The following is a 71125-nucleotide window of genomic DNA, read 5'->3' as shown; positions in this document are numbered from 1 at the left end:
AGATCCTGCTGCGGCTGACGCTGCAACTCTGAAAACGAGCTCAGCTTCAAGAAAATTTCAGGGCACATCACCCCAAAGCCCACAGTGAAAGGTGACTTTGGTTTGAACTCATTAACCGTCGGTCCTGACAGCAGTAGCTCTGATGTGCAAAAGCTCTCTGGCCGCCTGCAGGCATCAGAGACATGTGAGGACTTGTGTGTGAATGCTGTTGTGAGTGCTGTGGTAGGGGCAGTTCTCATTCCCCACTTCCTCTCATCTGAGGACAGGACTGATTGCCCTGTTGACACCAGGACACAGACAGGGACTTTAAACATGCCTTTGTCATCTGCTGCCTGGAGCTTCTCAAAGGCGCATTTAGCACTGGGCTTCCGGGGCCAGCAGGCCTTCTAACAGCAACTAGCTAAGTGTTTGTCTTGTTTTTATCACAACAGCACCCCCCCCTCCCTGAGTTTTCATCTCAGAAGCTAGACTGCCACCAAGTGTGGCATTTCCAGATGTACCCTCCTGTGCTAAATGGCCCAGGTGTGAGCCCAAGGCCATGCTAAACAAGAAGGCTCCAGAAACACAGCAGACAGCGAATTGAATTACCAGAAAGGAAACCGAATTATGGATCTGTCTTTTAAAGGCATCTGCCTGCAGGGGAATAATGGAGAACTCTGTGGGCTCCAGATGGAAATTTCCACAGCACAGGCTCGTTCCCTTTAGCAACACAGAGACCTGTTTTGATCTAGGATGGCACCGTTGCTCACATTCTCACCCAGGCTGCAGAAAGAGATGGCCATTTCCTAGGTCAGTAATATCTTGGGAATACTGAAGTTCGCTTGAAGTCTTTAATCTGGCCTTCCTACTAAGGACTGTCATTGGCAGGGTTCAGCTTATTACTTCATTGTGTCACAGCTATCAGCTTTAAACATTCCTGTAAAAGAATAAAGTCCCCAAACCCACTCTAATGGATCTTTCTAAGAACAAGCTGGAGCATGGTGTGTTTTATAGGATATAGACAAGAAAATCAATGTCAACACGGTCTCCCCTGATCCTGCATCAACACTGGAGAGCAAGCCATGCTGTCCCTGGACTTCTGCAGTCAGCCAGATCCTCCTAGATGGCGTGTTTCAGGAGCAGCTTGAGGACCCGCATTGCCCAGATCTGCCCGAGTCTGCTCCTCAGTGGCCACAAAATTCACTTTCCCTTTGCCTGTTTGAAATGTTGTTGCTGCTGCTGCCCTTGGATACGCCAGGAAATGCAGAGCCAGACTTAGAGTCCCTAAGGGGCCTCCTCATGAGCAACCTCATTTTCATGTGCAGATCCTGCTTTTCTGTGCTCCTGGCTTTCCTAATTGTCTCACCGAGTTGTCATGGGGATGTGGCTGTCCACTTTCTTTAAAGAGAGGAAGGTCTGAGCTGGGAAGATGGCTCAGGGGTAAAGTGTGTGCCACAAAAGCAGAAGGATCAGAGTTCGGATCTCCAGGACTAACATAAATCTGAGCATGGTAGTGCATAATTCCAATTCTCCTAGGAAGAATTGGGACTCATGGCTAGGAAAGCCCCTGGAAGCCCCTGGGCCCACTAGCCTGGAATGTACAGCCTTGAGCGAGAGACTCTGCCTCAAAAAAGTGGAAGATGAGGACCAGCTCCTTAGGTTGTCTCCAACTGATGCACACGTAGACCTGTGCTCACATATGCGAGTGTGTGCACCACACCTACACACATACACCCCACACCTACACATATACACACCACACATGCACACCACACCTACACACATACACACCACACCTACACACATACACACGTACATACACCACACATGTACATACCACACCTACACACATGCACACCACACCTACACACCTACACACCACACCTACACACATACACACGTACATACACCACACATGTACACCCCACACCTACATACATACACCCCACACCTACACACATACACACGTACATACACCACACACACCACACACCTACACACATACACCCCACACCTACACACATGCACAACACACCTACACACATACACACACACCTACACACACACCCCACACCTACTCACATACACACCACACCTACACACGTACATACCACACCTACACACGTACACACCACACCTACGCACATACACACATACATACCATACCACACCACACACATACATACCACACATACACACATACACACCACACATGCACACATACATACCACACACACACACACACACACACACACACAATGTTTTTAAAGAGAAGGGAAGGTCATAACTGTATTGATTTCCTTAAGCTCCACTCCCCAGTGGAGAAGGGATACTGGAAGAGCCTTTAGGCAGGAGCTCTTTGACGGTGTTTGTAAATTGGCTGGTAGGAAACCCAGAACTGACATTCCGAGGAGTCACAGTCATTCATTCTTAACTTGCTGTGGGGTAAAACGTGGAGTCTCCCTTGCCTGTGGCAGCCTCGAGGAAATGAGAATTCCAGGTCTGCAGGCAGGTCTGCCGCAACCCCCTGGCAGCCCGGCCTCCGTGTTTGCTGTCTCCTAGAAAACAGAACACAGTGGACCCAGACTACCCACTGACCGGCCTGCATTCCTTCCTGATATGTTAGAACTCCTACTGCAGTTCGGCAGGTGCACAGCACCTTAGTTCCTCCATTGGCATCAAGCTTTATAAGAAATGGACAGACACAGAGGGAAAGGCCAAATCCCCAACTGTGCAAATTGAGTGTAATCTTCAAGAGGCTGAAAGGGTAACAGCTAGGAATGGCAGAGGCCAGCAGTACAGGGTCCAGAAGGAACCCCCATGCTTGCTGAGCTCCATATCGGCAGGAAAGAAGGCAGCTCACGGACTCAGTAGCGTCCATGGTCTGGTTCTCCACATGAGAACTGAAGCCCTGCTGTGTTTGTGTGTGTGTGTGTGTGTGTGTGTGTGTGTGTGTGTGTGTGTGTGTGCAGCCCGGTCTGCTTGGGCAGCGAGTCCTGCTGGTACCCTTGTTTCCTAGATGTCTGTGTTGCAGTTGTCCTGGAGAAAGATGATGGTACATTCCTCCAAGACAGTGACCAGGGCATGGAGCAAAGTCCTGGGGGAGTCAAGGGATATCAATAAAGACCTAGAGCCCACAGCACTTGACAACATGGAAGTGAGGAGAGGAAGTGACGTGGATGACATCCACACCCATGACGAGCACCAGGAAATAGTCAGGGATGACTTCCGCCCTCCAGCCCTCCATCTCCCGTTTCCCTCCACAGCCAGGGTCCCCTTTCTTACCTTCCCTGTGTTTTTCTCACTGGAGGCTCCCAACCCACCCATCAGTGTGTTTTCCCCAGGCCACGGGTCTATTTGCCTTTGTGGGGTGGGAGCTGCAGGTGTCGGGGAGAGAGACAGACCAGGGAGTGTAGGATGTATTTCCCCAGACACTCGGCATCCTTCCCTGTGAGACCTCCACCCTTACCGCTTCCCTGTGGCCTGCACCGGGCTGCCTCAGTGGTCCTCGAATACTCTGTCATCTCCGCACAAAGACCTTTGCTGTCCGCGTGCCCTCTACCACTGACATATCCTTTACTCTTTCTCATGGCCCCATGCTGCTGCTGCTTTGATTGCTCTTCCTCCTCCTTTGCCTCTCCTCCCTCCTCCTCCTCTGCCTCCTCCTCCTTCTTTTAGTTCTTATTGAAAATTATTATGCCATGTATTTTTAACTAGCTTACTTTCTCTATCTATTTTGTCTGTATGTATATATGTGCACCATGTGCATGCCTGGTGCTCACAGGGGCCAGAGGGGAGTGTGGTATGCCCGGAACCATAGTTACAGATGGTTGTGAGCTGCCATGTGGGTGCTGGGAACTGAACCTGGGTTCTCTTCTCTGCGAGAGTAGCAAGTGCTCCTAACCGCTGGGCATCCATTTGTTAATGTTTTGTCTCCCTGTGTCTCTGGAGGCTCTTAAGAGTGTGACTCACATCTGCCCTACTACTGAGGCCGGCACAGGGCTGCTGTACTACAAACAGGCTGCTTCAGGAAGGATCGGATGTGGAGGAAGCTGTGGGTTCAGGCAGGACAAGGCTGCTTTCTGACTGACTCAGGAAAACCAGGGCCCAACCCTGACCTTGTCGCCATGGCGCTGGCTGCTGAACTATTTCAGTTGGTGCTTTCAACTCCCCAAGTTAATCTTTCTCCCTGCCTAGCAGCCGTTAGTAAATGTACATATTTCACGATGTCTTTAAGCATTTAGGACACTTCACATCTGTGTACATTAAGGTTTCTAAAATCTCCTTTTCTCTTAATATGTTCTACTGTGTTTTGACATGAAAACAGGCACAATTCCTGAGTTTCTGAGTCATTTATCCTCTACAGAAGTAATAATCTCGCATCAGATAATGTGTGTGAAGTGCAGTGATTTGGGCCCAGGCTGGAAAGCTAACTCAGCCAGTGAAGTACTTCCTGCCTAGGCATGAGGACCTGAGGTCAGATCCCAGTACCCACCTAAAATTACAGGTGACCTAGACCTGTAGTTCCAGTTCTGGAGCGTGCTGGCAAATTTGCTGTCAGCTTGGCACAACTTAGAGTCATTTGGGAAGATGGAATCGGTTGAGAAAATGTCCCAACTAGACTGGCCCGTGAGCAAGCCTGTGGTGCATTTCTTGATTGACAATTGATGGGGGAGGGCCCAGCTCCCTGTGGGTGGGGCCACCCCTAGGCTGATGGTTCTGGGTGCTGTAAGAAAGCAGGCTGAGCCAGCTGTGGTGAACAAGCCAGTAAGCAGCACTCCTCCATGGCCTCTCCATCAGTTGCTGCCTCCAGGTTCCCGCCTCGAGTTTCTGCCCTGACTCCCCTGGACAATGCACGCTGTAAGGTGAAATAGACCCTCTCCTCCCCGAGCTGCTTGTAGTCAGTGTTTTATCACAGCAACAGAAATCTTAAGGCACGAAGACAGAAAGCTCCCTGGGGGGGGGGGGGGGGGGGGGGCTCTCTGACCAGCAATTCCAGACAGTCTGTGAGCTCCAGGTTCATTGAGAACCTATCTCAAAAGGTAAGTGGGCAGAGATTGAGGAAGAGACCCAACATGGACCTTTGGCCTCCACGCATGCTCACCCCGCCTCGTTCACACACAAACATGCACAGCACACACACGGGATGGGAAACAGTGAGCACAGATCCTCAGCATTAGAGTGGTTTAAAGAATTTCCCTTTCTCTGGCTTTGTTTATCGTTTCATACGAGGAAAACACTGCTAATAGCGTGGACAAGCTTGGCTTGGCCTCTTGCCGGGAGTGACAGACTTGTCTTTCTCAATTTTCTTTCGTGGGGTCACGTTACTTGTCATTTAAATGACTCCTTAGCTGGAGCCCTGGCTGTACTGCCTCTGTTAATGAAGAGGCCGAGTTCCATCAGCACTTTCATTATCTGAATTCCCCCCAGAGAAATGACGATGTAATTCCCAGACCCTCAGCCAGAGGGCAAGGGATGATGGGAGACACCAGAGATACCACCAATGCACTTCGGAGGCAGTGCCCCGGTGGAAGAATGCCTCTGGGGGATAGCTGCCTGTTTTCAGAGATTCCTCCCCAATAGATTTCCCTGTGAGTCTGCATATGTGAGTTGCTTTTTTTTTTTTTAAGCCAGTATGTAGATCAGCTAAGCCCCATAGCTGCCCATAAGCCGCCTCCTGTCTTCACTGGGAAGGGTATTAGCCCAGAAGCACAGAGGCCAGACACAGCTGGGAAGGCAACAGGCTGGTGGCTCCATCTCCGCTTCCTGGGCCGCTTAGAAAAGTCAGCTTCCGGGCTCGAGGTATCTCTTAACTTCTCTTGCTCCGTGAGTCACTCCTGGGAGCAAGCACCAGATAGTGATCAGCAAGCATCTTCTACCCCGGAGGTCACCTGGAGAACAAGTCTGAAGGTTCCCAACACTGCTCACAGTGGAGCTTCCTCAGTGGAGGCTTCAGCACCGTCAGGCCCGTGGAGCCAACTGCATCTCCAAGAGCCGTGTAAGGGACTGGAGAGATGGCTCAGCGGGTAGAGAGTTTGCTCTGTAAGCACGAGGACCTGGGTTCAGACCCCCAGCACCCACCTAAGAATTAAGGAGTGGTGGTGCACACCTGTAACCCCAGCACTGGGGAGGCAGAGACAGGGACATCCTTGGAACCTGCTGGCTAGCCAGGCTAGGCCCTATCTCAAAAATATAAGATGCAGAGTGGTAGAGGGACACATGTGACGTCAACCCCTGGGCTTCACAGACACGTGCACACATGCACTTGCACACCCACAATCATACCCACATGTGCATACACACACACATACATACACGCACATGAACTCCATAGAAGAACTTTCTCTAACTCATCCGCTTGTTCAGTGTAATTATTCATTTGTTTACTTATGTGCCAGAGACAGTGATAGGGCTGTGTGAGCAAGACAAACTTGGCCTCTTTGGGAACTGCTGCAGGTAGGGAAAAGCAGGTGTTCCCAGCATCTCTTGCCAGGGAAGAAAAGCTCTCTGTCTGATATTTAAGGAAGACGAGAAACAGGCCCGGGTTGTGACTCTTGCAACCCATGTATATAAAGCTAGAGAATAATAGCAACACAGTGGCTTCCTAAAATTCCACTGGATACTTGCAATCCCAGCTTATTCTTTACTTTAAAAACTTGAGAAATGCCATTTGTGGCTGGTATAAAGACGGGTACATCGGTCTCTTGTTACAATAGAGCACAGGGCACCTTTATTCTGGTGGAGAACACTCTAATGCCAAGGCCTGAAGGCTCTTCCTGTAGCTCAGCCAGATGTCCCCAGTGCTTCAATTAACATTTATTGACTTTGACTGGGTCATAGTTTCCATTTTTAACAAAAGAATCAAAACACCACACTGATTAGACACACACACACACACACACACACACACACACACAAATGTTAGAGCACGTTCAGCTAAGTGAAGCAGAACATTGCAGAATTCAATTTGTATTCCTGAGGTAAATATACAGCTATTAAAACAGCCTCAAGCACAAGCTATAATAGGTTATTCCTATTAAGCCAGTCTTTCGGTGCACAGCCCACTGAGTGTGACCCCAATAGGCTTCATCCCGCAGCTATCACTGCTGTATTTTTATGGTGTCTTTTTTTTTTTAACTTCCTTAACAGCCATTCTCAGATGGGGGGAGTGATGTGGCTCAGTTGGTCGAACGCTTGCCTAGCATCCCCAGCACCACATAAACTGGGCATGGGGTGGGGGGGGGGCACCCTGTCATCTCAGCCCAAGGAGGTAAGGTAAGAGGGTCAGAAGATTAAGGATATCCTATGCTACACAGCCAGTTCAAAGCCATCCTGGGATAAAGGCAACATTGTCAGAAAGAAGGATGAGTGAGAGATTGAAGGAGGGAGGGGAGGAAGGAGGAGAGAGAGAGAGAGAGAGAGAGAGAGAGAGAGAGAGAGAGAGAGAGAGAGTGAGTTAGCAGTCTGTTGAGACTGTAATAGCAGAAGAGCAATCTCCTCCTGTGAGGTCGCCTTCGTTGGGAGCTTTGGGTTTGTGCTGTGGGGGCCTCAGTGCAGGAGTAGGCTGGTAAGGCTGCCCTGTCACTGTCAGCATGGACAGACGGGAGGGAGAAGCGATGACTCTCCAGCATTCCAGTCTTCAGACATCATCTCTGGAGAAGGCCGTTTTATGGAAGTTGTTTTCAGAACTTTTTTCTAAAGGATAACTTTCACCAGCTGTTATCAGTAAATATGAAATATCATTATGCTATTAGGACATATAATTTAAAGGTTGTTTTTAATCTTTAAAAAGGTTATAATTCAGAGATTTGGAAAATAGAAAACAGTGTAAAGAAAACCTGGAATTTTCCCCATTTTTCTTCTACTTAAAACTATTTCAAATCATTCTATTATAGTGTTATTTAATATATAAATCATACTGCTATATATAAAATAAAGTGTGGGTTCATTTTAAAGAAAAATAAAGTCTTTGGTCTTATATTAATAATTTTATTTCTTTTTCAGTGCATTGGGTTGTTGTGTTTTGTTTTTATTTACCTAACATATTAGTGTTTTACTTAGTTTTTTTTTAAGATGGCCTTATGTAGCCCACACTGACCTCAAACTTCATATGTAGCCAAGGATGACCTTGATTTCTAATTCTCCTATAGTGTTGGGATTACAGGCATGCACTACTACTACCAAGTTCACGTGGTGCTTGGGACTGAACCCAGGGATTGATACATGGTAGGCAAGTACCCTACCAATTGGGCTACATCACCAGCTCAAGACAAATGATCAGAATTCCAAGGTCATCCTCCCCTACAGAGGAATTTTGAGGCTAACCTGGGATGTTAAAAATCGGAAAAATATCTGTTGAAGTATATAGATGGACTAGCTTTTACTTCCCAGGTTTCTGGCCTGCCACTTTGGGCGCTGGAATCATCAGTAAGCCTAGGTAGGGCTAAGGTGGTGACCTCTGTCTCCTATTGGACGGGCCTTTGCCTCTAGTCAGCTGGAATTGTAAGCAAATGTCTTTTGTGAGGACAATAGCCCTGGGGTGGGGCATCTGTTTCTACCAAGAAGAGAAGCATCTCAGGGAGGGACCTCTAGGACCTGTTTGTTGAGCAGAGTCCCAAACTCATCCCCTCTCCTAACTCTACTCTGCCCCCTAATTTAATGCTGCCAGAGAAAGTGATCTGAACAGCAGGTCTAGAAGGAAGGGACCCCGTCTAGAAGGAAGGGACCCGTACCGTAGTAGATCCTGAGGGAATTTGCCTAAATCTTATCACTTACCTTCTCATTCTTCCCGGGAATTTGTGACTGTTTACCCAATTGTCTCTTCCCTAGGGACTTAGGGGCCAGGGAGAAGAGATCTCAAGCACCAAAGAGGTAGGATGGAAATCCCACCCATGTTGTAGAAGCTTCTAGAAGCCGTCTGTTCAGCAGAGTGAGCTGAGACCTCATCAGACTGTCTCAAAGACTTATTACGTTGTCAGTGAAATCCTAATGCCGTGGTCAATGAGTTTAACACCAGGCAGTGCTGGCTTTAGCTGCCGTCCAAAGAGTGCTGTGTTGGAGCACCCATCAACATGTAAACAGGGATGTCTGGGTGCCTTTAAAATCAGGCCTGCTCCCTTCAACCCAGCGCAGGCCTTCCTGCTCATGAAGGAGAGAGAGAAGTCAGGTTCTGGAAGGAAGAGCCGAGACCTCAAGAGAGTCCTCAGGCTGCCTGGCAGGGGGAGGGGACACATGCTTGCCCCGTAGACCCACTGTCTGTCTCTCAGTGACTCCCCTCTCTGCCCTGCTGTGTACAGTAGGCAAGGGCGAGACCCACTGAGGCTTCTATGTGCTGCCTCCCACACTGAGGACTGGAAGAGTCTTCACGGAGTTATCACAACTGTCAAAAGCATGTCCTACAACTCCACCCAAAACAATGGCTCTTCCTCAAGGTTCCTAAAGTTGTAAGGTCATGTGGTGTATCTGTGGGCTAAAGTGACCCTGGAAAAGTCCTTGGAATGAGAAACCTGTTGCCAAGGCCAGGCTGAGGCCCCTGGGCAGGTTTAGAAAGGCCAGGGCCTGTTGCATGGAAGGTCTGAGATCCCTGCATTAGCAGAATTTGATAGGAACTAAATAAAATAGGAGAAAGAGCCCACTACACCTTCATGTAGTTAATTCAACTAAACAGGGAGTCATTTCTGTTATTTAAAAAAATAAAATTCCATCATATTCATGCCTGTTATTTCTACCCTCCACAAAGACCAGAATCACATTCTCAATCTTCACATCAAAACTTGAACCCACACTCAGGCAGCCCTGAGATCTTCCACAGCTTCTAAAGACAAAATGCTTGGGCTGTGTGCATCTTCATTTTCTTAAAGACCTCAAATTGATCCCCAGGTGCGAATGGGTGAATGTCTCCAAGTCCGTATTTCTTTCTTTCTGATTCAAGCAGTTTAACCAGGGAGAAAACCTCCATCTTTAAAATGTATTAAGAAATAGTTCAGATATGCAGGAAAGCGTTTGTGGTGTGAAACAAATGCCTTTGAACTCGTGATTCAAAGTAAGAAGAGACAAAGAGCACAGATGAAGTCCTCTAGACCTCTGCAGGCCCCAGAGAACCACTGTCTTGAATCTGACATTGTTCCCAGGCCCATGGTTGGTTTTTCATGTTCCAAGCTTCACATGACTCCATGTGGTCATGCACTTATTTGCAATTCTTCTTTTTTTACTTTTTAAATTATAATTTGTTATTCTACTTTAGTATATCCTTATTATTTTTACTGTGTATAGAGAAATATTGGCTTTTATTTTTTCTCTCTATTGAAACTAGATTTTTTTCCCCTCACATACTGTATACTGATTACAGTTTTCCCTTCCTCTACTCCTCCCAGCTCCTCCCCACCCTCCACCATCCGGCTCACTCCTTTTCTGTCTCTCATTAGAAAACAATCAGGCATATTGCTCTTCACTTAACTCTTACTTAAACTTTATTAACTATCACTGAAGTGTCTACAGAGGCTTATACCAACTTAAATACCCGCTGTCAATGTACGAGACTTCATAATGGTTCTTGTTATTTCCTCTGTGACATCTTCCTGGTAGCATTGGGGCATAATTTTTCGACTTGTTACGATGTGCACTCTTCAGTTTTATTAGTGCGGCAGGGCCGGCTTATTGGCCGGTCTCCTTTCAGCTCTCCCAACAGCTCTTCTATCTTTTGATCACTCCTGTACCAGGAGGCCCTGCCATGTTTCTGCATTACCTCTGGAACCCTCAATGTGTTCTAAATGCTAACTCTTGGGAAGGTGCACTGCAGACACTCTCTCTCTCTCTCTCTCTCTCTCTCTCTCTCTCTCTCTCTCTCTCCTTGTTCTTTGCTAATGGTTGAACTTTGCTGCAAAACTGTTGGTCATGTTTGTACAAACTCTTACATTTCTTCAGCAGTTTGTTGTGGGGAGCTTGTCTCAAGAAATCGTCTCCTACCTCAGCCCAGAAGGCTGTTCCTCAGTGTTTTCACAGGAAACCTCCAAGATCTACATTGCATATTTAACTCTTTAAATGTCTCAGGGTTGAGTTTTCTGCCTTGTAGGAGTAAGGTCCATTCTCTTTCCTTTGCGAAAGTGTGGTCCTAATGCCATCTATTGAGTGGCCCTCCTCTTCATCACTGGCCATGCAAAGACAGTCCATTAGCTAGCGAGTACTGAGATCCTGCCTTTCCCATTGGTCTGCTTGACACCCCAGGATGCAAGACATCCTTTATCACTGTAGTTTTACAGAGGTCATCGGAGCAAAATCCGCCACCTCATTATTCAGACTGGCTTTGGCCAATTTTAGAATTTCTTTATTCTTTTTGCCTTCCTCAACTTTGTCCTGACTGGGTATAAACAATAAAATGCCAAAAGTTAAGCAAAAGAAGGAAATTAAGCAAAAGTCAGCCAATGTACTTGCCTTGCTTTTTAAAAATACTACCTTTAAATACATGCTTGCACACAGAAGGTTCTGAGCCGTACTCACACTGTACGTCTGTGTCCTGGATCCCTAAGAACATCCAATTTAAAGGTCAGGCGGTCCCTAGAGAAGCCCCCAGAGGGCACTGATTCCATCACAGCACGGGTCTAAGAATGAGGCATTCTTTCTCTAGTTCAAAGGACACTTTATTTCCCTGTGACATTTCCATAACCTCATGATGACTCCTTGGTGTTCTACAGTGTGTTCAGATCGAGACGTTCTTATATGGATCTCAGGACAAGAGGACCCTGGCCACCCAGCAGACCATAGACACACTGTCCAAGTGAGTCAGCTTCCCTTACATTTTCTCTGAATAGCGTACCCCTTCGCCAGTTGGAACCTGAGGCTGGTACTGGAAGGTTCTCAGTGGCTTTCCACGGCTTATATAGTTAAATGTAAGAATAGGTCCCCTGAGAAGCCAGCTATAAAACATATGCCTGGCCCTAATATTAGAAAGGAACTCACTCTTGAAGAATGTTGAAAAACACTCTGGCTTCCATCCTTACACAGACCAGCTCCTGCAGGTTTACGTGCCTGCTGGAGAGGCTCTGCCCTGGCCTTACCTCAGCTCCTGGCGGGGCGGGGGTTGCGGGGAGTGTCGGAACTACAGCTTGAAGACTGGTCCTATGTCTTTTCTCGTCAGAGAGAGAAGCTTGACACTACCTGGGAGGGCCCCCATTTCACAGAGCAGGTATTCCCTGAGAGCCTATGGGCCGAGGGTCAAGTCCAAGTGAGGAAATTACAGAAGTGGCTTCATTGGAGGCACGGGCCAGCCAGAAAGGGTACCATCCCCCTTTAGGGTGGCGTCGGTGGGCCAACAAAGCCTCCACCAGAACTTGACAGCCTTCCCCACTTTTGCCCCCACCACTGGCCTACCTCGGACCTGACTGCCTCAGCTCGGTGAAGTTGGCTGCAAGGCACTAAACGAGAAGAAACACACCTTTGTGTGGATGCTGCTGCGCCATGATTCTCCCTCACCTGCATCCCTTCCCGAGGCTCCTTCACAGCAGCTAAGGATGGTGGGAACTGTGCTGATCTGAGGGGCCATACTCACCCATCTTCCTTCTGTCTACAGGATCTCTGAGGCTGCCCCGAAGCCAAGGCAAACCCTGAAAGCCAAGGCGGCATTCTGCACCAGTGTTCCTCAGTACACTGTGCCGGGGAAGGCCAGGCACAGTGTGGCAGACTGACTCCCCCCTTCCCACCGCCCGCCCCTCGCCCCCGCCGCCACAGTGTGCCCCAAAGAAAGCTTTGAGAAAGACTTGGCACTGCCTTTAGGGATTTATCAGTCACTGCAGATTTTTAAGGCTGTTTGCTCTAGCATGCCACAGCAGTACCATGAATCGTCCACGTCTCCACTGTGGACGGACGCCCTTCAGGGCGATCTGGTGCCTTGGTTATCTTTATTTGCATCACTTTGGTCGTTTCTCTCACCAAGGAGAATTTCCTGTCATCTCTCCTGTGCCTGACTGTTCCAGAGGTGGAGCTTCCCTGCAGGAGAGAGACTGCCTGCCGCTGATCACTGATCGCAGGCAGAACCGGCCCTGGAGCAGGGAGACTGCACACAGCCTTCCTTGTAGGAAAGTAATAGGAACTGGGAAGAAATACCAATAAAGAGAAACTTTTATTCTTTGTCGCTTGTCGCTTGTATGCTTCAAATGAAGACTGGGGCTGGCCACGCGGCTCCAAGACAGGGTGCCTGCCTGGGCACCACGAAGCCTGTTAGGGTTTGAAAGCAGAATGCCCCTCATAGCTCATGGGTTTGAATGCTTGGTCCCCACTGCTGCTAGGCCTTGAGGTAGGGGTCTGGTTGGATGAAGTGGGTCCCCACTTCCTGTTTACCCTCTGCTTCCTGACTGCAGACTCAGAGTGACTAGCTGCCTGGTGCTTCCACCACGCTGCCTGCCTTTCCCACCATGGTGTGCATGTGTGTGCGTGTGTGCATGTGTGCATGTATGTGTATACACAGACATGAGCGTGAGCTACACACACACACACACACACACACACACACACACACACACACACCTAAAAGCCAAAATAAACCCTTTTGCTCCTTGTTGGCTGTTTGATTGTAGTAATGAGAAAAATAACATGGTCCACTGCTGTGGTAGGCCGACTGTCGTTTTGGGGCATTAGGAATTGATTTGCAGGAAGAATACGGCAAAGTTTGGAAATATGGGCGAAAGCCCCTAGCATGCTGAAAGCAGATCTTAATGGGCCACCCTGGTGGGATCCTAGAAGAGCAGAATGTTGGTATAAATCCTGACAATGGAGGAGAATAAGGACCATTAGGACCTGGACTATCGGCCATTTGTTCTACATCATAGCAAAGAGTCTGTCTGCATTCTGCCCGTGTTCCAAGAACTCAGATAATCCTAAATGTAAAGGAATGGGCTCGTGTTCGGTGGGTGAAACTTCTAGATAGGAGAGCATTCAGGTGTGGTGTGGTCACTGCTCACTGTTCTTCTCCAGACAGGGAGACAGGTGGAGCCAAAGACATAGAGGACGTGGCACTTGGTGGGGAAAGGGGTGAATTTAAACTTGGAGAGAAGGTAGGTACAAAAGCAGCTTGGTTGTTAAAAGGATTAGCCGTCCCTTTAAGGAGAAATCTAGTGCTCTGCACTGGGCCAAAGGCAAGCTGTCCTGAGGTCAGAACCGCACCCAGTAAGGGTTCCAATTCTGGAAAATGAAAATGTATTTGAAAGGAGCTGAGTAAGGCTTGATGGAGAAATCAGGGGTCCCTGCTTGGAATAGAGACCTGTGAAGCTGTGGTCCAAGGGGCCATCCTACATCTCCAGGTGGCAGCAGATGGTGATAGCCATTATGCACACAGTACTGGTTTTAAAGATGCAACATGTGAGGGAGGGAGTCATGGGAGTTGGCGTCGAGGTTCTGAAAGGCACTGGGGCCACTGCGGGAAGCTGTGGCAGTGACGCCCAAATTGTAATGGAGACCTCAAGATGTCGGGGATGCCAGGACCACACATGCCATGTTGGCTGAAGGAGTCTGCAGCAGAGTCATACCGCCCTCTGAGAGGCTGTGTGTGCTTCAGGTTGCTGTAGGGGCAGGTACACCCGAGCTCTTAGGAGCCCAGATGTTCCCTTGTGAGCCTCAGGTGCATAGAGCTAAATGGTTTGGTTTTTACCCTGCCAGGTTTTGATCTTGCTTTGGCCTGATCTTCCCTTGTGATGGTCCGATTCCTCCCTTTTGGAATGGAGAAACTTACTCTGTGCAATCAATGTTGGAAGTATGAATTCCTCATTGGACTGAATGCATTTTGCATTAGGAGATGGCCATGGGCCCTCAGAGGCAGGGACAAAATGCTGGGGCTTGAATGTGAAATGTTCCCCTACAAAGTCATGTGTTTGAACATTTTGATCCAGGTTTGGGTGGGCCTTGAGGTGATGGATGCCTGGCTAGAGGAAGTGGGTCAGGGGAGGTGGGCCTTGAGGTGATGGATGCCTGGCTAGAGGAAGTGGGTCAGGGGAGGTGGGCCTTGAGGTGATGAATGCCTGGCTAGAGGAAGTGGGTCAGGGGAGGTGGGCCTTGAAGTTTCTTAGCCCCACCCCCACCCTGTCTACTCTTTGCTCCCTGAATGTGGATACAATGTAACCAGCCACCTCATAGTCCCACCGCCCTGCCTTCACTGCTGGGATGGGCTGGATCCCCTCACACCGTAAGCCAAAAGAAGCCCTTCTTTCTGGTTTCCTGTCAAGTATTTGATCACAGTTGGACCTCCAGAACTGCAAACAGATAAAATGAAGACCACTCCGAGGGTCACCAGAAGCCTGAGAAGGCGTGTTGGTGAAGGTGCCTCTCCATTAACGAACTCAGTTACATATTTCTGAGCACCTACTATATTATTAGGCCTCTGTGAAAAACTGAGACTAACGCAGTTAACATCACATACAGAATCCCATCCTCTCGAGCCTGTAACCCAATGTGTCGCTTGACACACATTAGTGCAATCAGTAAATGGCAGTGTAGCAGTCATGACAGACGAGACCCTGGACTAGGGTTTAGGGGTGCTGGGTGTTGGTGCCGAGACCCTGGTGGAGTGACTTGGGAGAAGAACACGGATTCTCTACTTCCTTGTCTCCTGTGGTCGCTGTCCTAGGCAGGACAGGCAGCTGCTTCCAGAGCTTACAGTCTCCAATGCCATGGCCACAGTGGCCTTCATCCTCTCCAGGGGACGCCACAGTTGGACGAGGGTGACAAAGTTAAGCAGGAAGTTTGAGCCCCTTTCTCCTGGCTGCTGGGGACAAGGTAGACAGAACACCCCCAGGGTGGAGTGCTGGTCCCGCAGGTTGTCCTTTCCTCCCCCTTCCCCTTATACCATGGCTCAAGCCAAGGAGGCTGCGGGACATTGCTAAGAGGGGCAGTAGGACTGGAGCACAACCGTTCTGTGTCCTATTTGTTCAGAGTGACACTTCAGGAACCGAAGGGGGGAAACAGCCATGACAGGGTGGAGGCGGAGGGCAGTAGGACTGGAGCACAACCGCTCTGTGTCCTGTCTATCTGTTCAGAGTGACACTTCAGGAACCAAAGGGGGGGAAACAGCCATGACAGGGTGGTGGCAGGGCCCTCTGTCTTCCTCGGGAGTGTAGCAGCTCTGCAGGCAGACCATCCTTGCTAGCACCCATTTTCCCAGCCTATGGGATGGCAGCAAGGCACAAAATTATTTGTGGCCACTGTCCAGTGTCCTAGCTAACTGAAGACGTGTGTTTCAACACAGCTAGTGGGAAAAGCACTTTAAAAACAGAGGCTGCCATAGGCCTCCTTGTCCCTGAAATTGTATGTCTGAAGCCTCAGCCCCCAAGTAATGACATCTGGAGGCAGACTGTGGCGGCAGGGTTGGGGAGCTGGTAGGTAGGATCGATGTCCTTATAAGGAAGAGAAGCCAGAGAAGCCATCTCTCTCCCTACTCCATGCAGACAGCTGTAAGGTGGCTGTCTCCAAGTCAGGAAGCGAGCACTTACCTACCAGAAGCAAATCCATGAGCATCTTTGGCTTGTCTTCTTAGATCTGCAGAACCCGGGAATAACCGTGTGTTGCTCAACCCATGCAGCAGCACACCCAAAGACACGTGGTGCCTCGGTGCCTCGTCTCTCACCTCGTCCTTTCTGGATTTCTTGGAGTATATTTTAGAATCACAGAAAACAAACTCCTCTTTAGATGTGAGCCCCTGCCTCAGGAAGAGTGAATTTACCAGTGTAAACTGTGAGGTGCCGGTTAGTCTGTTACTTGTTATGTTTTCTTTTGTTTTTGTCAATTTGGCACAAGGTGGGGGAGGTCATCTGGAAGAGGGAATCGCAGTTGAGAAAAGTTGATCTTCAGGCATGTCTGTGGGGCATTTCCTTGATTAATAATGGATGTGGGTGGTGCCATCCCAGGGCTGGTGGTCCAGTGTTGTATAAGAAAGCAGGCTGAGCAAGCCATGGAGAGCAAGCCAGTCAGCAGCACCCCTCCATGGCCTCTGCTTCAGTTCCTTCCTCCAGGTTCCTGCCCTGCTTCAGTTCCTGCCCTGACTTCCTTCAATGATGGACTAGGATCTGTGCAGGGAAGTCAAATACATCTTTTCCTCCCCGGGTTGTTTGGATCACTGTTATTATCACAACAACAGAAAAGTAACTAATACTGTGAGTCTTATCAATGTCTCCCACGGGTGCTGTTAGCTCCCAGAAGTGAGAAGAAATACAACCATGCGTGTTTTTATTTTTGTTGATAAAAGGCTAGATCACAGACAGACAGCAGTCACCCCTCTCCTTTGTTTTAAGCCACTAGGTTTTGTTTGTTTGTTTGTTTTTGTTTGGCAAGATACTAAGAAGGGGCCATGAGAGACCTTACAAACTGTGCTCTGAGTAACCATCTGTCCCGCTCCCACCTGAGACAAGGCTGGTTTTAGCGCTGAGTAACTGTACCTTGGCACCCTCCTCCACCCTGGGCAGAATGGATGGCTGTCTCATCCTGCTGCCAGGTCTTCCAGGCTGTGATGACATGTTAGTACCACCTGCCAGGTCGTCACCTGGACACAAGCTAGTTAGTGCACGCTTTCTAGTTTGTACCTATAGCACGGAGTTCTGATCCCAGGAGGAATTGAAACATGGACAGAAAACCAGGTTGGCTTTCATTGGAGTCTGAAAGAACCACATGAAAACTGGCCGGAAAACATTCTCGTTAGAAACAATGCAGATTTTTTTTCCCCTCAGATCTTTATTTCTACACATTCTTGTGACAGTTCCCTTTGTAGGGAACAGGTTAGCAAAATAAGCTTCTTAGATAATTCTAAATAAACACTTTAAACAAACTATCAAAACAACCAGTGGAAAGCGGAGAAACATTCAGTGTCTTGTAGTCTCAACAATAACAGACTGGGAGAGACAGGGTGTGTCCCCACCCTCCCTGCCCTACCACAGTGTTGATTTGACTCCAGAGTGACTGCTTTCAAAAACCTCAGGGAGCTTCGGGGTGGCGTGCTACAGTGTCACAGAGAAGATCCCTGCCCTTGTGACCTAGTGAGCAATGACAGCTGAGGACTCCTCCGTCCTGGTTAACACTTCAAACAGAACACTGCCTTGCTGCGCATTCCAGCTTAGCGATGAAAATTAATATTTAATACTAAGACATCTGTTTTTTCAGAACAAGTAGAGGTGGCCGTGATATTTATAACCTGTTCATGCTAGCATCCGTAAGTTCATGGACTAAGGCAATGGCATCAGCTAGGCCCACTTAGTCTCATAATAAACTCCACATTGTCACTCTGTCTCCTGTCATTACAGCAAGGCTGTCACCTCGACCACATTTTAATAAATCACTCAGACTTGCTGATTACAGTAAAAAAAAAAAATCCATCAGCGCATCCCTGACAGTGTTAGAAATGACAGGTTAAGGCAGTAACTTCTGCATCAGGCTGACACCCAGGAGTTCATCTTTACGGGTAACAAAGGCTTAAACATTCCATTCACACCTGCTTCCTTCCTGTACCCCAGTGCAAGGTGTTTGCAAAGCAGACCACCTTAAGCCATGCTGCGTTTCTCTTCCCCTTAGCAATGAAAAAAACTCACTCTGCATCACCCAGCTGCTGGAACCAGAGGGGAAGATGTGCCCCGTGAGACACACAGGAAGGGAGACCCTCCTGCACCCTGCTCCTCCCCTCCCTGAAGATGGCATCACCTCGGATCCTTCTTCCTCAGCGCCCTACAGGCCATTCTGTGGCCTGCGTTCAAAAGCCCAGCTCAGACATGTCAGAGCTGCCATTCTGCGCTCACAGAATACTGCCCTGTCGAGGCCATTTTTATGTGATGCCGAATCTTCAGCGATGGGAGTTTTAAAAACAATATCCATGTGTAAAAGGACAATTCCAAATGAGCACACTCATCCTATTAAACCCTGTGGTGCACAGCTTCAGGTCCACGATCGGTGGTCCATGAGGGTCGGGGTTTTGTCCTCTGTCAGAGCCTGTCCTGGATGCCTCAACGCTGCATTGCATGGGAAGCACCTGGTTCCTTCCGCTAAACACTTAAATCCCCCAACCCTCATGATTTCTGTTCAAAGTGCAAAAAGCTTTTCTGAGGTTTGTATGTGCTGCTGCCTTTTTATCCTTCATTCTAGGAGCTCAGAAAGACCTCCAGCCCATGAGAGGTGAGTTCGGAATCACTTGTTTGGGAAGCACTAGCTACTTTGGACTTCTATGTTCCTGCCAGGACCAATTTGCCAGTCCAGCTGCAGTCAAATCACCTGTGCTGTCTTCACTGCCGACACAGCTGCCTCTTACCAGGGAGAGTGAATGTTCCGGTCATAAGGACTACAGCACGGAGAGGCCGAACACAGCCCAGTGGTTCTCAACCCTCTAACACTGCGATCCTTTAATACAGCTCCTTGTGTTGTGGTGACCCCCAACCATAAAATTATTACTGTAATTTTGCTACTGTTATGAATCATAATGTAAGGATCTGTGTTTTCTGATGGTCTCAGACGGCCCCTGTGAAAGGGTCATTCGATCCACATGTTGAGAGCCACTGCTCTAGCAGGGGGTAGCTACTCCCAGAAAAGTGCTCTGCTATCTCAGCCGAGTACTGTAAAGACCCGAAATGATGCCATGAGCAGTTCTCAGCTGGCCATGCCTGTGGCCATGCTGGCAAATCTGTACGATCAGGACAGTCACATGGATCTGAAGCATCAATAAGACCGCAGCTGGGCTTTCCATAAATAACTCTAAGCCCTCTTTTTAAAAATGTTCTGTACATAGAAAGCAATTCATTCAAACTGAAAATAATTTTAAATCTCTGATAAGTAACTTCCTTAAATCATCTAGTAGATTTTTTTTTCAAACATAAAGTCTTGCTTGCGCTTTCTATAATTTTTTTTTTATTTTGTTTTTGAGACAGCATTTCTTTGTGTATGCCTGACTGTCCTGGAACTCCCTTTGTAGATCAGGCTGGCCTTGAACTCACAGAAATCTGCTTGCCTCTACCTCCCAAGTATGGAATTAAAGGCGTGTGCCCTGCCTGGCTAAGATTTATTTTTGTTTTTATTGGTGTGTGTGTGTGTGTGTGTGTGTGTGTGTGTGTAGGTATGTGCACATGAGTGCAGGTGCCTACAGAGGCCAGAAAGGACATCGGATCCTCTGGAGCAGGAGTTACAGGTGGTTGTGAGCCCCCTGATATGGGTGCTGGGAACTGAACTCAGGTTCTCTGCAAGAGCAGTACAAACTCTTAACCACTGAGCCATCTCTCCAGCCCTTCTATAATTTATTTTTGAAAAGACTTAGGAAGGGGAAACATTCTATGTATTTTCCTTCCCAGTGTTAGTCTACTGTTGGATATTAGCACATGCAAATAAAACCTACCCTTAAGTATATTATTTTAATCTGGTTAATGTTAATGTTAAAGTGTCTTGCTTATAGATAAACAGTAGAACAGCAGTAAGTCACGCCTGTGACCTGATGCAAAACTCTACAAACTCTCTCCATATGTGGAAAGAAAGCTTTAGAGAAAGGAGCTTTTTAAGACTAAAAAGATGAAAAGTGTCTGCAAAAGTCTCAGCTCAAATGTAAAATCTGAAAGCCTTAAAAGGCCAGAGTTGCTCTCAAACCTTTACAGATGAATTCTAAAGCAAACTGACTCCACCTCAGGTTCTCTAAATAAAGGTATTGATAACCAGCCTCCCCCTCCCCCATACAATTAGTAAAGGCTTTGTATATTGGTATGTTAAAGGCTGTGTGTAGTGGTATGTTTCCAAAGCGCCATTTAAGACAAGATCGTTCCGCTTATCAAAACCATCCATCGCCCTCTTCCTCCTCCTCGTTGTCTAGATAGACAAGGGCGACTTTCTTCTCCTCTGAGGCCACTGACCTTTGGTCTACCATTCTCTGCGGCTGCACGGTCTTGTCAAATCCAGCCTGCTCCTCACCTTTCTCTCCGCGGGTCTGGTGTCCATCCCCAGCGGAGGCCTGAGAGCTCATGCTGGTGACCTGCTCAGTCCTACTGTGAGCAATTCTCCAGCCACCACGGTCAGACACACTGTGAGCTTCCACTTCCGACCCTGCGTCTCGGGTCCAGCTGCGGATCGCCCTTGTGTTACTCACATCCATCTGAAAAGTAAATGAGGTTTCTTTGGGCCCTGGTGCAATGTGGCTTAGTGTGCTGCTGTCCCCTGCTAGCCCACCGAGCTCAGGGGACGCCACTGAACCATCGAGTACAAATGTTTTAGACATGGGTCCATGGATGACAATGTGTTCAGAGGGGCCCTTCTCTGTAGGGCCTATCTGAATGTGCCTAAAGGACCTGCTGATGCCTGCTGTCACCTCTGCTCCTGTGTCCCCCACACTGTCCGGAAGGGACTCAGAAATGACCCTCTGGAATGTGTTCTCATTGTTCCTCAGGATTTCGCTACCTGAGGTGAAACTGTGAGTGGCCTGGGTCATCCCTGCTGAGCCCTCCACAAGAACCGTGCCTTCTGAGTTCCTAAATTCCAAGGTCTGTGGAGCTATCAGCTTGGAGGTTTGGTGCCTCTGAGGCCCAATGTCAACATGTTGGATGGATGTACTCCTCCCTAGAGACACTCTGGTGTGCTCAGAATCCTCTTCTCCTCCCCACTCCACTTTGTCTGGGATGGGAGCTATGAACTGGATTTCCTCCCTGAACCCTTCTTTGGGGCCTAACTGGAGATGCCTAACAAAAGTCTGGGTACCCACTGACTCCTCTGTTGCAAAATTACTACCAGCCTGGGCTGCCCCAGAAATAGGACCCAGAAAACGAATTTCCTTTTCAGCATGAAACTGCTCAGAGCCAGACATTCTGTGGTTCCTGGATATGTCTTCTTCTACAGCCAGTGAGGCTGGGTGAGGCTCTTCTGTGTCTCCTGCTTCCCGCCAGGTAGGCACAGAGCCTCGGAAAGTAACTTCTGTGGACACGCGACTTTGACGGGGACCCAATGTAATGTGCCTCACAGAGCGGCTGGCTCCCTCAGAGCTGACTGCCTCACTGAGGTCCTCACTTACCTCCACCACCTGTGCGGTGGGTCCTCCGTAGGACACCTGCTCAGTTTTCCACATTTCAGTGGGGCCTAGTTTAACATGCCTTACAGACTGGCTTATATCCTCCAGCGTGTGAGACTGCACAAAGCCTGTTGGGCTGGTGACTTCAACGGTGGCCGACACTGGGCCCTGGGTTACACGCTGATCTGAGCTGGAAGGGGTCCAGCCAGCATCATCCCTCTCAACAGATGGGCTATACAGTTCCCTGGTGGCCCAGCGCTTGAAGAGAATGCCCCCAGCAGGCACCTCCTCTCCATCTTCCCTGTCTGGGCTTCTAGGCATTGGGCTGGAGCGCTTGGTCAAGCTCTCTCTTACCACAGACTCCACAGCCCTCTCTATTTCTCCAGCTTCATCCCTGCTCAACTCCTCCAGGTCTAACTGGTCAGCATCCACCGTCTGCGAGAGGTTGACTTCAGCCATCAAGGTCACAGAACCAGGAGCAGAGCTCTCGACCTTCTTTACATCCACTGAGACACTCCCCGGCTCTCCTTGATCCTGTCTGGTCAGAGCAGACAGCTCCTCCTTCATGCGCTCCGGCAAGGTTTCCTCCAGCTGCCCGATGACCTCCACCAGCTGGTGCCGGGGCTCATTGGAGAAGACCCCCTTGATGGAGGTATGGAACTCATGCGGTATTTTGATTTCTTTCTCAATGACTGTGGGTTCTGCATGCAGTTCACCACTAGCTTCTTCCTTTAAGTGAGCAGAACCAACGGCACCCCCCAGGGAAGGTGCTGGAATCTCCAGGACCTTCACATGCTTCTCTTCCCCCATGTCATCTCTCGTTTTCCTTCGCCAAGTGCCCTGCACAATTTCATCTTGCCATGAGTACCGGATGGTGGACTCTTCCTCTATGTGGATTTGCCCATACACTGATCCATCATCTTCTCTGTCATGCCCCCCGGGGTACTCATCTGGGGTAGACACAAAGTAACTCTGCTCTCCCTCTGAGTCACCACCTGCCTCCATCACTTCTTCCACATGAGGGATGCTCCCCTGGGGCTGCTTGGTCCTTTGATGTTGATGCATTGAGAACTGCACATGGGTCTCTCCATCACCATCCTCTTCCTCGACAAACCCCTTGGGGCTTGGAGACACATCATCGGCTTCTTCCACTTGGAAGGGGGTAGAAAACTCCGTTTTCCCACCACCTGTGTAGCTCACGGGCTCTTCCACAATCTCCACGTTTACGACTTTGGCTCTCCCCTCTCTTCCTTTCAGACCAACGTTGATCATCTCTCCTATCATCTTCTCAGCTGACTCTCCTTTCAGCCTCACTTCCTTGACATCCTTGCTTAAAAGGTATTCCAGGCCAGCTTCGTCAGACACATCAACGTCTTCTGTCAGCTTAGACTCCACCACAATTTCCGTCTTGGTTTTCCTACTGCCAGGGAGTTCTTGCCTGTCCACGTAAGTGACCTTTGTGTCTGGGAAAGAACTGGCATTCTCTTCCGCCTCTGGAGACTGCGTGAACTGCTTGAGGATGGTGGTGACGATGTTTTCTGCTACGGTCTCTGTCATAGAATCACTTGGCAGGGAGCTGGCCGCGTCCTGGGTGTCCAACCGGAACTTGGCCTCTTTGGTTTCCGCCCCTCTTCCCTTACCGTTGCCAGCGTCCATCCTCCCGGGTGACTGCAAGCCTTTTGTCGACACTTCCGGGCTGCTGCCCTGGGATGCTTCTAGATGGATGGGTACTTCCCTTTCCTTCACACCTCCCTCCTGCAGTGATTTCTTCTCTTTGATCTCGTCCCTCCTCTGCTGGCTTTCTCTCGTTCTTGCGTCTCTATCTAACTTGGTCAGCTCTTCCCACCTCAGGTTTCTTTCTTCTGAACCCTTCTCTTTAGAATCAAACCTTTTCTCTTCTGGCTTTAATTTGATGACCCCTGATCTGTCCCTTTCTTGTTCCCTGGCGGCTTTCACTTCTAGTTTCTTTCCCAAAATGACAGTTCTCTCATTTGACCGAGCGCTGTTCACGGCACCTGCCACCACGTTGTCCCGGTGATCTTTGGGTGACTCTCTGGAGATAATGGACTCGGTGGCCAGCCGTATGGGGGTGTCCCTGGTGCCTTCAACTTTGGATCGATCAGGGAATGTTTTCACTTGAGCATCAGCATTTCTCAGATGGCCATGAGTTGGGGCGCCAGGTCGGAGACTGGCTTGACTCTTGACAGTCTTCTCAAGGGATTTTTGCTGCAGGGTTGTAGCTGAGGAGGAATACTCGGAGGCCAGGAACCCCCTTCTAGTAGTGCTCCCAACAGTTGTGGTTGTCTGTGAGTCAAGGTGCCCTGGCCTGTTAGAATACAGAGCTGAGCTGTGATTTACAGCTGCCCAAGGTGTTTTTTGCCTTGGAAATAGATTTTTCTCATTTTTCCTCTGTAATACTGAGTTGGTATAGCGATAGGATGTGCTTCTGGACTCTGTGGAAATCGAACAAACAGTTCATTTAGATGACAGGCATCGTTTTTTTTTTTTCCACCATAAAAGCACGGCTGTAGGTCATATCCCATGTTAGTATAAAATATACTGTTATTACAGGAAGGACCTTTTCAAGACAATACTTGTATTCTCTACATTATCTTTGGGTTGTTTTAGAACGCTCGTCACAATAAAATACGGCCCTACAAATACCTCAGCCTAATGCTCTTCTCCAGCCGCTGATCTTAGAATATTGCTCCAACTTAAGAGGACTGTCAAAGGTATGACTGTAAAGTGTGCCGGGTGTGCCAGAGAGGTCAGAGACACTAGGTTTTCTCGTTAAAATTTCACGATATTATGCTACTTCAGAATCATTCATTTTGAGTTTGTTGAGGTCAGTTTACTATTTCAGCAGAGAAATGCTCTATCACTACAAAGTGTAGATTCCTGGATACCAAACAGCATACCCCTCCACCTCAGATGCTCTTGTTTTATCAGTTCCTGTGCTGAGCCACGGGTATTGAAGACTTTAGATTTCTAAGCCGATCTATATGTTTATACTTGTCAAGGTATAGTTTCCAAACCAATCCAGTTGTCAGAGATCCCCCGATCCTGACGCATCTTCCTGGAGTTAGCCAGCCTGAGGGCTTCTTGTTTTACTCAGGCTCATGCTCAGACAGTGCGACCCTTCAGGTGCACAGACTCCACCAGGGTAACCGGCTCGCCAGAACGGCAACTGAGTTAGAACAAGACCAAAGCACCATCCACTCCGAAAGCATCTCTTAGTGTCCACTGCGCCCCAGCTGGCTGGGCACCTCCCTACCCCTCCCTCACGGCAATGGAGCCTAGAGGTCTCACTGAGACAGGTTCCCAAGATACAGGGAAAGAGACCAGGCTGGAACATGTTTACAAAGATTTCTTTTTCAGGTTATTATTATACTGATCCTAATCTAGAAACCCCAGAAGACAAACCCCCAAGGTCAATAAGAGATATGGAAGCTCACAGGCTAGTTTTAGGTCTCTTGTGTCATAGGAAGCAGGCAACATTATCTCAGGGCACAATGTAAAAGGCAACTAAGTGCACTAATAAGTATTGATCAGATTACTAGGCAATCATCTGCAGGACTATTCCATAAATAGTTAATGAGTAGCTATACTCTGCAGGAAACAGAACTACTTATAAGCATCACAACTAGTCACCTTTATTCCACAGCATCTTTCTTTAACATAATATCTAAGCATTAGGAACATTTAGTTTATAAATGTGAAGTACACATATTGTTCAAGAAGCTTGAAGAACAATGGATGAGTAAATCAAGTTAGCAGAGACGCCTCCCTGCCTTCCTCCTGACTCTAAAGGCAGGCAGGGCCAGACAAATATCAGCAAGTCCCACACTTGGAAGGCTAGTCCTCCCAGGAGTTTGGTCCTGGGCCCTTTATTTCTCTCTTCTAACTTCAGGTTATGTGTTAGATTTTAGTAAACCTTGAAGTCTGGTGGGTGAACAGCTCTTCTTTTTTAGATGTCAGGTGCTAACTGATACCAGGCAGGCCAGTCATTGGTCCCATGCAGGGATCTCTCCATTTTTTTTTTCCAGACTTACTCTCAAAATGAGAAAACAGGCTTGCTGGCTGTTACCTGAGGACAAATTCCTTCTAGTCATAGATGATTAGAACCAAAGTTCTGAGCCTAGGGACCCACCAAAGCTGAGCATGGCTAACAGGAGCAAGGAAGACTTAAACCACACTGAGGAAGGTACATGGTGGGACTCGCAGGTGATGAGTTCCGAAGGTGCCCAATCTATGGGCTCTACGCCCACACACCTGATTAACTAAAGGTCAAAACTATTTCAAGGGCTGGAAAGATGGCTCAGACGTTAAGAGCACTGGCTGTTAACTTCCAGAAGTCCTGAGTTCAATTCCCAGCACCCACATGGTGGCTCATAACCATCCATAATGAGATCTGGTGCCCTCTTCTGGCCTGCAGACAGAAGACTGTATACATAATAAATAAATAAATAAGACTGTTTGAAATAATGTATCCACACTGAACACATGTAGACTGATCTCTCCTCATTCCCCCCTAAGTAATACAGTATGCCAGCAATTGACATGGCACACACATTGTACTACATACTGTAAGTCATCTAGAGAGGATCTGAAGTCTGTAGGAGGATGTGCAAATCCTATAACATTTTAGACAAGGAACTTGAGCATCTGCGACTCACTTATGAATAGATGTCCTGGCGACAGTCTCCCCCAGACACCCAGGAAGACTTTATGCTGAGCATTTCATATATCTTTTAACCTGCCATTGCTTAGCCAGATTCTCTTTTGATATTCAGCAGGCTTAAATATTTCATTTAAAAGTTAACTTATAGATTTTTAAGGTCTTTCAAGCGAGCATACTGAGCTCTCTTGTGCCCGATCTACTGCTATAGGAAAGAGAGCCCTGATCTGAAGGCTTGGGCCCAAATAAGACCGGACACCTTCTGGACTTGCCACACCAACCTAAGGTGGCAGGGTAGTGTCATTGACCTGGCAGGGTTACAGTTTCCAGAGTGCTGGCTGCATGTTGTCCAAAATAACAATTTTGTGTGTTAGTTGCAGCCATAACTGTTTGGTCTGGAAAAAGAAAATATGCCCCTTCTAAGGATATAATGAACAAGTGCACATCCTTACCACCTTTCAGAAGGCCTGGATTAGGTGCTTCTCCTCAGCTAGAAAGTACCTCAAAATACTGTCTACACAAGCAGATAAGTCCAGTGAGTACTTCCAAGGTCATTCTGATTCACATTGTAATTTAGATTACGTCCCTTTCGACTAAAATCTACTTGGTACTTAAAAGTATGATGAACTATTTGTTATCTATGAAGCAAATAGTTTGTTTTCCTAAACCCTCTTCTAGGTAAGTTGAACCCTCCTCCCTCTGTGGAGTGAGCAGCTTAGATAGGAAGCATTTTAACATTACAAATACAGTCCCTAATATTTACCTTGTGGCATGTTTTCAATGTTCTTAGCCCAGATCAGTATCTCCGGATTGCTTTCTCCTTCCAACAAGGCCCTGTGAAAGTTATTTTTAAAAATAGTTTATTATAGAATGAAAGAGAGGGGAAAAACCGGTTTTCATCAAATACGTTCGGTAACATCACAGGACCTTGCATTTTAAGACCTGTGCCTGAAGGTGTGGCTTGGGTAGGGGCTGTGCCAGGATGGTACCCTGCTCTGCGGTCATGCCCCTGATACCCAGCATAGCATCTGCTGCATGACATGCTTGGGTGAAACCGGCTGAAAGAAGAAGGTGCATGGGCTGAACTCCAGAAGTACCACAGAGTTACGTCCTTCTAGGAAGCCTACCCCCACCTCCCCCCGCCTGCCAAAAAAAAGAAAGAAGAAAGAAAACCTTTCCTGTCCTAGACAAAGTGAGGCACACACCAAGTAGTGTTGGGGAAACTGATGAAGAAGGGCGGGCCAGGGCCTAGCTTCTTTGGCCAGCAGAGAGGCCCAGGCCAGTACTTCACCCAAGTCACAGTGCCCCAGAACAATTGACCCCCCCCCATGTACACACACAGGAGTCATGGAAGTGGGAGACGGATGGAGAGTGGACTAGGAACAGAGCAGGGAGCAGGAACAGACACTTTGCTGTGGGAATATGTGTGGCTCTCATTGGATAATAAATAAAGCTGGTTTGGCCTATGGCAAGAAAGCTTACAGCCAAGCAGGAAATCCAAGCAGAGGTACAGAGAGAAAAAGGGCAGAGTCAGGAGAGACTCCAGCCAGCCACCACCAAAGGAGCAACAAGATGCCAGCAGACCAGTAATGCCACAGCTATGTGGCAGCATATAGATTTATAGGAATGGGTTAATTTAAGATGAAAGAGCTTGCTAGCAAGAAGCTGAAGCCATAGACCATACAGTTTGTAATTAATATAAGCCTCTGAGTGATTATTTTATAAGCGGCTGTGGGACCTCCTCGGATGGGAGAGTTTCATCTGGACTGCTGGACAAGGAAGGACTGGAGACATTTCCATCTATAGACACTGTCTGTAAATAGGAAGCTGGATGGAAGTTGACATTTCTTTCTTTCTCTTTTATAATGCTGAGGATCAAACCTAGGGTCACACATATGCTAGGCAAGTACTTTGCCACAGAGCTGCAACTGCAGAACTATATGGACATCTCAGAGATGAAGGTGAGCATGTAGAAAAGCAGCCCCATTGGCATCCCACTTCACCCAGAGTGCCATCCTTCACCTCCTTTAACAAGACACGGTGGGAAACACCCGGCTAGGTTTAGCTCCAAATTTCTAAGATCACAGTCTTCATTAAGCTGTCATTGGCCCCTGCCACCTCAGAGAGGCACTGAGGGTTATCATCTGTGGAGTGCCAATCAGCTGGTCACTTCCAGAGACCTACAGGACTGCTAGAAGCCGCAGATGCATCAGTTGTGTGGTTGCTAGAGCAACGTGTGACAACACCAACCCCAGCTCCCAGGGATACAGCGCACATGGCAAAGGCTAATGAGAACCACAGCCACATGGAAACACTGATGATAGAACCCAGGGCCAGCAGGAAAATAGAGCAGGGAGCCCGGATCCCAGCTGGGCGTGGCATTTGAGGGAACTACACCAAGGTTCGCGTCTACTGAGTTAAATACGGCGATCCCCACAGTGGCCATGAGAACCCTCTGGCAGCTAGGAGAAAAGAAGCACAGGGGATCTGCCTGAGGTCCACACTGGTGGGCTGACCACAGAAGCCGCCACTGAAGTACACATGCCAAGAACACCAAGGCCAGAGCTGAAGCCCTTCCACTCAGGATGAAGGCCAGGAAACAGGACACCAATCCATTAATCCCCCGCCCTCATGACTAAGCAGTTTAGCTTCCAGGAACACAAACAGCTTCCATCATCAAAAAAAACAAAAACAAAAACAAAACCCTCTGAGGTCTGTATAAGAGGAAAGTTTAGGGGCAAAGTCAGATTCCGTGGGTCTACATCCTGGGGTTGTCACAGCAGAGAGGCATTCCACAATTGAGGACCACAGCAGGGTCTAGAGACAAGACCAAGTTTAGACTGTACAAGCTTCACAGGCCACAGGGCCAGACGTAGACCCAGGCTGCCAGACTCAGGCCAGAAGGAGCCTTTGGGAGTTCAGGTCAGGAGAAAATATTGCTGAGGGGCCCAGGGGACCAATGACCGGGAAAAACTATGCCTTCCTCCACCCCTCAAAGGATAATGGTTCTGTCTCTCCTCCAGGGGAAAACCAAAGCTTTATCCAGCTTTACTGAAGACAGGGCCAGCACAGAATACAACACTTTCACCTCCCATATCCACTTACTCACATAGCTCTGATGCCCTGAACACTGGGCCTTGCCCAGCTCCCTCTCCAAGGAAAACAGGCCAGAGTGAAGACAGCATCTTCAAGGGCCCACAGAACACCCAAAGACAGAACTCGAACCCATACCCTCACCTTCCAGTTACTAGGCTTCCCTATGCCAGAACATATAAATTATGCCCTCTATCTATATAAACCCTCTGTACCACATTGATAACAGCAAATTCAGCCTCTCGGTATTTCCGTCCCAATTATGAATCCCTCATCTGTGCCCTAGTTGCTGACTGAATCCTAGAAGGCAGGGGCACCTATTACCTTGTAAGCACCCAATACAGAGCTTGAGATGGACAGTTGGCCCCTGGGTTCTCAATTCTTCCCACTTGAACCTCAGTGACTGCACTGGACCCTAGCCTGTCCACACAGCTCCCGGGACTAATACGGCAGAGTCAGAGACTACACTAGCAGGGAGATTTCCTGTGACCCCTTCGAAGAGCAGCTGAAGAGACATGCTTGTAGAACTTTAAGAAACGTGGAGAGTGCTCTCTGAGGCTCCCACCGAACCTGGTTATTTTAAGAGCAGGGCAGGAAAGCTGCCTCCAGGCCACTGCGAGAATGCCAATCCCCTGAGTCACTGGCTATTAGAGAGCACTTCACAGAGCTCCAGAGGCTGGTAGCCACTCCAATAGGAAAATAGGCAAATAAGCAGGAGACCAGTCCCTGGCCTCATTAGGAGCCCTGCACAATCCACGATGTGAAAGTGAACTGTAATGTGGCCTCTGGCCCCGCTCCAGGCATCCCAACCAGCCCGTTACAGGGCTGCTTGTCTGGGATGGATGGTCTGAATGGAATCTCAGGGTATAGCTGCTAGTGCTCGGCATTGTGGGCACGAGGCTGGTGAGCAATACATCTCCCATAACTGAGGATAAGATGAGCGAGAAGGACTCAAGGGGACACTTCCAGGAGTGCCACCCATGAGGAGCCTGCTGTGGTCCTGTGGATCTGTGCCTGGTTCATATGGTGCTTCCAGGCAGGTGTGGAATGGGGGGGGGGGCAAGAAGAAAGCAGGGTCACAGACCCTCAGAGCTGCCCCCTCCAGCCTGCTCACTGTGCATAGCTGAGCTCCACGGGTGCAGGAGGGATGACAATATGGGTCGCCCTAGACACTGACCAGAGCCGGTCAGTCACTGGCGGATGGAGGAGAAAGAGAGAGGAGAGAAAGTGGGGACCAGCCGAATTCCATTCACAGGAGGAACACTGTTACACAAATACATGAGTCTGGGGATGCGGGAAGGGGGTGAAGGTAACAAGGAACGGCCATTGCTAGACATCTGTGGTCATTCTTTCTATGATCAGTACTAAACTGTATTTAGTACAAAAGCCAGCTTCTGACCCATACCAGAGACTGAAAAAACAAAAAAAAAAAAACATTAATTAGCAGACAAGCAAAGGATGCTGATAAAACAGAACAGAACCACTGGCAACAGGCAATGGAGCAAGTGCTAGATAGCCTGACTCAAATCCCGGATGGGACTGCTGAGTTCCCTAAGCCTCAGCAGGCCACTCTTGCCAGTTGTGACCTCCTTTCCCCACTTCTGAAATGGGATGCACTCTTACGTTTGTGATGACCAGTAAGTAGGTGGCAGAGAGTTCACAGAACAATGGCTGTCACCGAATCAGTGCTTGATAAATGTCATGGGCACCATCACCTCCTGCTTCCACGGCCTCGGAGAAAGGTGATTTTCAGTGTCTGAGGTCAGCCAAGGGGAAAGGAGTGCTCTTTCCTTCACCGGGCTAGCACCCACGTGTGTCGGTCCCTCCTGTCACCTACTGTTGTTTGATATTCAGGTAGTCTCTCCGTGTCGCTCAGGGTGGCTTTGAACTTGAGATCCTCCTGCTTCGGTCTCTCAAGTACTGGGATACAGGCGTGCACTACCACACCCAGCTCCTCTCAATTACTTATCCTTTATTTCATTTTATTTTGGTTTTTCGAGACCACGTTTCTCTGTGTGGCCCTGGCTGCCATGGAACTCGCTCTGTGTAGACTCACAGAGATCTACGCCTGCCTCTGCCTCCCGAGTGCTGGGATGAAGGCCTGTACCACCATCACCTAGCTCAATTATTAATTCTTAAACTACAAAATTTTGTTCATTCCAAATATTTTACCTAGTAGCCAAGTCTCAGCGTGAAACACAGATTTCTAAATCTTCCCTCCAAAACTAGGATATAGCTTTAAAAATAAAATCTACGTCATGGAAACCTTGTGAAAGCTCTAAGAAATATAGTCTTTAAATACATGTGAGAAGATACAGGTGGCCTGGAAAATAATGGGCCAACCAGAAATGCCATTACCATGAGGCTATAAACACTAGAGTAATCTGTATTGCTCCATTAGCAGGCTGGAGACCACACCCTACCGTCCTCTGTTGGAATACTGTTATCTCATCCGCTGTGATCAGACAGTGGAAGCAGGGGACTCTGTGCCCATTATTTACCTGCCTGGGGTTTTGTTTGTTCAGTGTGGAGCTCGGGGAGGCAGTACACACTTGTGTACAGGTCTGTGCCTGCACTGAAGTCAGACTCCGCACGATTCCCTTGAGTCAGGGTCTCTCACAGATCCTCTAAGCTGGTAGCCAGCAAGTTCCAGTGACCCTCCTGTCTCTGCCTCCCACAACAATGGGGTTACAGCTCAGCTTCTGGGGATAAGAACTCATGGCCTGGGGGCTGGAGAGATGGCTTAGTGGTTAAGAGCACTGACTGCTCTTCTAGAGGACTGGGGTTCAATTCCCAGAACCCACATAGCGGCTCACAACTGTCTGTAACTTCAGTTCTAGGGGACCCAACACCCTCACACAGACATATATGCAGGCCAAACACCAATGCACATAAAATAAAAATAAACTACTTAAAGGGAGAAAAAAAGGACTCACATCCTCCAGTTTGCACAGCAAGTGGTCTTACCCACTGAGCCACCTCCCTTGCCCAGACGTGACTGTATCTAACTTAACCTCCTCTAAACGGTTTCTTATACTTATTTACTGGACATGGATACCCTCACACATGTGCCACATTATGTGTGTGATCACACAACCTGTTGGAGTGGATTCTCTCCTTTTACCATACAGGTTCCAGGGAATCAAACACAGACGTGGCAGCAAGCACCTTTACCCACCGAGACACCCTCCCCAGCCCTCACTTTAAGACCTGGGCAGTCCATCTCCACAGTCTATAACTAGAGCTCTGGAGATGGGACCCCAGGACTTCCTGTGCTGCTTTCCTGTTTCCTTGGATTGTGTTCGCTGTGAGAGAAAGTTTGCCGTTGGAAAGGTTTCTCTGGGGCTCAGTTTCCTACATTTCTATTTGCCCTGTTCCCGTGCAACTGCCTTGAGGCTGAAATTACATGGTGAGGCGAAGCAAGAGAAAAGAGTGGAGAGGTGACCAGGGACAGCAGCAACCTCTTTCCAGGTTCCACCTCCTGGTATGTACAACTTCTTGATCCTGCTGTCCACTGTGAGCCCAGTGATTAATCCACTGGTGGGGTCAGAGCCCTCAGGATCCAATCACTTCCAAAGCCCGTCCGCTGGCAGGCAACCAAACCTTCATTCAACACATGAGCCTTCTGGGGCATGCCTCACTTCCGCACCACCACCCAGGAGAGCTAGAGAGCCTCCACAAGTCTCTCACTCCATGTGGGCCTTGGTTTCTTTTCTGCTGTGCAGACACCCTGGCCAAGGCAACTCATAGAAGAAAGTGTTATTGCGGGCTTGCTTACAGTCTCAGAGGGCGAGCTCATGACCATCATGGTGGGGAGCATGGCAGCAGTCAGGCAGGCCTGGTGCAAGGTAACGGTGAGCCACATTTGGAGACAACTATCACCAGGCAGAGAGAGAACTAACTGGGAGTGCTGTGGGCTTTTGAAACCTCAAAGCCCACCCCCAGTCACACACCTCCTCCAACAAGGCCACGCCTACTAATCCTTCCCAAACAGTTCCAACAAATGGGGACCAAGTGTTCAAACATATGAGACTCTGGAGGCTGTTTTCATGCAAACCATCACATGTCCAGAACTTAGAAAGCAAAGTCTCATTTGACTCCTGACCAAGGCTACATGGACTGTCTTTCAGACCAGAAATCCAGGCTGAGCCTCCTCCCCATGACAGACTTCAAGCCTCTTTTCCCCACTGTCCTTTCTAGCAGCTCGTGGATGGTGACAGGTATGCTACTGTTTTGTGAAGAAGCTACTTATTTTACAATTGCCCTTTCCACTCATTCTCCATCCATATCAGCTGGACCAGACCCTGATGTGTGTAGAATGCTGTTCTCCAAGCAAAACAGTGGCCATCTTCATCAGATCAGCTGCGTCTACTTGCAAGAGTCCATCAGGTTCAGGCTAGTCAACTGCTGACATTCCCTCACAGGAGTGGGGCTGGGAAGTCACTGGACCCTCCCCCGCCTGAGATTCCAGCAGCTCATCCCAACCATTTGGATGCAGTTCTGTCTGCCATAACTGCATGTGGTCCTGGGGGAGTTCGGGGGAGGGTCTAGGGTACAGAGGCTGGGGGATATTAATTGGAGAAGGGCTCTATCTGCCCCTATGAAGCTGCCATCAGTCTGGGTTGAAGACTTTGTAGAGTAGATGCTCTGAGATCACCCTTGCTCTCCACGTGAGACCACTGGTTCCTAGAGTGGAACTGTACTTTGAGTTGTCATTGGGACCTAAGGAGGGGACAGATGTTGTTTATGTCTCTTCCGTGGAACGAGCTCTTGAAACACTGTGGCGTCAGTGAGATGGGTTAGGATGCTGCAGGCTTCGTCTATTGCCATCCTCGGATTGTAAGCCTGTCCTTCATAAACATCCGCTTCTGATGAGGGCTCTGTGCTGGCTGCTCCGGCCTGTGACCCTGAGGGCTGAACAGCAGCATGCTGCTCTCGGTGTTTGCCCAGGAGCACCGGCCAGCTCCCACAGGCTCACTCTCCACACTCTCCACTGCCACTTCTTTCAGGACTTTATCACTGACACTCGGTGACCAGAAGAAATCCCCCATTCCACCCACAGACATCTGGAACCTCTGCACCCAGACTGCCTATAGCCCATCTGCCTAAAGCTGCCTGTCCTGCTCATGGTTCCAGACTGGGACGGCCCCTGGCCTGCTCCAGAAAGCCCTACGTCAGGCTCCAGACATCTGAGGTCCAGCATCCAGCTTCCTTTCCAGAGCTCTGCTGACTCACCTCCACTTTTCCTTCCTCCACACATTCTGGAAAGCATGCTTGCCCAATTGGAGTGCCTTCCCGGTCTCTTTCTGCTGGTCTGCTTCTTAGCCCCACAAACACACCTGCAGGACTCAGCTCAACGCCCACACCCTTTGAAAGCCTCTCCCTCCTTTCTCTAAATCACAAACCATTGCTAGCACTTCCTCCAAATACTGCATTTTATCATTTGACTCACTGTGTCCCTCACCTCCGACTTCTACGTCCCATCCCCCAAAATGTCTGTTCAAGTGTCCCTACACTTCCAGACCCTGACCAATTTCATTTCCCTCTAAATCCTTTACACACACACACACACACACACACCCCACAACCATGAGCTCCAGAAGCCTTGCACTTGAGTGTCTTCTAGGACGTCTTCTTTCTTACCATGAAAAAGGTTACCTGGGTTCATTCCAACTTAACTATAGTTTGTATTCCTTAACACGGAGGCTACTCTAAGCACGGCACCCTGCGTGCCCAGTGTTTTGGGGCAGCCTGAGGGCACAGGACCTCCCTCATATGACACAGTCCCACAGGTGAGGCTCTGGCTCACACATGACCTGCACGCAGCCTTCCAGATCAGGCCCTCAAATGACCATCATTGCCACAAATGCCACCCCATCTCCTCATGGCAGGCATTCAATCTGCCTAGAACACCTTTCCTGTCCCATGCAGTGGTTTTCTGACTTCCCTTCCCTAGAACCAAGGGAACTATATCCTCCAGAAATCCCTCCCCACAGGCCCTAGGTTCCTTCTGCTGGAACCTTTGCAACCACACACTGCCCACAGCACCCCGGTACCCAGCTCCAGGGAGAGAAAGTCCTGAAGTTAACTCTCAGGCTCTGAATCTGTCAACAGTACGAGCTGGGGTCTTCATAGCTTCACAGCCCATCCAAACCGGGTCTCCACCAGGTGGGTCCACGGGACTCTGTGACCTCACACAGATCCACTCTGGCCCCACGGAGATGGCCACATTTGCTGCAAAACCATCCCACTTTGCCTCCAGCATACAATATTCTACCCTTGGTCTCTCCTCCAGGCTGCTCCTGAGACAGGTTTAAGCCTGACAGTGATAGTCGGCCGCTTCCAAGCGTGCGCGCGCGCGCGCGCACACACACACACACACACACATGTGCAAGCACGAGATTGTCTTGTATCTTGTTAGAAGGCCACTTGGATCTAGCAGCTTGGAGTTGGGCTTGAGATTCCACAGTTCCAATGTTCCACGCTATAGCAGCTGCTGCGTCCATACCTCAAAGGGTCCTGCGCCAGAGGCTCTCCATGCTGGTGACACCTGACAATCGCCCAGAGGGAGGCTCAAACCTCTACAACTGGTCCCACCCTGCACCAATCCAATTGGAATTGTAAGGGCAAAAGTTAACCTGTCAGCCCCACTTGCCCAAGGCCAGGTAATTCGCTGGAATGCTGGGGGCTGTTGTTCGTGTACCAGTCACGTGTCTTCACTTCAGGAAACAAGGTTGGTTGGTTGCCCTAGCAGCACATGATGTGCTTGGTCAGACTAAGGCAGGAGGTACAGAGGCAGGGAGTACATCAGGATGTATGCTTGCCCCCCCCCCCATTGGATGACAGCAGGAATTACTGTAGGTTTGTGGGTTCTGCCTTTATGAGCACTGGCTAACCTAATTCAGCACCACTTTCTGGGAATCCTGGGTATGGGCCTGGCCAGTGTCCATCTTCCTGGCCAGTATTTAATAAAGCTTGCTGCAGTCGGATGATCCTAGATTTGGTTTGTCTCCTTGCCATTTTCAGGTTCAACAGAATCTCTGGGGTTAGGGCCCAGGGGGCAATGCCTTTCCAGGAGCTCTGGAGGATTTTCTGTTCTGCATCTAAGCATCCTTCCTCTCACAACTCTCGGCTGCTGGGAAAATCTGGTGATGACGAGCAGGGTGATAAGCACTCCAAGCCGCACACTGCTGTGGTCAGCTCTGGAGGCAGAAGTGAGCACAGCCGGCATCTGCCTGCCTGCGAGCCTTGTCTCTGCTCTGCTGTCCACAGCCCAAGCACTGGCTGACAGCCCTTGACAACAGCTACCTGCACCACAGGAGGCCAAGGCCAGGCTGGCTGGCTTCTAGGGCCTGGGGTCTCATTCTCACACAAAGCTGCCATGCAGGCCTGGCTACTGATAGGCCAAGGAGATTTCATAAAAATGTCCAGCCCTAGACTCTTCTAAGTTTGCCTGGTTTTCCATCCTAGCTTACGTTTACTTTAAAAAGAAAAAAAAAAGATATATAGTCATTTATTAATGAGCCAGCATTGGGGAGCTGTAAACATGCAGTTCTATTTTATAATTACTTACATTTCTCCTTCACTGTGAGGGCTCCAGGAAGGGCAGAACATCTGGGTGAGAAAACAATCAAGGCCCTGGAGAGCTAACCTTGGTCAGCAGATAAAACTGCAGCAAAATGTGCCCAAAGCTTCGGAGAGGCACAGCCTCTCGCCTTTCCTGTGACCTGCTCAGTTTGAGGAACCACAGGACAATGACATTCAGGAAGCAGTTGGGAGCGGATGACCATCACAGGGAAAAGCCTGGGGCAAATCACACGGGGCCCAGACGGGGGCAATTCTTGCCCCAGCTGCTGTCACCACTCTGCCCCGTGGAGCCCAGTGTTCCATGCCACTGCTTTCAGAAAACACAGGAGTCCACGTTCAAAATTGGCAGGTCAGTTTGTAAAGCTCACAGGGTACAACAAAAGGGCCTAGGTCACCAGATGGCAAGGGCACTAATGCACAGGAATTACCACATCTGTGCTCACACACAGCTCACTGAGGAAGAACTGAATGGAGGGTGATACGAACTTGCTTCAATGCACTCCTTGCTGATAAAGAAAAAAAACAAAACAAAACTCCAGGCTTTTGACTTACATAAAGAATTGAGTTGTATTACCAGTTTGTGTGTTTTCAACGTCTATGGGTGTCTACCAGACTACCGCTAAGTGCAGGAGGTGGGAACTAGAGGCACACTAACCACCAAAGCCAGCCTGGGCAGGGCGAGGCTGCCTAGGCTTCTGATTTCCCCTGGGCAAATGCGAACAGCAGGAAGGGGTCCAGTGAAACCCATCACTCACTCCGGCTGAAGGCTTTTAAGCGCCTAAGAGATGGCCACATGTACCCATGATGAGGTTAGAATAAGCGTGGCAGCGACAGGCAGAAGCAATCAACTGTGTCCCTGCAGATGGTCTGACGGCGGACTGGAGCAGAAACGGCTCATAATCAATGCGCTTGGAAGAGTGAGGCCCGGAGCCTTGTGAGCACTGCAGCTAAAGACAGGCTCCACATGCTTGGGCGGGCCGCCTGCCTGTGCACACTTGTTTTTTGGTGAACCAGAGGCATGGCAAGTGAGGAAGAAAAGGCTCAAGACTCCAGAGCAGCAACACATAAAACCGAAGCGTCCTTATATGAACTGATACGAAAAGGAATGGGGAAGTTTGACCATCTCTTCAGGGAAGGGCCCCCGCCCCAACATCAGGTGATCGCTAAGATGGACACAGGAGTCAGACTTGGGGGCTGCCCGGCATGTGCCATACATAGTACAGTGCCCAGTTCGGGCTTCCTCCCCCAAGGGCCAGCCCCTGTCCACACACCTCCTAAGAGGCTGGCCCCACCCAACTCTGGAGCACTTCGTTCCCCTGACTAGGGGAGCTCACAAAACCAGAGAGCTGGCTCAGGAGCATGAGGCTGGGAGGTCATACGCCTAGAGCCATGACAGGATGGAAAGGGCCCACAGGGACAGATCTCATCCAGCCATCTGGACCAACTCTGCCTAGAACTCAGGGCACCTTCTGCTGTATGAGTAACACATTCCTTCTTCGACTCAAAGTGGTCTGAGAAGGGTGTCTATCCCTCACACTTGAAAACCAGCTCTCATTAATGTAATGCTCTTTCTCCCCAGTAAAGCCTGCCTGTTTACAGTACCCCTCACCAGCGAAGCTCAGAGCTCCTGGGCAGCATGTGTGAATACCCAACCGGCTAAATTTCGCAATTGTTAATTTCATGAGGTTTCTAAGAATGCCCAGGGAAGACCCACGGGAGGAATGATAGGAAGGTGCCCTGCCTCTCTCTCTCTCTCTCTCTGAGCCCTGGAACCAGGTACCCTTTGCATAATGGGAAGTAAGACATAATCCCAGGACAGACCCTCAGTTCAGCTGAGGCTCCTCCAAGAGCAGACATACCTTCAAGGAAGACTTCACCTCTTAGCAACCTTCTAGGGCCCAAGATTCCCAATTGACTACTTCTTCTCCATTAATGAAAATTAGGGCCAAGCAAAAACTAGTTTTCCATTCAGGAAAGGCATCATGGCCAGCCCAAGGCTCTGGAGTGAACTAAAAGCATACACCAGGCAGGTGGTATTGTTTTTCAATGGGCATACAGCAACTCAACTTGCTTTGATATTCTCATAGCACAAATCAGATGTGGCAGAGATTTTGCAGGGAGTAATGAGCTGGGCCTGGCTCTTACCTGCTCTGTCCCTAGCCAGAGTCCCCCTCTTATCCACTCCAGGTTTGACTCTGTCCTCTGCTAGGGGCGACACCACTGTTACAATATTTCACTGACGACTGTGCCCTCTTACTGGCCAGGGCAGTGTCCAAAGCGCCATCATACATGTAATTGATTTGTGATCGCAACTCTGTGGATGAAGTGGGTATCATGCCCCTTTTACACGGTTTAGTGGGAAAGGCACAGGTCTACAACCAGACCTGGCTGGTTTCGTTCTCTACCACCAACAGCCCCGAGTGCAAACCACCTCTCTCAAGAACGATGCATGGCATCCACTTAGAGACTGGGAGCAGAGGTCACTCAGCACTGTGCCTGACCAGCAGCAGTACAGATCCATGACGACTGGGCTACTGTCACCATCGTTACTAATGAGAACCCTGGTCTCCACAGACCTTCCACCTTAGGTTGCTGAGGTCTGGCTCCCTCTATGGCAGTTCTCATTGTATATGAAAGCTGCCAGAAGAAAGGGCACCACCTCAACCAACCATCAGTGTCCACGCAGAGGCAGGAAGGGATCCAATCAGGAGAAAGAGCCAATGGGCTAAGGACTAACTGGCTTTTATGCCCTACTCTGCATACACACCCTCTAAACACACCATGACCCTTATGTCTGGGTTGGTTGTATTACAGTTGACATCTTGGTAAAGAAAAACTGTTCTGGGGTTCCATGCTACTCTCAGAACACAGATGCTTGTTTTCAAGACCAAACCCAAGACTCCAGAAAGTCAGTTCCTTGAAGCAACAGTGCCAATGAGTCAAGACTCCGAGCATCCAAACCTTGAACCTCTACCCTTCTACCTCTAACTTCTCTGAGCTTAGCTTGCTCTTCTGTAAGTCTAGTACCTAACTCCCAAGATCAAAGTAGATATGGGCCACGTTCTTAAACTACATCCAGGATACAGAAACACAGGGGACCTCAAGCAAGCCCATCTTTCCCCTTCTCCTCTCTTCTCTTCGGCTCTGTGGTCCTCACTCAGCCATGCCAAAGGGCTGTCCTCTCCTGATCACAAAGTCACAGGGATTCCACAAAGGCCACAGGGACCTTCCATCACTGACTTCATCGAGACAGACTCAGCATGGTCTCACCTGTAGGTGGCCACCTCCAAGCTGAGGCCAGTCTTCACCTGCACAAGCTCCTGGTACTCCCGCAGCCGGTCAGCCATGGCCAAGGTGAGGGCTTCCTTCTCGTCCTCCAGGCTGTCAATCACTCTCTGAAGAGAACAAAGAACTTTTAGATCCATACCCCAGAGGTTCGTAGAGCCAACTAAAGAAACCAACAGTGCAGGGCATAAAAGGAGCTGTAACCTGTGTACGAATAGTTTCATATAACGAATCTCTTGAAGAGGGAAGGTTCTCTCTTTATTGCATATGGAGGATTTTGATAGGATAGGTGCTTTTATGTTTGGACTTCCCGACAAAATGAAGGCTTAGTTTAGTAAAATCACTTCTGCTTCAGATATCAGGCCACATAGGAGACCCAAATATATCCAACCAAGTAAGTAAGGCACTACTTAAAAATTAGCCACAACTAGAAATCTTTTTATAATACTTAAAACAGAAATAACTCTCCCGTGAACTAAAATGTCTCCCAAAGTCATCCCTGTCCCAATAAAGGCAGATAAGTTGATAGAAATATCTTTATTTTTACCTAGAAATGATACTTTAAAATAATCTGAGGAGAAATACATTCTGGGCACAAATGAACAAACTCAGACCCACACATAAGTCTTCCTTTTGGAATGGAGTTGATAAGCTGACAGACTCCCAAATGGTTAATTTTCTTCAGTAGATCTGCCTTTTCCCAAGCTGGGAGCCACTGACACCCCTGTAATCAGGCCCCTGCCAGAGACCAGCACAGACCAGTCACACAGTACACACCAGGTAAACTGAATTTAAGATTAAATGATCAAGACGACATCACCCTCTTCAAAAAGTCCATTCCAAGCCAGTACTATCTTCTAATCAACGTACACTTCACAATTTTGTGTTTTCTTCTTCACTGTTGGCCAGTCACTCTGGGAAATAACTAACCAAGCAAATATTTAAACACTAAGGTAAGTATTCTTGTAACTTCTGTAATGGGAAGTAGCGATATGTGTGAATGCAATTAACCAAACTTGGGCACATATATCAACACAACCTTTGTAGAATTCAAAACTATACGAGTGTTGGGAAAGGAAAATATGTTTTCAATATTGCTAGAGATCCCCACCCAAAGGTCAGCAGAGGGTACGTACTGTCTACAAACACGAGGACTAAACTTGACAGAGCTCTCATCCTGGAGTCCTTGCTTGTATTATTTTATTTTATTTTATTTTATTATTTTATTTTATTTTGGGCAAGGTCTTTCTATGTCGCCCTGGCTGTCCTAGAGCTCACTCTGTAGACCAGCCTGACCTCAAATTCACAGAGATCCCCCTGCTTCTGACTCCCAGGTGCTGGGATTAAAGGTGTGTACCATGTCCAGCTGCATTATTCTCAAAAGATGACTGTCATGTAGAGAAATCTGCTTCTGTAGCATTTCCATTTATAAGCTGACGACTGTTAAGTTTTTTGTATACAACTGGTACCAAAAATCTTTAATTTTCTTAAGGATTTATTTTATTTTAAAGTGTGTATGTGTGTGTGTGTGTGTGTGTGTGTGTGTGTATGTGTGTGTGTGTATGTATGTGTTCCTGTGTGTTCCTGTGTGTGCATGTTGTACGTTTTTAAGCGAGGGTCTCACTGTAACCCAGAGCAGCCTGTAACTCACAATTCCCTACCTCTAGAGTATTGGCATTACAGATGTGTGCCACCATGCCTGGCTTGATAGCTTTTCTAATATAAGAACTTTGACCTAAGTACTAGAACTTGCGGATTTATCAATTATCCTTTGCAAAGATGTTTAAGTGCTGCTAAACCGCTTAGGGAAAAAAAAATCAGATGAACTCAGTTCTCCACTCACAGTTCAAAATTACAGAGTCATGCCACAGCCCTGTCCACGAATATGCTGTCCCCTCCCTCAGAATAAAGGCTGGTTCTCTGTCCCCCACCCCACAAAATATGAACAGCAAAGTAAAGCGGCTCTGAAGTTGAAATAGATTTAGTTCCAAGCAAATTTCCATGTGAGTCAACTCTTCCCAAATGGTGAAAGGAAAAGCCGCTGACTTTTGGAGGCAGGAATGAAATCACAACCAATCTTGCCAGTGGGAGGAAGTCTCAGACTCCAGCTCTGCTCTGCCAAAACTTTTCATGCCTGTGGGCCGGGCCAGGAGTGCTGGAGCCTCCCACACGGGGTGATACTTCCAGCCCGCACAGAAGCAGTTTTATCCGAGGCTCCGAACACCCAGGGGAGAGCGCAGTCTTTTAGCCGCTCTGCAGAGAACTTTCCAACAACAGCATCTGCAAGGCTAAGCTCTAGTTCTACGTCAGGGACGGTGCCCTGCTGCTCTCTTTTCGTCATGCTTGAGCCTGCCCTGGCTGAACACGGCAGACAGGATGGCCAGAGCTTGCTCACGTCCTTGTTGCCTGGGATCTTAAATGTTGCCGCTTAAGGGGACTTGAAGACTCGGATAGTTCATTCACACTCAAAACTAAATAAATTAATAAGAAGCATGAATTGAGCTAGGTGTGGTGGCACATGCCTTTAATCTCAGCACTTGGAAGGCAGAAGCGGGAGGATCTTTGTGAGTTCAAGGCCAGATTGGTCTACACAGTGAGTTCTAGGATGGCCAGAACTACATAGGGGATCTTGTCTCAAGAGGAGGAGGAGGAAGAAGAGGAGCCGCGGCAGCATGACTCCAGTGCTATTATATGTTTATAGCTGTACCAGGCAGCACCCTCAACTCCAGGCCTATCTCACAGTGCCAGGAGGGCATGGCAGAGGCATCTCAAACCGCAGCCTGTGTATGCACTGAACTCAGACCTCTGACCTTTGCCTGCCCTTCTGCATAGATCTCCTTCAGCAAGGAGTGCCCTTCTTCTGGTTCCTCTTCCACAGACCTGGGGGCAACTTTGATTTCCTGCCTCTCTCTTACTATAGCCAACCTGTCAGCAAACCTTGACAGCCTGACCTTGAAAGTAGGGCCCTTCCTCAGGGCAGTGCTGCAGTCCAAGCCTCCTGCTGCCTCGGGTGCTGCAAGCGTGTCTTCACGAGGTGCCCTGTCCCCACACTGACCCAGCACAGACTGCGCTCAACGCAGCAAAGGATGACCTGTTAAGACACTCACTCTGCTCAGGACTCCCTGGGGCCTTTCAGTGGAACTCAGATTTAAAAAGAGGCATCTGAGCAGCCGCTCCATATCTGCTTCACTCACGGTCCCAGCCTTGCCGGGTTCCTGACTTCTCTGTGAGTGGCATGCCTTGGTGCCACCTCAAGACATTTGCCATCAGGGCATGTCCTCTTCTGTTATTTTTCACTGCTTTATCCCCTGGCCACAGCTAATGAGGCTGGCCCCCTGAGTGCTCGACAGCTATTCACTGAAGAAAGTAATTAAATCCATTTAACCAATAGCAACCTGTGAGCTGCTTTTCATTTTCACGGATGAGGAAACCGAACCGCACAAGGGTTAATGAGCTTACTCTTGAGGAAATCTTATAATCTGAGATAGGGTGAGAGTCAGAATTCAACCCCAAACAGGAAGGCTACAAGAAGGCTGAACCTCAACTGCACAGCTCATCCTGCCTGCATTCTTAGGAAAAGAAATGTCTCATTCATATTTTGGAGTCATCTGCAAACAACTGGAACTGGCGGTTAGGAGCTCCCATCATAGGGAGATCATCAGCGTGTCTGGGGTAAGGCTGGAGTAAGCGACAATGTCATCAAGGCCCTTCTGAGGCCCCTTACAGGTCTTCCAACATCTCCTGCCTCCAGGATACAGGAAAAAAAGCAAGGGAAAGAAATAATGCTAAAATCATACAGCAGGGAGAGGGTCTGACAGCATCCTAAGGTTCTAAGACAGCAGGCCACCTCTGGGCTGGCTCCGAGGAAGAGCCATTATTTCACTGACACAGAGTTAAAGGTTTTGCTTGTATAAAACAGAAGAGAGAAATGTGGCTCAGTGGTGAGCTGCTCACATCAGTCTAGATGGAACTCTGTTTGGGCCACTTACTGAGTAGTGGCTCACCATCAATTTTACCATCTGTAAAATAGGGCTCATGTCAGTGTCCACCTCCTGAGATTGCTGTGTGGACTAAGAGGGAAGACACCGACCAGATCTGATACTCCCCGAAGCTAACTGTTAGTAATGCAACATGTTTTTCAGGAAGTCAGCTACGCCAGTCTTTATCTTTTCAGTCTCTCCAGAGAAGCTTGGGGTTGAAACAATATTTCCTCTTTAAAATAATTCTGAACACTGTTTATGATTGGTGATAAATCATTCAGAATGGGATCTAAAATGCAGTTTCTTTTAAGCTAACTGAGAAAGTGGTCATAATATAGTTAAGATTGCAGCTGGTAACATTTAGCAAAAACAAAACCTAAACAAATTGAGACTGAAGAAAAAAAAATCAAGGTCCTCATTGACACTGTCCTGGCTCTCACTTCCAGGGGGGAAAATGCCAAATCGGAAACAGAGAGATCCCAGGGTAGGGAGCTGAGGGTGGGTCCTATTTAAGTCAGGAGTGACGTCAGTGTGACTTCACTAGGGTCGGAGTCCTTGTGGAAGGGCTGGACAGTGATTCTATTTGTGCTTCCAAGTCCCGGTCTTTCCTCCATTCGGGGAACTCTGCTTCTATCTGCCTCAGATTTGAGGTTCCACTGAAGATATAATTAGGGGGAAAAGATTTTGCTGCTAAAAAGAACCCTGAGACCAGAGCTTCAAGGTCCCAAAGTACGCCAAGTAGGGTAGGAGGGAGGAGCCCAGAAGTCTACAACCCCAAAGAGGAGATTCCCATCAGATTGCTTCCTTATCACTTTCCATCATCTCCAGCTCAGTCTCCAGCTCTCTGGCTATCAAAACACTAGCCCAGCCCTGGGGACCCAGAGGAAACCAAGAGACTCGAGGTTACCTCACACCTGTCACATCACCCCAGTCATCCATCCCACACATCTCACTGTGATTTATCAGGACACAACATCACAGCCATCTCCAACCTTCGGCTCCCGGCTGCAAACTCGTCTCTTAAAATCTTCCTGAAGTTGCACTCATGTTATTTCAAACCAAATTCCTGAGAGCTACTAATAGTACGATTTGGGAGTACCTCCAATTCTGGCTGGGGCGGGGCGGGGCAGGAGCCAAGCACTAGGGCTGAACTGAGTGTACAGACAATAAATCAGCCACAGGTATATCCAGGCGTCGGAGGGTTAGCGCTCAGCTGTGCCGAAATGGGACCCGTTTATATTAGTCTGGAGTTGTAATAACATCTCACCACGGGGACTGGCTTTCTCCTAGTTTTTACACAACCCAGAGATCTGCCGTCAGCTCATACTGTGAGCAAAACAGCTCTGACCTTTTTTTCTGTATGACAATGACTTAGTCCTCTCAAGGGAACAAACAAAACCCAGAAAAATATGACAGCCTGCCCGCCCAGAGAGCTATGGACAGCTGCCTCCAGCTGGGAAATAATTCTGGTAAAATTAAAGAGGCACTTGGAGTCCCAGAAGCGTGGGCGGCCTCCAGGTAAGGACTTGGCACTGCCTGGGAACCTCCCAGTACGAGACCTAGCCGAGTCTGAAATCTGGGCTGAGTTTTGGATTTTAGGCTACTAGATCTAGCAAGCCCAGGAAACAAGAAAGAAAAGAAAAAGACAGAGCTAGCAGGATCGTTGGTCAGGATGTGCCTAGACACGTCTGTATCTAAAAGTGACACTCAAACAAGATGATGGGCACTTGACTATCCACCGGGACCTGTCACATGACATCAGCCCTCTGATTGATTGCATCAAGCCCTTATTCTTAGGCTAGCTACATGCCAGAATCCTGTGGTCTTATAAATAGCAAAGCGGCTGGCAGTGTACGCTTCTCTGGGTGGAGTTGAACCGCCTGCGGGACCAGGGAACCCCACCGCTCGCCCACTGGGTGCGCGCGGGGGTGTCTGGACAAGGCTATAGGGAAGGGGCGCGGTCCCTGCCCACGGACCTGCCGCTCCTCGGCCTCTATCCCGTACTCCTCCTGCATCCGCAGCAGCTCATCCTCCAGCCGTGCGCGCAGCTGCTCCAACTCCAGCGCCTGGTTCCGCAGCGCGTCCGCCTCCTGCGCGCACAGCCGCGCCTCGTCCTCCGCCTGGCGCCGGCTCTCCTGGCCGCGGAGCAGCGCCTGCTCCAGCTCGCGCACCTCGTCCTCGTACAGCTGCACGCTCTCCCGCCACGACTCGGCCACCAGGAGCGCGTAGCTGTCGTGCACGTCCCGCAGGCGCGGCGGGGGCGCGGCGGGGCCGGGGGCGCGGGCTCGGAAGTGCATGGTGAGGCTGGCGGCGCGGGCGCGGAGCTCCCGCACTTGGCGCTCGTGGGCCGCGTCCAGGTCGCGGCGCTCGGCCTCTAGCTGGCCCAGCAACGCTTCGAGGGCGGCGCGGGCTCCCAGCACCTCCTCCAGCTCCCGCCGCTGCGCGCCCAGCTCGGCGTCCAGGCGGCTGCGGGCAGAGCTGGCTTCGGCGCCCTCCCGCTGCAGTTCCCGGAGCTCCCTCCGCAGCGCGTCGCGCTCGCCCTCGGCCAGCGCTGTGGACCAGCTCAGTTCGTCCAGCTGCTGCCGCAGGCTGCGCGCCTCCTCGGCGAAGCGCGCCTGGTCCTCGATCCAGAGGTCCTCCCGGCTCAACCGGCTGCGCAGCTCCTCTTCCAGCAGCAGGTTCTCGCGCTCCAGCTCCCGCACCCGACACACGTAGTCATAAAGCCGAGCATTGAGCTCCTGGAGCTCGGCCTTTTCCGAGCCCGTCTGCAGCCGCCAGGACAGCATTTTGCTGGATGTGCGGGGCTCTTTCGATTTACCGCTTGCCTCCTGCCCTGATCTTGTCCCCTCCGCCCCGCCGCGCCGCGCCCGCCTTGCCGCTACCTCGGAGGCCCTCAGACTGGCGCTCCGACTGGCGAGCTTCGCCACTTAGTGGCCAGGTCGTGCGGCCGTGGACTAGGGCCGCCGCCTCCAGCCAATCAGAACGCGGCCCGCGCGGCCACTGCGGCCGGACAGCACCCCCTGCCGGGAAGATCGCGGCATGGTGAGACTGCCCAGCTCTGACCCCTGGTGGCCCAGGGTAATCCGCGTGGGTTGTCGGATTGCTGCGGGCGGGCTATCTGGGACATCTTTAAAGGACTCTCTTGGTGTTACCCCTCGGCCACACCTAAGGCACACCAAAGTCCCAGATTTCTTTAATGAAAAATAAGTTGCCATTAAGTGAGACATCCCAAGTACCGGTGAAGGGCTTTAACAGATAGGATGCGTCTCATTGGTGGAGCTGGAGATGGGATGGGGGCGTGGTATATTCTCTAGGTTTGTAGCTCAATGATGAAGTGCTTGCCTACCATGTGCCAGGCCCAGATATCAATACCCACCATCACCTTGTGCATGAATATTGCACATCCACATATACATGTATGCACGTGTATTTTTTTTAGAATAAGATCATTTTAGTGCTTTTAAGATTTTATTTCTATTTTTTATGTGCATGAGTGTTCTGCCTGCATGTCTGTATGTGCACCACTTCCCTGCCTGGTGCCCACAGAGACTAGAAAAGAGGCAGATCCTCCCGGAACTGGAGTTAAAGGCAGTTGTAAGCCAAAATGTGGGTGCTGCAACTGAACCCAACGCCCTCTGCTGCCAGTAAGCCATCTCTTCAGCTCTACATACGTATCTTTGGGCATGAATGCATCTCTATTCTGCCAATATTTTATGTTCAAGTAAGATTTCCTTCCCATGCAGAGTGGGAGACCCTTCTCCCTTCTGACTTGCACAGACCACCTTTACGGGACTTTTGCTCGGCAATACCTGCTTCATTCTGGTGGAGGAAGAACCTAGAAAGACTTCGAAGTGCTTTAAGCACAGAACATTCTAGACACCTACCATCTCTCCAAACTTTTGCAGCTGCCTTATACACACCCCCACTGTGGCAGCCAGTTTTCTTTTCTTTCAACAGTGTGCCCTGAAGGAAACACTCAGTTTAATTACCATAGAAACCACAGCTCTCTCTGGTTTTGCATACTTGCATTTCATTACATTACGTGGCAGTTATTTAGGTTACAAATGGCAGTAGCCAGAGTCAGTAGCTCTAAAGAGTGCAGGAATAAGCCCAGCTGTGTGGGGACAGGAGCAGGAAGAGAGGTCTGGAGAAGCCACCCAGTGGCCACAGGGCTCCTCTCAGCAAGGCCACTAGTCGGTGATATTTTCAGGGGCATGGAAGATGGGGTGCTCAAGGTCATTTGAGGAAGCTTCCAGGGCTGTCCTTGTGAAGGACAGGAGTCCGTCTACAAACGACCCCATCTCCGAGGTGCCATTCTGCAAGGGATAGAAATGGATGTGTGAAATGGATGTGCTACCCAGCTCAGAATCCCCCCTCTTTTTTCTGCTGAGGCTAAGTGGGCATGGAGGGTGGGCGTATTCAGCACCAAGGCATTGGTGCTGGGAGCCCCTGATCCCTATTCTTATCTCTTCACCCATTAACATCAGGGACACATCAACACTTGGTCTTTGATAATCATCAGCAGACCTGCCTGCTTCCCCACTTGGCATCCTCTCCTTAGCCACCACAGGACTGCAGAACGCCATAGGGCAGCTATAGGGCCATCTGGACTCAATTGTTCATTCTCTCGGCACTTTGAATGCCCACACTTCCAGGAGTTCTGGCTAGGCAGGGGACAGCTCTGCCTGGGAGTGGGGAGCCTTCATACACATCAGTGGGCCCCCTAAGAGATTGCTTTGCTCTGACTCCTGGGTTTTTCTTGCCCCGTCCCCCCAGAGTCTTGGATTTTGAAACTCAAAACTTCCCTTCTCATCCACTATAAACCTGTCTCTGAGGAAAAGACTGCTCCTCCAGGGTATAGCTTAGCAGAAGAAAAAAAAAAGTGTGCCACTGGGAATATTGCAAAACAATATCCCATTGATCATACGTAATCCTCACAGAACTGAGACTCGGAGCCGTGAACTAACTTCCCTAAATACATGGCTACAAAATGTGGGAAGAAGCAAGCCTATTAGAGGTGACCAGAGCAGCCAGCTTGAGCAGGCAAGTGCTGCACATTCACAAAGAAGTAGGTGGGAGGAGGGGGCAGCTTGCAAAGCTCTGGGTGGGGTGGAGAGGGGCCAGTGGCCAACAGAGCAGCGAACCAAGAGCCTTTAGTGTACTAGTGCTGGGGGAGCCTGGAGCTCTGGGAGATGGCCCCCCAGAGGGGGAAAAGCTGCAGAACAAACACTGGAAGAGAGGGGAACACACCGTCTCTCTTCCTGCTGTTCTCCTGCAGGGTCCCCCACTGTGGAAGCCAGAAGTTGGGGAAGTCTGGCAGTGGTATGTCCGATAGGACTCCCTCTGCGGGAGTCTGCCAGCTCTTCCATTTGAACCATGGGTCAACACAGCCCTTGTTGAATATAATTATACAAGTTTATAATTCACAGTACAGCAAAAAGGAAATAAATTCTCCAAGTTTAACAGGTCCCTGTCATTCAACTGCATTTACTTATCTCTTCTTGAGGTTCTGTATGGATGCTGTCCATGAACATCATGTCAGGGTGTTGAATATTTATTTGCAGTATAGAAATCAGTCAGTGATTTATTACCATTGGCTGGGACCTGTTTGTGGGTTGTCTAACCGTAGGAAAGTCTCCTTGGTGCTCATCTGTCAAGATGCAGGTCACACTTAGCAGTGTGTTATCTTGTAGCTAGCTATTGAATTGGAAATGGTATAAAACACTGAAGAACTTTTTTCTAGTGTTTCAAAACTATTATTCAGGTCAGCAAAGAAATTTGGAATGGAGATTCTTCACTATTTTGCCTTTGATAAACAAAAATATTAACAAGAATTCATGTCTTACTATACCCATTCATCAATTGCAACCATACATGAATACCGAGTCTTTAAATAGTCACAAGAATATTCTTTAAGAATCAATTGATTATATGAAGTCTATGACAAGGAGTACTGGCTGTTTTGTTATTGCTTATAATAAAAATGGGAAAGCTGTTTCAACGTTGTTACAATATAAAGAGGTATGCATTTTAATTAATGTCTTACTAAAAAAAAAATCCCTGTGGTCTTCATTTCTTATTTTCACTCTTTCATTAAATAGAGTAGATAATCTAAGCTGTGTAAATACAGGCATATATATTAGAAAATTAATTCATATATGTATGTATATAATATATATTTATTTAACGATGGAATTAAACAATTTTCACTTTGAATGAAAAAGAGATCTTGTCTTGGTCACTGTTCTATTGCTATGAAGAGATACCACGACCATTGTTAAAAATGTTAAGTGCGGCTGGTTACTGTGCAGAAAGGTCATGAGGCACGAGCCACGACAAAACCCAGTATCAGAGCTTTATTAGGAGGAGTGTGGGGGGGGGGGGGGAGGGACAAAAGAACCAGGCTTGGGAAAGGAGCACGTGCAGACAGCAGAGAAAGGGAGAGAGAGAGATGGGGGGGGCAGGAGAGAACAGAGAGAGAAAGGAGGGGTCTGTGTCTGGCTTTTTAAGGGTTCCCATGAACATGCACAGGCGGGCTTACGGAACTACGCCACACCATGCATGGGCTCATAGCATGACCACGTCTTGCGCATGTAATTACCAGCGCACACTGATGACAGAAAATGCAAGACCCTTTGCTTAGCTCCTGGACTGCGCATGTGCAGTCATGCAGCTGGAGTGGGGGCGGAATCCTAACAGCCATGCTAACTCGAGGGGAAAAAAGGAAAGCTTTTAACTGAGGGCTTGTTTACAGTTTCAGAGGCTTAGTCCATTATCATGATGGGGAGTGTGATGGCATACCGGCAGGCATGGTGCTGGAGACGTAGCTGAGAGCTACATCCTGATCCCTAGCAGGCGTGTGTGTGTGTGTGTGTGTGTGTGTGTGTGTGTGTGTGTGTGTAATGTTCTTCGGTTTCCCCTCCCCCCCCAGCCTGTCCACTTTTATTTCTCAGGCTGGCCTTGAACTCACCATAACCCCAGCCCTCCAACCTGTAATCCTCCCACCAAGCGCTGCCAAGGACAATGGTTTAAATGTTCTGTTATTGTTGTTTTTAGGCACAATCTTCTTTAAAGGGCAGGCAAACAACTCAAGAACCATCCAGCCAATCCCTTGTCTGTTTTAGTGGAAAGAGACCTCAGTCTCAGCACAGAATTGGAGGAAAACTGAAAGAAGTGTGCTTTCAGTGAAATCTGGAAGTTGTGAAGACCAGGGAGCACTCTAGGACAGAGAGAATCAAGGGGGGCAGGGTTCCCGGATGATGTAGTCAACAACCCCTTTCACAACCTTGGGGGTCGCGGGAGGCTCCCTGGAGGGGAAGCCCAGGGTCCCATAGCTAGCCTAGAATGGAAAGTCCTGAGGAACAGGAGGGCCCTCTGTGAGAGGCTGGGGAAGTGGGAATATGGGGTCTTTCTCAAGCTAGGAGGAGGAGGAGTCACAAAGCCGGTCACATCCTGCCCAGCTGGCAGCACTGGGAGTGTTAAAGGATCTTCCCTCTCTCCCCTCCACTCCAGCTCACATCACAGGCAAGTGCTGAGTCCCAGGCAGAAGGCCAAAAAGGAACGGGCCTCCCTGATTCTTGTACCTTAAGTCCGGCACAGTTCTCAGGGGCACTGGGGAGATCTCAGCGAGACACAAGTGGGGAGAAGATGCTGGGTGAGGAGTCAGGGGGGAGCTGGGCTCTCTGGAGAGTAGAAAATCTTGAGGGGCTCCTAAGGAAAGTCGATGAAGGCTCAGTCATGACGGGCCTGGCACAGAGAGCCTGGGGCCTCTTCCTGGGCAGAGCTGCAAGGATGCAGGTAAACCCAAGCTACCTGGGCCTGGTGGCTCCTGCCTATGATCCCAGCCCTTGGGAGGCTGAGAAAGGATGATCACTGTGTGTGAACTGAAAATGGGCCTGTGGTACATAGAGAGCTCCAGGTCAGCCCAGGCTGTAGAATGAGACCTTGTCTCCCAAAAAAGCAAAGCCAACCAAAAGCCAGTGATGGTGTGGGCTCTAATACAAGGACCCTAACCCCTGTTTCCCAGAGGCCTATGGTGACAGCAGGCCAGAGGGAGCCACTCCAACAGAGATGGGGACCCCAGCAGGACCAGAGCTCCCTCTAAGATGACCTTGGGCAAATCAAAGAAACCCCCTTTTTGAGCCCATTGGTTACAGCCTTGCGGCTGGATAGTTCCTTGATGGCTGAAGCAAAGGTGTCCTAGATGCTCTCTGTCTGCACCCAAGCCTTAGCAAGCCCAACACACACAGAACTGTAATCCCATCACCCCTTCTGTTAGGATCATGTACACGCGCAGCTTGGGGTCTTACGTCTTACATCATCGGGGGCACTGGCGACTACGTACCCGCCACGTGGTCATGCAATCCGCCACCAGCACCGATTGATTACCTATCATCACCTTCTCCTGACAGCTTCGTGCAGTGAGCAAGCTGCTTGACTGTCCACGGCAGCCCCTTGCCTTGTTAGGGTTTCTGTTGCCATGAAGAGACACCATGACCATGGCAACTCTTATAAAGGAAACATTTAATTGAGGTGGCTTACATTTTCAGAGGTTTAGTCCATTCTCATCATGGTGGGGAGCATGGCTGCATGCAGGCAGACATGGTGCTGGAGAATTCTACATCTTGATCCAAAGGCAACAGGAAGTGACCTGTCTCACTGGGTGTGGCTTAAGCGTATATGAGAACTCAAAGCTTGCTGACACAGTGACACACTTCCTCCAACAGGACCACACCTACTCCAACAAAGCCACACCTCCTAATAGTGCCATGCCCTTTGGGGGCCATTTTCTTTCAAACCACCACATCCCCTTTGTTGTTGATTCTGTTTACTCTTTACTCTTTTGGGGGCCTGCCACCTTATTATTACTAAGGAATGCCCAGCCTTAGCTTGGCTTGCTGCTAGCCAGCTTTTCTTAAATTATCCTGTCCATCTTTTGCCTCTGGGCTTTTATCTCTCTCTATTCTATATACTTTTCTTTACTTCTTACCCCATGGCTTGCTGTGTAGCTGGGTGTCTGGCCACTGGTGTCCTCTCTCCTTCTCCTTTTCTCCCTCCTCCTGCTTCTCTTTTTCTCCATTTATTCTCTCTGCCTGGCAACCCCACCTACCCCTCTCCTGCCTGGCTATTGGTCACTCAGCTCTTTATTAGACCAATCAGGTGTTTTAGACAGGCAAAGTAACACAGCTTCACAGAGTTAAACAAATGCAACATAAAAGAATGCAACACATCTTTGCATCATTAAACAAATGTTCCACAGCATAAACAAATGTAGCACATCTTCAACTAATATTCCACAACACCCCTTGTCCCCAGGCTTTACCTTGCTTGATGAAAATAAGGATTCTTAGAGAAGGCTAATGAATGTCAGCAGAGAGAGGTGACATGGAAACCAAGCAGGCTCCCAGCCCTGGTCCTCTGTGGCTGTTTAAATCCCTCCAGAGAAGGGGCTCAGACCCTTGAACTGATAGAAATTGAGTTCCTATTATTCTAGTGGAAATGGAGGCTAAAAAGCAGAAATTAGGTGGAGATGCAAAGATTATAAATCTGTCATCATTTTCTGCACACCTATGTCTGAGAGCACATCTGCCACAACAGGCCCCTCCAGGTAGAAAAACAAGCAAGTGGAGAGAAGAGACTACCACAGAGCTGCCAGTGAGCGAGGCACAGTGGCAGTAGATATCTGTGTGACCAGGACACAACAACCTTTCTGGGCCCATTTCCTTACCCATGTGATGAGAAGAGAGCACCTCTCTGGGGGGTACCACAGAGGTATCCCGAGGTTATCCTGGGGAGCCTGTCAAATGGCCATGGCTGGGGCCGTACACTCCAAGGGGAAGCTGGTGGTGCCTGCCTGCCCGGGACCACAGAGAGAACACTGGCTTACACCTTCTGTTGGTCCTAGCATAGCCTCTCTCCCCATGTGCCAGTCACTGCTCTGAGCTCCGAGAGTGGAAGGATACTCAGCACATGCCCAGGGCCTGACACACAGCCCTCAGTACACATGGATCTTTCTCTATGACAAAAAGGTTGGAAGCTCAAAGCTTAGGCATCACCCGGAGACAGATGGCCAGAGAGCTGTCTCAGGAAAGCTGAGGTGAGGAGGAGGACTCTCAGAACACTGATGCTCAGAACACAGAATCCACAGTCAAGCGGGCTGGGGACACGGGGAATTGAACCTCCCAGACTCAGTTTCCTCCTCTGTAAAGCTCTCTCTTCAGGGGGTTCCTAGAAGGACTAGATGGGAGTGGAGGGGCCTCAGGACACAGCTTCATCACGCCTGTTGCGTTCGAAGCCCTGTTTGCACCCAGCCTCTCTGGTAGAGCCCAGGGCATCCCCCACTCGGCTCTTGGTGCTTCTGGCTGTTTCCGGTGGACGGATGGCTTGCTTATCACTGGTTCATAGGAGCACAGCCACTGTTGGTTGAGGTCTAGGCTGCCTTTTCAAAAGGTGCAAAAATAGCGTGTGTCATGTGAAGAAAAAAATGTTCAGTAACTTAAGCTGCATAACTCCCCTGTCTTTATTTGGAAAGTCATGTCATATACATTACAAATGAACTTGGGGAGACTCCCCCACAACCCGTGCCGAGTGGCAAGGAAACACCCCTTGGCTAATCTTCCTGACAGGCACAAGATACTTGCTTCTGACTGAGAACTATAAAAGGAATCATTTACCTGTAAGGAAGAGCAGCATGTTGGCACTTACACCCCTAAAAGAACCTTTCCCATATAGGATGTTAGTGGCATTCCTGGTGCAGTGACTTAAAATACTGGCATTTGAGTCTCCCTTGTGTATCGGTACCAGGTGGCTCCTGGGAACTTGGGAAAAAGGGAGACACAACCTTCTTCCCCATACACCCACTCCTAAGACGTGAAGCTTTGTAGAGGGTGTGCTTGCCCCACCCGCCACCAGCATCTGTTTCCTCTCTCAGTGACATCCAGGATTCAACAACCATCTCTGTTCCATGCGAACCGTTCTTCCGGACCTACTGTGTCTCAAGCCCGGCGTCTGCTTGTACCACAAACCCCAGTGGTCCCTCCTGTAACAAGACGTGATGTGTTTCGCCTCCTCAGGTATCGATGCCAATTGCATCCGGCAGTAGACACCAGCTGTGGTTCACGGTGGTTTGTTCCCTCTGAGACTCGCTGGAGTTTAATTCATACAGTGAGACGTTAAGAGGGTAAAGACTTAATCCAACTAAAGTGTTTCAACATGGAGCTTTGGCTTAGCTAACAAACAAACAAACAAACCAACGGGATTAGATCATGTCATCTGGGTGGCGTGAGAGGGGATAGAGACAAAAACCCGGACACAAAAACGTACTCTCTTTCTATTGTTTGAGGGGAGCATCTCTAGCCAGGCTGGTCTGTAACTTGCTATGTGGCCAAAGATGTCTGGAACTTCTGATCTCCCCCTCCCCTCCCCTGAGTGCTGGGATTACAGGTAATGTGCCACAGAGTATGGTTTATGCAATGTTGGGGATCAAAACAAGCTCTCTCTCTCTCTCTCTCTCTCTCTCTCTCTCTCTCTCTCTCTCTCTCTCTCTGTGTGTGTGTGTGTGTGTGTGTGTGTGTGTGTGTGTGTGTGTGTGTGTAAAATCATCTTGAAAAGAGATCCCAGTACTGGAGGGACGAGGAGACGGGGCTTTTGTTCAGTTACTTTACCTGCAGGAGCACACAACGCAGAATGGCATTCCCTTTTGCTTGGGTCCACTGACAAAACAGCTTGAAAGTTACAGACGATAAAATGTTTTTCTCAATGACAGAGCAGAGAAAGGGCAGCCAAGCTGGGAAGCCATCTCCGTCACTAAAGAGTCCCTCTTGTGGGTATGAGGACTTGAGTTTAATCTCATATAAAGGGGGGAAGGGAGCCTAGAAGGAAGGCTAGGGTGGAGGGAGACTGCAGTTGGAGGCAACAGACTATACCTGTGAGCAGCCAGGTAAACAGACAGAGAAGTCTAGATACATGTACAATGCACGCACATGGATGTGTGTGTGTGCAAGCATGCACACGTATATGTTACCATCCTAATAGAAGTGACTTCTATCCATTCTTATTTATTTTTTAAATTTTCTTTCTTGCGTGTGCCACAGAGCACCTGTGGAAGCCAGAGAACAACTTGTGGGAATCGGTCCACTTCTTCCGCCACATGGGGCCCAGGGATTGCCCTCAGGATTGGTGGCAAGTGTCTTAACCCTCTGTGACATCTCTCCCGCCCATATTCAGGTATTTACAAAACAACTTACCTCAGCAACATTTTGTCATCACCCCCGCTCGAGTCTTGTGCTTCTTTGGCTAATTTTCTTCGTAAGTGCTCTTTTTTTTTTTTTTTTTTTTTTTTGTGCCATGGTCTTCTAAACTTCCCTTCTGGATCATTCATTGTCATTGGCAGGTGGGACGCTTCTAAGGTCCCAGAGTGCTGTCCACGCATGATCGTTAAGACTTCCTCTCGATGGAATGGAGCACCATCCAGGTGGGAGGGGATGTAGGATAATGTCTGATCTGTGAATTTAGTAAACACCAAGCAACTTAGAACAGAATATGAGCATAGAGGATCTGGGGACTCTCACATGCTAGGTAAATGCTCTACCGCCAAGCCCCAGCCTAGCCCTAGGGTGGGTATTTCTGAAGAGTGTCTGAGGGATGCTGCTGTTGCTAGCACAAGGTGTGGATTTTGAGAGATATTGGGTAGCAGAGGGCAGGTGGAAGTCTATGAGGTGAGTATACCTACTCTAATGAGAAGCAAGCTCAGAATGGCTGGTGTGTGTGTGTGTGTGTGTGTGTGTGTGTGTGTGTGTATGTATGTGTGTGTGTGTATGTGTGTGTGTGTGTGTGTGTGTGTGTGTGTGTGTGTGTGTGTGAGCATGCATGCAGTGTTGGGAGCAACGTACAGGGATGACTCATAGAACACGATGTTCCTAAAGGGAAAATAAACAGGCTACCCACAAACACATCACTAAATATATAGAATTTGAAACACGGCTGTGTGTGGTCATAATCCAGTTTTCCCTATGGAAAATCACTGCTCCATTTCTGGGCCTGAGTCAGTTCTTGGACTCAGAACCCACCCACTAGAGGAAAGATCCAGCCACCTCTGACAATGAATAAATGTGATCCCTATGCTTCCCCAGGGAGGATAAGTAGAGCGCTTGTTTTGCTTCTGAATGCTTGGTGTACTCTTGGCCCGGTTTCTCTTGCTGGTAACACAATATTTCAGCCTGAGTAAGTAATAAAGAAAACAGGTTTATTTTGATTCACAGGTCTGGCCCAGCGTCAAGTGACAATATTTGGTAACAGCCTTCTTGTTGGCAGAGTCCAGTGACATCCCCTGTCAAAAGGCAGAAGAGAGGCTGTGGAGGTCGGTGGTTCGAGTGCCGCCTCCACCCACTAGTACGTCACTCGATTTTTCAAACCTCCGAGGCGTCATCCAACAGTTCCAGCTACTATTTGTTTTTAACATTTGTTGATTCCTGGTGGACTTCACATCATGCATCCAGATCCCACCCATCTCCTCATCCCCCCAACTCCTCCAATCTGCCCTCCACCCTTTCAACCTCCCCCCAAAACAAAACAAAACTTAAAAGAAAAACCAAAAACCAAACACAGCAAATAAAACAACAACAACCACCAAAGGAGAGGAAGCTGTCATGGCCTGTCTAGTCACACCGCTAACCTTTCAGTCCTTTCATCCTCGCTCACAACTGTTCACTGCCACGAGTCACTGGTCTGTCCGGCTCAAGGCCTCTGCAGCAGGGAGCGGGACCAGTCCTCTTGCTCTCAGGCCCTTAGGGCTGGTTCACCAGTGACATCTCTAGTGTGCTTCCCAGGTGAGGTGCACGCCCATGGTGAGGGGTGGGGCCAGCTCTCCTGCTGCAGTATCCAATGAGGAGCAGGGCCAGCTACCCCAGGCCCAGTGAGGGGAGGGGCCAGCTCAACACAGCCCTTAGATGTCAACACTCTTGGTTCCTATGACTCCTGTGGTAAGGAGGGCCAAGGACATCAACACACACCCCAGCTGCAGCAGGACCACGGACCCAGACACGGCCCTTGGCAGAAGCCAGGCCCGGGTATCACCGTGGTCCTGGCGGCAGCACAGGCCACCCACATCAGTATGGCCCTGATAACAGCATGGCCCTCGGACTCCAACATGATCTCAGATGGCTGACCAGACCCCAGGCATCCACACGGCCATCGGCAGTAACAGTGGCCATTGACACCAATACGACCCTGGCTATGGTAGGACCACAGACCCAGATATGGTCCTAGGACACAGCCTGGGCTCAGATGTCATCATGGCTCCAGGTGGCAGCACAGGCCACCTTGTTTGGCATGGCCCCTGAGGCTGTTTGGCCCTTGGACACCAAAATGGACCCAGGTGGCAGCCTAGAATCCTGGCATTGGCATGGCCTTCAACAGTATCAGGAGCCATGGACATCAACTCAGACCCCAGCTGCTGTAGGGCCACGGAACAAGATTGGCCCTTGGTGATAGCCCAGGCCCGGACATCACCTTGGACTCAAGTGCCATGTAGGCCATTCACATTAACCTGTTCTTCACCATCCTCACCTCTTCAGACCTGCCTCTCTCCCCAGCCCATGAACTGCTGCACCTCTCTCTCTTCCACCTCCCCACCCTGTACTCCCTCACCATAGTGGTGTCTGACTGCCAGGCACCGTAGTCACTGGGTGACACTTGGTTGAGTCTTACCCTGGCCAGATGCATGGCATGGCACAGAGCTGTTGTTGCTGTGTTCAGGCCTGGGGGCTCTAGCTATTGTTCTTATTAATAACATTGGCCCAGAACCTTCTTTCTAAACACCAAGGAGAATAGATGGAGCAAACATGTTCTCTAATAGACCCCCACCAGTCTCCCTTAAGGGTCCGCCCTCCTAAAGCTCCTGCTCTGCGCTTGGGGTAATGAAGCACCAGCCCAGGTCTGCTCTTCCTAACCTCTTACCATCTCCTCATGAGGGAATCTCACACATTGACTCCCAGGCAGGGGCATCAGTGAGCAAGGATCATTCTCCCAAAAGAACAGACTCCTGCCCTCCAGTTGCACTTACTGATTTTGGAGGTTGCTTTAACGACATAGGATAACCATGGTCTGGGTGCTGATGTGAACTTCTCTATCACCAAACATTAGTACCACCGGTCAAAATAATGGTGGTCTGGTGTGCCCCTCCCTGTCCATGCTGGGATGCTGACTGGCTTGATCACATGTAGGTCTCAGGCGACCACAGACGCTGAGAGTTTATGAGTGTGATGGCTCTGTCACAGCTCGAAGACACTGCTTCACAACTGGCTTCCGTGACCTCTGACTCTTACAGACTTCGGCCGCTTCTTCCAAATGATCTGAGAACTTTGTGGAGAGGGAGGGAGATCTAGGTGGGCTGCCCATTGTCTGTTGGATGGCCCCACACCCAAGCACACACAGCACTAAGTGGATTCAATGTGTTAGAGAGAGAGAGAGAGAGAGAGAGAGAGAGAGAGAGAGAGAGAGAGAGAGAGAGAGAAGTGGGTAGCCATTCCAGCTTTGATCTGAAAGTTCCAAACCCCATTGAGGCTTGGTAACTGTCATGCCTACAAGGCAGGGTCAAGAGAGGACCGTGGCCGGGCAGTCGTGGCACACGCCTTTAATCCTAGCACTCGGGAGGCAGAGCCAGGCGGATCTCTGTGAGTTCGAGGCCAGCCTGGGCTACCAAGGGAGTTCCAGGAAAGGCGCAAAGCTACACAGAGAAACCCTGTCTCGAAAAATCAAAAAAAAAAAAAAAAAAAAAAAAAGAGAGAGAGAGGACCCGGATACGTTGGCTCTCTTGGTTCCTGGACCCTGGACGCTGGAGGTAGACCGAGCAGAGTTCTCCAGAGAACACCGCTGGACTGCGCTACACCTTTCCCAGACCCTGCTACCTATCCCTTCACTTGTAAGTTACCCCACAAAATAAACCTCCCTTTCAACTATGTGGAGTGGCCTTAATAATTTCACCAATGAGGGAGAGAGAGAGAGAGAGAGAGAGAGAGAGAGAGAGAGAGAGAGAGTTGGGAAGAGGATATGTTTGGGGAAGTTTCAAGAGGAGTTGGAGGGGAAAAGTGGGGGATAGGTAATATGAAAATACTTTGTATATACTATGAAATTCTCAAAGAATAGACTTAGCCGGGCGGTGGTGGCGCACGCCTTTAATCCTAGCACTTGGGAGGCAGAGGCAGGTGGATCTTTGTGAGTTCGAGGCCAGCCTGGTCTACAGAGAGAGATCCAGGAAAAGGCGCAAAGCTACACAGAGAAACCCTGTCTCAAAAAACCAAAAAAAAAAAAAAAAAAAAGAATAGACTTAAATTTGTGTGTGTATATACATGTGTGTGAGTGTGTGTATGTGTGTGAGTGTGTGGGTGGGTGATTATATGTGTACGATTGTGTGTGTGTGTGTGTGTGTGTGTGTGTGTGTGTGTGTGTGGTGCTGGCAGCCAAGGCAACCACAGTCCTTGAAAAGCTGCCACGGCTCTCCTTCCATCCCTAGTAGGGATTCAGCCCTTGAACCTTCAACAAATACTTTCCTAATCTAAACCCCACAGACCTAGATTGGGAGACCTGGATCAAATCATGGACTCCCATCCTAGCCCTCGTTCATCCCCATCAGCCTAAATGTATTCACATTGGCTTTGGAGTAGTCGCATTTGACCGTACACTCACACAGCCTTCTCTGAGTCTGCCTTTGAACTCTGAACTATTGAGGGTCTCCATTTGCCTCTCTCTGACACAAGGTGCTTTGTTCCACCCCATCTTCCCATTGAGTAGAACCCACTCTACACTAGGGCTGTGACCTTGTGGGTAAGGACCACGGTTGCATCCCTCATCCCAGACTCTCCAGGCTGTCCACTGCAGTTCTTGCTCTCAGTAAGCACCGAATAAGTAAAACACACAGTTTCTAAATTACATAGTCCTAAACTATGGACAACACTAGTCCAAGTCCTGGTTTGGATATTAACCTATGGTATGTGATCTTGGCCAACGCATCTCCTCTAGGCTCGGCTTTCTTTACTGTGGCAGAGGGAGTTAGACTTTAGTATCTCTAAGGTTTCATGGTCCTCAACCTCCAAGATAGCTCCCAATAATCTCCAGTTCCTGGTACTCACACCCTCACTGTACCAGGGTGTGCTGGTCAGTTTTTGTCAACCTGACACAGACTTAGACATACCTTGGAAGAGAGAATCTCAGCTGAGAAACTATCCTTTAGACAACCTGTAGGCATGTCTGTGGGACACTTTCTTGGTTGCCAGTTAATGGAGGGTTCAGGAGGGCTCAGCCCACTGTGGGCTGTATAAGTGGTTGGGATAACACAGCAGGTGGTCCTGAGCTGTGTAGGAAAGCAAGCTGAGCAAGGCAAAGGGAAGCAAGCCAGGAAGCAGTGTTCCTCCATGGTCTCTGCTTCAGTTCTCGATGCCAGGCTCCTGCCCAGCTTGAGCTCCTGCCTGGCTTCCCTCTGAGATTGACTACGAAGTGTAAAATAAAATGAATCCTTTCCTCCCCAAGTTGCCTTTGGTCATTGTGTTTATCACAGAAAATAAACTAGAACACCAGGATGGTCAATTCGTTACTTCCAAGATTGGGTTATTTTTTTTTTAATGGCTTCCTTCTTGTCACCCTGTTTCTCCTTTAGATGATCTGCAGAAAGTTTGATGTCATAGACAACCCTCTGCAAGGTCTAGACAGTAAGAAACTGGAGCCCTTGGTCCATGACCCTGAGAAATTGCCGACGGTGAGCTCGGAAACCAGCTCAATGGCCCCAGTCAGTCCTCGGGATGGCCACAGATTGACTGCCGCTTCATGAGAGAGTCCTAAGGCCTAAGGCAACCCAGTGAGCCACATCTGGATTCCCCACATCTGGATCCCTCACCTTCCGAAACTGTGAGATAAGAAGGATTTATTGGTTTGAGCAACAGATAGCTAACGAAGACAGCATTACCCTAAGACCCTAAAACAAGGCTATTGTATTTGAGGAAAGCCCAATTTCCAACCATTGATTCCCACCCCCGAGGAAGAATCACCAAAGGATGATTTCTTTTCTTTGTGTGTGTGTGTGTGTGTGTGTGTGTGTGTGTGTGTGTGTGTGTGTGTATGTGTGTATGCAGTGCACATGGATGTGCACACGCATGTGCAGGCCAGAGATCAATGTCAGCTGTCTTTCTCAATTGCTTTCCACCTGATTTCTTGAGACAAGATCTCTCACTGGATCCGGAAGTGACTAATTCAGCTAGAGTGACTAGCCAGAGAGCCCCCGAGATCCTCCTGTCTCCACCTCCCCCGCTACGGGGTGACAAGCAAGCACTACCATAACCTGCTCCATGGAGGTGCTGGGCATGTGAACTCAGTCCCTCAAGCTCTCATAACAAGCACGTTACCATCTGAGCCATCTCCCCGACCACAGTAAAAAGATAACACAAAACACGTCTAAATCGATTTGGTAGTAATGGTATTTATCTTAGTGGGTTTTCTGAACATTCTCACAGTTTCACTGAACCCCTAATTTCACGAATGAAGGTAGGAATCCAGATACATTAAGTAGTTGGGATCATGTTAATCCTTTCCCTTTCACATCTGCGTGTTTCCAGCGTGAATCTCGTCTCCAGAAATTTATCCTGAATGGTCTGACGTCTGCACATTCCTTTTCAGGCAGCCTGGAGCCCAGTGAGACCCTAGAGAGGAAGGGAGGTTCTAGAGAAATAGTTGAAGAGACAGCCCAGTATTGGGACTGCCGCATCAGGCTGGACAGAGAGAAGACTTTTGACAGGATGAGAAGAGTTTCCTGTTGGAAATGAGATCACTGCCCTATGTGTTGTGTGATGTGAACAAACGTCAATTCACTCCACATAGGCCCCAGACAACAGACTAGGATAGACCAAAGAATCTGTTTCATCCAAGTGGAATGGAACCAGGGAGTTATTAGGCAGCTTCCGGGGTGTGGGTGAGTGTGGCTGTATCAGTGAAGAGTCCACTCCAGAATGGGTGAAGATTTGTGAGAGCTGTGTGCCTGAAGCTCCCTGCAAGGCGGGCAGCTAACCTTGTGAGTCTCCTTTGCCCAGCAACTGCTCGCTGATTTTAGACCTTTGGGGATGGCGTCAGGGGAACCCCTGTAAGTTTAGTTTACTTTCTGAGTCTGTGGGCCTGTCTCATCCCTTCAAAAAGGAACGCTTCAATTTAGAGGAAAGACCTCCACAAGGCCTTGAAGAACTGGATGGAGAAGGAAATCCAGAGACTGGAGGGTTAGTGTCCCCTCTGGCTGAGGGAGAGGACACTGACAAGCTCCTCAATGAAATGAGCTGAAGATGCTCCGAGAGTGAGTACAGTGGAGTCGAGGCTCTTGTCCGGATGCTTGGAGGGCTAAGAGTTTGGGATTCGGGGCTATTTGCATACCCACAATCAGTCAGACGATGAATGAGACCCACGTCTAAAACTGAAATTCACTTGCATTCTGTGTACCCCTTATACACATAACCTGGAGGTAATTTTATACGACATTTTTATCCGCACTTTGATCAAAGCTCACCACACAAGGTCAGGGGTGAATTTTTTCATTCATTGCATAACATTAGTCCTCAAAACATTTTGGATTTTGCAACATTTTGGACTTCACTCATTTTTCAATGAGGGAGGCTTAACCTGTCAAGACTTTAGGGAGACTAGGGGATGGTTCTGGGAAGGTGTGGAGGAAGCCGAGATGACCCGGGTACATTTGGAAGGCAAATGTCTGCTTTGCTCCTCATGTCTCCAGATTTAGTGTCACAGAGGAGACTCTCAAAGTAGATCTGATGAAAGGCCAAAGGTGGGGGGCTGGGGATGGAGTCCAGGGGTAGAGGAGATGCTTAGTGTAAGTGTGGCCATGGGCTACATCCCCAGCACCAAGGGAGAAAAACAAACAGAAGGGCAGGGGGAGGGAGGGAGGGAGGAAGGGAAGGAGGGAAGGAGGGAGGGAGGGAGGGGGAGAGGGAGAGAGGGGCAAAGTGTTCTTCACTGGATGGGATTTGAGGACCTTTTGGTGTTGCTACAGACTAAAGAAGTAAGTTGGGCAGGTGGTTAGATGTGAGAGGCTGGAGGAAGAGTGAGCAGCTAGAAGAGGCCGAGCCTGTGGGTCACATCGCAGGGAAGCTTGAGGCCAGAGAATTGGCTCAGCTGCTGTCGCTTTTAGCCGGTCTGTTGGTTACACTGAGACGGCTGAGACCGAGTCCTGGCTCCTCACAGTGAACGCGTTCTCTGATTACTGCACCGTGTGTTCTTAACACCAGGTTTCCCTTTGCGATGCGATGCGATAGACGTGCATGGGAGTGAAGAGCAGAAAGGAAACAGCAAACTCAATAGAAGTAAAAGGGACTGTGAACCCGGAGGATGAAAGGACTCATGTCAAATATTAGTTAAAGATGTGCTACATTTGTTTATACTGTGGAACATTTGTTTAATGATGCAAAGATGTGTCGCAGTCTTTTATGTTGCATTTGTTTAACTCTGTGAAGCTGTGTTACTTTGCCTGTCTAAAACACCTGATTGGTCTAATAAAGAGCTGAACAGCCAATAGTGAGGCAAGACAAAGGATAGGCGGGGCTGGCAGGCAGAGAGAATAAATAGGAGAAATCCAGGGAGAGAGAGATCTAGGAGTGAGAAAAGAAGGGGCCAGACAGACAGACAGATAGACACACATGGAATAAGAAGGAAAAAAAAGATATACAGAAATAGAAAGAGGTAAAAGCCCTGAGGCAAAAGGTAGATGAGATAATTAAGTTAAGAAAAGCTGGCAAGAAACTAAGCCAAGCTAAGGCCAGGCATTTATAAATAAGAAAAAGCCTCTGTGTGATTTATTTGGGAGCTGGGTGGTAGGGCCCCCCCCAAAGAGCCAAAGAACAAAGAGTTTTTAAAAAAACCTACAAACTCAGGTATCTTTTAGTATATAAAAGAACAATTTCTTGGAATCCCATCTCTTAAGAGGCTGAGGCAGGGGGATTGCCATGAGTTAAAGGTCAGCCTGGACTACTGAATGAGACCCTGTATCAAAACAAAAACCAAAAAAAAAAAAATAGTTTCTCAAAGAGTGGTGGTGGTGCACGCCTTTAATCCCAGCACTCAGGAGGCAGAGGCAGGTGGATCTCTGAGTTCCAGGCCAGCCTGGTCTATGGAGCGAGATCCAGGACAGCCAGGGCTGCACAGAGAAACCCTGTCTCAAAAACTGACACCAACAAACAAAAAGAATAGCTTCCCCTTTGTATTTGTTCAACACCTGAGGGTCCATTTTCTGAAAGCGAGTGTTTGGAAAGGTGTGACAAGAGATGTAAAGGTGTCTCAAGTCCAATAAACTCCTGTTTTGATAGTGACGGTCACCTGGCATTTCAAGTGACTCTTGCCACATAGCTGTCAGGAAAGGAGGAAGCAACGGCAATTAATGTTTGCAAGAACCTAGCCTCGGAGTTTTAAACGACTTGCTCAGTGGGAAAGGATATTGAGGGTAGATGACATGGTGACAAATTCTACGCTATAGAAATGACTGCGGCCACAGCTCCACTCAAACCGTTCTTGTAGGGCTTCATAAAGCAGGACAGAAAGTCAGGAAGCCCTACCAAACGACTGGGTCAGCTGGACCCTGTTCTTATCTGTTATTTAATCAGTCATAGGCACAAAAGGCCCAGGACTTATCCTGGGGAGGATGTGGGTAATATCTAAGTAATAGCCCAAACTGTTCTTTGCCATTGCATCCCTAGGCTTCCCCTGTCACTTGGAAGGAAGACTGCAGATGTGAGGAAAAGCAGATCCAGGCAACAGCCTAGGCTTTGCCAGTGATCGGTACATAAGAGTTATGGAAGAATCCACACATGCACTGCAGACCCAGGAGGGGGCCCCAGAGGACCAGCAGACAGTTTGCCCCTCACCCTCAGCGCCCAGCCCAGAAAGACTTCCTAGACTCGATGGAGTAGAAGAGTTATTAGGAAGATCAGCAGCAGTGCCTTAGTTTCCAAGTGGGGTTTCTGAGCTCGGTTTCCTTGGGCGGTGTGCTAGGGAGAAGAAACCCCATAAAGCTGCTGTTTCCCAAAAGATGCGGGGACTGGTCTGGGTAGGTGGCAAGATCTCATAGGGAAAACAGCACGGTGCAATGAACGTACATAGAAATGCTTTGGGCTGCCTCTTAGACTTCTGCAGAGTGCTTTTATTTCTAAGGATGGAGAGAGAGGGAGAAAGAGGAGAGGGAAGGAGAGAGAGGGAGACAGAAATGGAGACAGATAGAGGGGGAGAGAGAGATGGGGTGGGGAGGGAGGGAGAGAGAGAGAGAGAGAGAGAGAGAGAGAGAGAGAGAGAGAGAGAGAGAGAGAGAGAGAGAGTAGTTTGAATGAGAACTCATATGTTTGAATACTTAGTCCCAAGTTAGTGGAACAGTTTGGTAAGGATTAGGAGGTGTGGCCTTGTTGGAGGCGTTTCACTGTGGAGCTTCCAAAAGTCCACCCATTCCTAGTTAGCTCTCTCTGCCTTGTGCTTATCGATCAAGATGTAAATTCTCAGCCAGGCATGATGCCACACATCTTTAATCCCAGTACTCAGGAGGCAGAGACAGGAAGATCTCTGTGAATTTGAAGTCATCCTGATCTACATAGGGACCTCCAGGACAGCCAGGACTACACAGAGAGACCCTGTCTTAAAAACAAAGATATAAGTTCTCAGCTACCGTCTAGTGCTGTGCCTGCTGCTTTGTCCCTTGCCATGATGGCCACGGACTCTAACTAAGCCTCTGAAACTGTCAAGTCAAAATAAACTCTTCCTTCTGTAAGTTGCTTTGGTCATAGTGTTTTATCATAGACTAACTCTCTCTCTCTCTCTCTCTCTCTCTCTCTCTCTCTCTCTCTCTCTCTCTCTCACACACACACACACACACACACACACACACACACACATACAGAGGGAGAGAAGGGGGAAGGGAAGAGAGAGGGAGGTAGAGGGAGAACAGGAACAAGGGGACATCTTTCTTAGGGCCCTGAAAGAGCCTAACATACACACACACACACACACACACACACACACACACACACACACACATACACAAAACTATACGTTCTTAGTAAATGCTCACCCACATGAGACATAATTGAGATATGCCTGTGTAATTAAACCTGCTTAATTAGTTTCCAAAGGGCTAGTGTGTCTTCCGGAAGACAGTGAATTTAGAAACAGGACATTGTCCCACACGACACCAGTAATGACAGTCCAGATGCTACATTTATAGCCACCTGCTTTAAAAATACTAGTTCTAATAAAATATGTTATGCAACCAATCTTAGATGGACAAGTGGAGATGCAGACAGGGGCCCTTGTGCACAAAGACATTAGGAGATGCTCCTGCAAAAGGCTGTCTTTTGGAGCAGAGATACCACTACTCTAGGGCTTTTAATTCTGATTTATTCCAAAATGTATAATGGGACAACTCTTTTGTGTACGTGTAACAGGATTTAGGAGTTAAGAAATACTCTTGCCGGGCGGTGGTGGCGCACGCCTTTAATCCCAGCACTCGGGAGGCAGAGCCAGGCGGATCTCTGTGAGTTCAAGGCAGCCTGGACTACCAAGTGAGTCCCAGGAAAGGCGCAAAGAAACACAGAGAAACCCTGTCTCGAAAAACCAAAAAAAAAAAAAAAAAAAAAAAAAAGAAAAACGAAAAGAAAAAAAAGAAATACTCTTTCTGTGGATATAAACTCCACATCAGTTCATGCCTATCACATGCAAAGCCCTGGGTTCAATCCTAGAGCTGCCAAGGATTCAAAGGTGCACTGGAGAGATGCCCCAGTGGCTAAGAGCAGGTACTTGTTCTTACAGAGGACTCGAGCTCAGTTCCCAGCACCCATGTCAAATCCAACACCGCTGGCCTCTGCAGGTACCTGCACTCTAGTGCACATGTCCCCTGCACACACAGAGTTAAAAACAATAAAAAGACATTTTCAAAGTATAAGCATATAAATAGAGACATTTTCAGGACCAGGAGTGCAGCTCTGTGGTGGAGTACTTGATAGCTAGAATGTACAAGGCTCTGGGTTTGACCCCAGCACTGTAAATAAATAAAGGAAGAAAGTTAGGGGGGAAAGCAGAAGGAACAGAAGAAAGAAATGGTGTTCTTGAGGTCATTTTATCCTGCCTATCACTGCTGAGAATTTCCTCACAGTAGAGGAAGTCCATTAAAAAAATGAGGGATTCAACTTTCATTTGGACTATGAAATCTCAGCACACATAGTTAGGGATTAAAAAAAAAAAAAAAGAGTCATCACCAACAGCTCCGAGGATAGGCAAAGACCCAAAGTACTGCGTGCTGCCTATGAGCCAAAGATGGCCCGGAGCAAAACCAAAAGGCGGAACAGTCTCTGGGAGTGCTCAGCCTGCAACTGAGCCTGGAGACCAATGCCCCTGGGGCCAGCTTCTCCCTGGAGCAAGGCCAGCTTGTTTGCCTTGGAAAGTTGCTGTAGTAGCCTGTGGACAGCAAAGAAAATATATTGCCTGATTTGGTCCCAAGTGGGCCTTGGGTTGCCTAAGTAGACTGTGTTTGACGTGTGGAAGTGCTCAAATCCTAAGTGTGTTCACTACTCACATTGTCAGAGAGCCCACACTCAGCGTTCCACCAAGAAGAAACAGACGACAGCTAGCACCCAGAAGCCCTCCAGTGTGTTGCCTCCTGGACCACAGAGGGGCTCCGCCCACACAACGGAACTGCACAGCACACATTCTCGTGGGTCAGACTTCTCTTACTCGGCATGGAGTGTTGTCATAGCCACAGACTGGGAATGATCCAAACAAGTTCGTAACAGAAATAACGAAAAGCAAATGGTGATCCAGTCAGACCCTGGAATACAACCAATACAACCCAAATAACTGACCTGTTACACACACACAGGAGTAGATGAATTCCACAAGCATAAGGTTGAGTGAAAGAAGCCATATTCAAAAGCAAACACAAGCAAGCTGTGTAGCTGGAAATCAGAGCTCTTCTCGGGTACCAGGGACAGCAAGCCACAGAGGTTCCTGGATATCTCACATCACACCCATGTGGTGCATGGTTAGCCAACCCGCTAGAGCCGGGGGGCAAGGTTGGGGCGTGGCAACAGAATGAGGTGGGGTATTACATTTTCCTGGCCACTAATGAGGTAGGACATTTTTCATATATCTATTGACTATCTGCATATCCTTTTTTTTTGTTTTTGTTTTTGTTTTTTTTTTTTGTTTTGTTTTTCGAGACAGGGTTTCTCTGTGTAGCTTTGTGCCTTTCCTGGAACTCCCTTGGTAGCCCAGGCTGGCCTCGAACTCACAGAGATCCGCCTGGCTCTGCCTCCCGAGTGCTGGGATTAAAGGCGTGTGCCACCACCGCCCGGCTGCATATCCTTTTTTAATATATAGTTTTCTCATTCCCCCCACTCTGCCTCCCCTGTGGGGCTTTATTTTTATTGTTTTCATTTATGGGGGGGGCAGTGAGGAGGTCAGAATTAGAGTTACATGTGACATGAACCATCCAATAGAGGTGGTAGGTGACTATGCCACCTCTGCAGAGTCCACGTAGGTCCTTCTACCCTTCGCTCATTGGTCTGCCTTTGTAATGTTCTGGATGAAATTCCTCTTTGGTACCTATGCCTATACCCCTCTGATGATGTGGAGTCCAAGTATTTTATCACAGGCAGCCGTGTGCGTGTGTGTGTGTGTGTGTGTGTGTGTGTGTGTGTGTGTGTGTGTGTCTGTGTGTGTCTGTGTGTGTGTGTTGTGTACATGTTCATACAGGTGTGTGCACCTGTGTGTGCCAATGCATAGGCCAGAGAAGTTGATGCTGGATGTCTTTCTCCACTGTTTTCCACCTTATTTTTTGAGACAAGTTTTCTCATTGAACCTGGAGCTCCCACATCTGGTAGGATGGCCAGCCAGTGAGCTCTAATGGTCCCCAGTCTCCACCTTCCCAAGGCTGGAATGACAGACATGGCCACACCTGGCTTTTTATGTGGGTGCTAGGGCTCTGGACTTCAGTCCTTCGTGTTTGTGTGGAAAGGGTTTTAATGACCAAGCCCCTTCTCCAGGACTCTAGAGTTTGATATTAATATTAATATCGCCTGTTTAAAATGGAGGCACCACTCACATTTGATTTTGGTATATTTTCAGAGTTCTGTATTGATCACCAATCCAGAACCTTTCATTCACTTCAGAAAGAAACGCGTACCTTTAACGGCCAACATTAATTTCTTCCTGTTCCTCCATCCCTGTCAACCATGAATCTAATTTTCAGTCATTGTAGATTTGCCTTTTCTGGACATTTCAATAAATCATTTCATACAATACACTGTCTTTTGAGTCTGATTTCTATACTTCACAAATAAAGTATTTTCAAATGTCCTCTTATGTGTCAAACTTCATCCCGTTCTAGAGAGGAATACATTGTTGCCATTCTTGTTACCAATTCATCAGTTGATGGACATTTTAGCTTGTTCTGCCTTCTGACCGTTATAAACAACACCACTATGAGCAATTGTGACTATGGTTTTGTGTAATGTA

The 71125-nt window shown here is 48.8% G+C and overlaps 2 protein-coding genes across 7 annotated transcripts in view; one reads left to right on the top strand and one right to left on the bottom strand.

Annotated features, from left to right (window-relative positions):
- Nucleotides 1–12984, top strand: part of Ttc23 (tetratricopeptide repeat domain 23) — a 98937-nt gene extending 85953 nt beyond the window's left edge. For 4 of the 5 annotated variants that reach the window (XM_059273078.1, XM_059273070.1, XM_059273073.1 and 1 more), the window contains exons 10-12: nucleotides 8809–8850; nucleotides 11670–11752; nucleotides 12545–12984. In XM_059273078.1, coding sequence (XP_059129061.1) covers nucleotides 8809–8850; nucleotides 11670–11752; nucleotides 12545–12659 — 240 coding nt within the window. In that variant the 3' untranslated portion in view covers nucleotides 12660–12984. The remainder of the gene's footprint in view (nucleotides 1–8808; nucleotides 8851–11669; nucleotides 11753–12544) is intronic. The other variant, XM_059273065.1, reaches the window with a different exon arrangement.
- A 4679-nt stretch (nucleotides 12985–17663) lies between these two features.
- Synm (synemin) lies at nucleotides 17664–47510 on the bottom strand. Of its 2 annotated transcripts, XM_059273058.1 has the most exons (5): nucleotides 46570–47510; nucleotides 40599–40723; nucleotides 27412–27482; nucleotides 21974–24423; nucleotides 17664–21064 (listed from the first exon to the last, which is right to left on the bottom strand). In XM_059273058.1, exons 1-5 carry the CDS (start codon nucleotides 47377–47379, stop codon nucleotides 20744–20746), a joined length of 3777 nt encoding a protein of 1258 aa, XP_059129041.1. In that variant the 5' UTR covers nucleotides 47380–47510; the 3' UTR covers nucleotides 17664–20743. The 2 variants fall into 2 exon arrangements, with proteins under 2 accessions (XP_059129041.1, XP_059129040.1); XM_059273057.1 differs by having other exon boundaries at nucleotides 17664–24423.
- Between the last annotated feature and the right edge of the window lie 23615 nt (nucleotides 47511–71125).

The sequence above is a fragment of the Peromyscus eremicus genome, chromosome 1 (genome assembly GCF_949786415.1).
Source record: "Peromyscus eremicus chromosome 1, PerEre_H2_v1, whole genome shotgun sequence".
Classification (NCBI taxonomy): domain Eukaryota; kingdom Metazoa; phylum Chordata; class Mammalia; order Rodentia; family Cricetidae; genus Peromyscus; species Peromyscus eremicus.
This window is presented reverse-complemented; position numbering and strand designations above follow the sequence as displayed.

Bases quoted from the DNA above. Each gene is read 5' to 3' on its own strand.
- Synm (XM_059273057.1), bottom strand. From the start codon at position 47,379: ATGCTGTCCTGGCGGCTGCAGACGGGCTCGGAAAAGGCCGAGCTCCAG. The intron at 40,724-46,569 runs GTCCGTGGGCAG...TGTTCTCTTCAG, and splicing joins TAGAGGCCGAGGAGCGGCAG to AGAGTGATTGACAGCCTGGA. The intron at 27,483-40,598 runs GTGAGACCATGC...TAACTTTCACAG, and splicing joins TTGGAGGTGGCCACCTACAG to GGCCTTGTTGGAAGGAGAAA.